General features: G+C 40.5%; 1 long non-coding RNA gene across 1 annotated transcript; it reads right to left on the bottom strand.

Annotated features, from left to right (window-relative positions):
* Window positions 1–49496: 49496 nt before the first annotated feature.
* LOC109273375 (uncharacterized) lies at window positions 49497–59866 on the bottom strand. Its single transcript, XR_008416980.1, has 3 exons — window positions 59373–59866; window positions 57656–57784; window positions 49497–50192 (listed from the first exon to the last, which is right to left on the bottom strand). It is a non-coding gene; the product is annotated as an uncharacterized LOC109273375 (long non-coding RNA).
* Window positions 59867–72089: the final 12223 nt, after the last annotated feature.

Here is a 72089-nt window from a genome sequence, read left to right as displayed (position 1 = left end):
AGAAAGTTCAAACTTGGCTTAGAAAAGAGGAAATAAACTAGATTTGTAATGAATCTAAAGGCTGCCATTTTAGATTGCAGCTGAAGGAACCCCAAATGCAAAGAGCATCCTCTCAGCCAAGTTGTTCACAAGGAAATTTAGATGACTGAGCAGAGACTGGGAATGGAGGCAGAGAGATTTCACAGACTCACACTTGTCAGGATCTCAGTTTCCTTCCATCTCCCTGGTTTCAGCACCACACAGTCTCTCAGTCTCTGGGCCTTGGAGAAATGGTAAATATAGAGATTATTTTCTTTATTTTCTTGAATTCTTCAAAACTCAAATATTCTTGAAAAGACTAGGTAAGGTGGTGCCTGGGTGGCTCAGTTGGTTAAGCATCTGACTCTGGATTTCACTTCAGATCATGATCTCATGGTCCGGGGATTGAGCCCCACATCGGGCTCCATGATGGATGTGTGGCCTGCTTGAGATTCTCTCCCTTTCCCTCTCCCCGTCCCCCACTTGCACTCGTTCTTTCAGGAAGAAAGAAAGAAAGGAATGAAAGAGAAGAAAGAAAGAAAGAAAGAAAGAAAGAAAGAAAGAAAGAAAGAAATGAAAGAAAAGAAAGAAAAGAAAGAAAGAAGGAAAGAAAGAAAGAAAGAAAGAAAGAAAGAAAGAAAGAAAGAGAGAAAGAAAGGAAGGAAGGAAGGAAGGAAGGAAGGAAGGAAGGAAGGAAGGAAGAAATGAAATAAAAGAAAGAAAGAAGAAAAGAAAGAAAGAAGAAAAGAAAGAAAGAAAGGAAGAAAGAAATGAAAGAAAAGAAAGAAGAAAAGAAAGAAAGAAAGAAAGAAAGAAAGAAAGAAAGAAAGAAATGAAAGAAAAGAAAGAAAGAAGGAAAGAAAGAAAGAAAGAAAAAAAGAAAAAAAGAAAGGAAGGAAGGAAGAAAAGACAAGACTAGGTAAAGGGAAAAATTCACAACAATGTATTATGGGGCTCACAGTATGTAAAAGTATAGAGAAAGTACACAAGTTAAGGTAAAGTATAAATGAAATTATGCTGTTATAAAGTTATTTCATTATGCACCGAATGATATAAAGCTAATTCAAGATTGATTGTGATAAGTTACGAATGCATTTGGTAACCTCTAGTGCAACCACAAAAAGAGCAATACAAAGTGATAGCAAAATGCCAATAGAAGAGATAGAAGGGAATATTGAATATTTTCACGTTAATCCAAAAAGAGGACAAGAAAAGTGAAACAAGGAAGCAACCAAAAAACGGAGAGAACAAACAAGAAACCGGAAGCAGAATGTGACACTTGAACTCAGACATATTGATGAGCACATTAAATTTCCATGGGTGAAACAAACCCCAGGTAAAACATTAGACGTTTCAGAATAGATAAAAAATAAGACCTAAGCATATGCTTTTTCTAGGAGTGCACTTTAAACATAAACTCACAGGTAAGTTGAAAGTAAAAGAATGGGTCGAAATCTGCCACGGGAGCAGTAAGTAAGAGAAAGCTTGTGTAGCCTTATTATTATCAAACAGACTAGACTTGAAAATGAGTAATATTATTACCAGAAATAAATAGGGTCACTTTGTACTGAAGAAAGGATCAATTCATCCCCACAATAAGACAATCTTTCATGTATACTCATCTCCTCACAGAGTTTGAAAAGAAATTAAGCCAAAACTGATAGATCCAAAGGGAGAGGTAGATAAATGCAGTCACATTTGAAGATTTTTTCCTTCTTTCCTTCTCCCTCCTTCCGTTTCTCCCTTCCTCCCTTCTTTCCTTCCTTCCTTTCTTCTCTCTTCTTTCCTCTCTATCAGGAGTTAACAGAACAACCACAGAAAAAAATCATTATAAGTACAGCAGATTTGAACAACACTATCAAAAATTTGATGTAATTGACATAGATCATTATATACCAACTGTAAACACATATTCTTTTCAGTTATATAAGAGGCAGTTCAAGATACACCACATTTCAATAAATTTAAAAAGTTGAAATCGTATAAACTATTTCCTCTGACATCAGTGAAATTACATTAGAAATCAGAAACAAACAAAGAAGAAAAACAGATAAGAGAGTCTAAAACATCAAAGTTAAACAACAGACATCTAAATAACATGGGTCAAACAAAATAGCATAAGGAAAATTAGAAATTATTCTAACTGAATGATAATGAAAGTACCATATATCAAAATGTGTGGAATATAGCTAAAACTGCCCTTAGGAGAAATTGATGTATTTAGATGCTCAAAGGGGAAAAGAATAAAGGTTAAAAAGAAGTATTTAATCTAAATTTCCATTTTAATAAGCTAGAAGAAAAGAATGAAGTAAATCCCAAGAAAGAGGTAAAGAAATAAAAATATCAAAGCAGAAATCAATGACATAAAAAAATAGACAATTAAGAAAATCATCAAAATCATAAGTAGCTTTTAAAAATGAATGCAATTGATGAGTAGAAAAAAAAAGAAAGAATGAAAATCACCAAAAACAAGAAAGAAAAGAGGGGCATTATTGCAGATTCTATTGAAGTTAAAAGGATCATAATCAGATATTCTGAACAACTGTTTGCCAACACATTCAACAGCCTGGAAAAGCTGACAATTTATTTGAAAAAGACAACCTTCCAGAAGGTCAACAAGAAGAAATAGAAAATTTTATAGTCCTATGTATTAGCCAACTCAGGTTGCTATAACAGAACACCACAAACTGGGTGGCATGAACAATAGACATTTATTTTCTCATAGTTGCGGGTGCTAGAAGTCCATGGTCAAGGTGTCAGCTAACTTGGTTTCTGGTAAGATCTTTCTCTGTGTCTTACAGATGGTTGTCTTCCTGCTATGGCATCACATGGTCTTTTCTTGACACTTTGGTGTCTCTTTTTTTTTTATAAATTTTTTTTAATGTTTATTTATTTTTGAGACAGAGAGAGACAGAGCATGAACAAGGGAGGGTCAGAGAGAGAGGGAGACACAGAATCCGAAGCAGGCTCCAGGCTCTGAGCTGTCGGCACAGAGACCGACGCGGGGCTCGAACTCATGGACCGCGAGATCGTGACCTGAGCCCAAGTCGGCCGCTTCACCGACCTAGCCACCCAGGCGCCCCCATTGGTGTCTCCTCATAGGGCACTAATACTATCAGATCAGGGACCCATCCTTTTGACCTTATTTAATCTTAAATACTTTTAAGAGTCTGCATCCCCAAACAGCCACAATGGGGGTTAGGACTTCAACGTACAAATTTTAGGGAACACAAACGTTTATTCTATAAAACTATATCTATTAAAATGTTAAATATAAAATTTTTAAAGTTTCTTATGCCCCCCCCCAAAAAAAATAACACAAAGAAACAAACTAAAAGAATCTCTCCAGGCCCAGATGCCTTTAAGGGTGATGACTTTCAAACATTTAATTAGTAATTAACACCAATGTCACATAATATCTTTCATAAAATTGGAAGGAGGAAAGATATGCTAATTTGCTTTATGAGTTCAGCATAACGTTGACTCCACAACATTAAGAACTAGAATATATAGCATTATATAAAAATCTATATCCTGCCCAAACATACTTTGTTCCAAGAAGGCAAGGTTAGTTCAACATTCCAAAATTAACTTAAATTCACCACATTATTGGCATAAAGGAGAAAAATCAAGTGATTATCTCAGTAAATGCAGAAAAAAATATCTGATAAAATTCATCAGTCATTCATTATAAAAACTTACAGAAAATTAGGAGTATTCTCAGTCTAATTAAGGAATATCTACAAAAAATTCACTTAATCGTGATACATTCGATGTGTTCATCTAAGATTGGAATGTCAGTAAGGAAGTCCATTCTACAGCTTGTATGCCATTTTTCTTAAAAGATGAGCCAGTGTAATAAAAAGTAGAAATAGCACAAAGAATTGAAAGGAAAATGGAAAGCTGTCATTATTCACAGAAAACAAAATTATTTCAAAGAAAATCGTAAAGGAATACCAAGAAAACCCTAAAACTTAGAATTAATGATAGGGAGAATATAGCATTATTGCAGGATTCTGGGTCCATATATAAAAATGAATGACATTTCTATTAAATGTTAGTACTTTACAAATAGTAAAATAAAATTTAAGATGCTGCTATCTACAAAAAAATGAGAATAAACCAAAATATTTAGAAATAGATTAGACAAAAGGATGTATAAGATTTGCACACTGAAAACTAATCAATACAATTTAAAGATAAATCAATCAAGATGACCAAATAAAGAGGACTCAGAGTTTTTAATGTGACAAATATCTCTCAACTGAAAGTATAACTTCAATGCAATATGCATCCAAGTCCCAGCAAGCTGTTTTTAATATAACTTATCAATTTGATTCTAAAATTAATATTAAAATTCAAAGCTGAAACAATTTGGAAAAGAAAGCAAAATATTGGCAAATTTTCTTATTTTATTTGAAGGGTTATGAAGCTATCGTAAAAATCAAGGCCACATAGGCTTGTGGAACAAAATAGAGACTCTGGAAAGAGAGCCACACGTATACAATCCACCAATTTTCAACCAACGTGCTAATATAACTCAAGGTGGAAAAGGATAATAAAGTTAAAAATTTGTGTTTTGCAGTTTTTGAATGTTTGAGAAAACACGTTAAAACTCAGAGATCTTATTATTGGAAATTTCAGGGAAAAGTTATAATTATTGTCAAATGGGAATACATTTTGAAGGAAAGCTTTCCTCAAGATTTTTCACATATGAGCTGTCAAAATTAGATTTTTCAGGGCGTTTTCAGGGCAAAAGTAAGATTTCAGGGCATTTCAGTTGCTCTTGAGAAGTAAAATATTCTTCCCTCACTCATGAACTTGTTTGACGCCTGGTGAATTACTGTTTGTAGCTTTCTCAATGTGAATGCTTTATGTCAAATAGCCTCACATTGATTATTTCTTTCCCCAATGTATTGATGCGATTCACTACTTTTGATCATCTTAAGAGCATATTCCTACAGCAGGATTGCTAACAATAAGTTAACTACACATAGAAGTCACAGTGAACCACGTCAATAAGTTCTCATAGATCCAGACCGAGTGGATTCCCAACTCATCCCCTAAGGTAGGTCGCTCAAATGACTGGAGCCACCCCAGTGCTATACCCAACACAAGGGAAAATGTGAACAAGTCAACTTCAAAGAGGGAAGAGAAATCGCAACCCACTGGGACTATGATATCTTTTTCCCATTTTACAAAATCAAATGAGCCAATGCCGGGTACCTTCCTTGGCCTTTTGAAGGCTTACGCAAGTGCAAGGTCCTGAGGCTGATGCCTCCTTAGCTTGCCCATGAATCAGCCTCTGATTTTGCCTGTATCTGTTTCCATCGACATTGCCATCTATAGATGCACTAAAAAGATATAACATATCTATATTTTCATCCATATTTATGTTCCATAAATCCTCTCCTAGCCAGCACAATGCCCTACGACTAAAATAGTTTCTTACTTATGGTAAGCACAAGATATGAGCTTTTAGAATTAGTTGAATTGGACTGAATTTAATTGACAGAGTGTAAAAAATTTAATTGGATCAGTTCTTATTCTTTTTATGCCTTATGGCAAAATGAGAAGAATGTAGGGTTTGGAAATGCTTACTAGCTTCTTCTTCTTCTATTTTTTTTTTTTTTTTTTTAGGGAAAATTATTTTTCCTCTCTTAGATTCTGTTTTCTAACCTGCAAAACAGGGGGAATAATACTCTGCCAGAAATTGCTAATTATCTCCCAATATTCCTTCTTGCCTTCTTCTACAGTAAGACAAGTCCTGGTTTTAGCTGGGCACATGGCTGCCCAGAATAAAAGCTACAATTCCCAGACTGCCTTGCAGTTAACTGCAGATGAATAAGATGTAAATGTCATGGAACTACTTCCCCGAAACTTTCTGAAAAGAGTGCTGAGGCCGGTCTTGTTTTTCTTCTTCATCTTGACACTCCAAATGCACATGCGATGCTAGAGCTCTACCCGCCATCTTGGAACATGAGGGAGAGGACCACATCCTCAGGGGAAGAACAAAATAGTCTGAAAGGCTAAGTCACTGAGGAGCTAGACATTCAGGGGTAGAGGCATACTGTCAATCCTGAGTTGCTCACCTCCACATAGTTTTGTTTCAAAGAAATACCACCCTAGCTTATTGAAATTGCTATTATTTTGAGCTTTGTTGCTTGCACTGAATTTAATACAAACAAGCGCTTTGCAGGATCTCTGAAGACTAAATATGCAAAGTGCCTAGTACAGTGCCCTGCAGACAGTTGATTTTAATATTAACAGCTGCTCAGTGTTTTCTTATCTGGATATTTTTGCCGGCCCAATGAGATGGCCCTCAAAAGTATTATTTAGATTCCTGATTCTAGCTAGTAAATATCCTCATTCCTTAATTATCTAAAAATAAGACTTCTTAATGATATCTATGCATTAAAGTCTCTAGTCTGATCTATTTTATGAACTGTTAGGAGGAGAACATTCCAGGATGGGATTACTATTTTGCTACTGTGTAGACTTTTCAGAATGTGCTGGTGTATAATTTTGCCCAGCATATAATTTTCATCCTATTTTCTATTTTTTCATCTTGCTGTTGTCAGCTATAACTTAGAAAACATCTTTAAATAGATATCTGGAGGAAAAAAAGAGCACTGCATTTTTTTTTAATTTACATCTCAGGCATCTGTGTACAGTTTACAAAATGACCAAATTTTATCCTTATAATGGAGGTCTCTGAAGTTGGCTTGGAGAGGGCCAATGTCAGAATCTCCATGAAATAAAAGAAAACTATGGCATTATTCTTTTACCCCAAGATGTGAATTTAATTCATATTATCTTTTTTAATGGAGAAGATGACACACACGTTCAGTCCTAATTTCTCACATCCCCATTTTTCATGAAAGTTTTCTTCAGCTACCATGGAATGGATTCTTTCTTTCCTTTCTGATACCTTGTGTGGCTTCATTATCCTGCTGAGTTCTTTGGATCATGACTTATAGCTCTTTTCCACCACACACACACACACACACACACACACACACACACACACAATGCAAATAGAGTCTAAGGCAGAAGAATGATTTTCCAGGAGCAGGGGCATGCTACAGAATGGAGTTCCTGCCTTTTGGGAGTTAGCTCCTTCTTCAATTATGGCCCTGCCACTCCACTCCTATGGAGTCCCACGAAATGTACTTGTTAGAGAACACACAGCATCACATCAGCTCAGGAAGGGTCCCCCCAAATTAATCTCGCCTGGTACATTAGGAAACACTTCGCTGACATTTGCTGTCCCTGTCAGCCCTAATAAAGAGATTTTTACCTGTATTTGCCTATTCAACACTTCAGTCCTTCAGCCAATTTTGGAAATTATTTCTGATTTATGGCTCTCTCACAGGCGGGTGTCACCCTGCCTGTCAATTATGCCTCAAAGCAAATGCTAAGTGAATGCTGGCTGGTAAAATTAATAAGGGAAACCTTTACTCAAAAACCTAGAAAGAAGCTTGTAAAGGGGATCATTCAACCAGGCAGTAACTTGGTAACTGCCTGTGATATTTATAAGCGAGACAGAGGTATATGGAGAATTCAGTCACACACAGAAGGGAGAAATGTGGTTCATCCTCGGTCTTGGAAGCTCAGCCACTCTGGAGAACATGAAGACCATTGTGATAGAAGTTCAGTGGTTCAGTCCCTCTGATGCTTCAGGGCCTGGGTCATGCCCATGCTCTGCAAAAGGAAACTGGTTTTTCTCCAATTGGTCGATACAAACTGTTCAACTTCAGTGCAAATCCAAGAAATGGAAAGACACCACATCATTCTGTTCTTTTAATTATTATTTTAAAGATTACTAATATGAATAATAGATGCCCTAGTTTATATGGTTTTCAGATATTTGACATTAGAAAACTTACTGCTATTAAGTACTTTCATCACTGAGTAAAAGGAGTCCACTTAAGCACTAAGGTGACTTATTTCTGTCTACATTTACAGCAACAGGGACCACTGGCCTCATCTCTCTGTATACTCCAGTCTCCCGGTCTCTCGGATCCTCAAAGTTTTTTAGTTCCTTTACACCCAGGGCTTTTGTGCATTGTACTGTTTCCACCATTAGTAATGGTTTCTGTCCATATTTCTTCCCCTGGAGAGCTCGAACTCCTCTTCAGGCCTAGGTCTGGTGGTATTCACTCAAAGACACTGTCTCCCCAGTCTATGTAAGTGTTCATTTTCATCTCCTACCCCATCCTTTCCTTTTGCTTCATGACTTGTATTAGTTAGTAATTATGCATCCATTTGTGAGACTGTTGGCTCTGTACTTGTTGCTCTCAGTAAACTTTAAGCAAGATGAAGGCAGACTCTGTGATTCTTGTTCAGTTTGTCCAAACCTCCAGAATATATCAGTCCTGGCTCATCAGAGACTCAGAAGATACTACTGAACTCATGGCTGATGAAAGAAGGACAACTTTTTAAATCTTGGGCTGGATCTGTACAATGCTTAGTCATTTGGAGTCTGAAAGTATATACTACCATATTCTTGTTTTGCTCTTCTGCGTAAATAATATGTCTACAAAATACATTCTAATATTACTGCCTGAAATAATCCTTGCCATCTGAATATGCTATTGTCAGTAGGTTGATTATCACATATGCCTCTAGCACATTTTTTCCTGCTTTATAGTAAGGTTGTTAAATGACCTGTTAATGAAAACATAGTGTCCTCAAAGTTGGAGAACCACATCAGACTTACCCAAGGTTCCGCCCTGAGTGTGTTTCTATGGAGGTATTCAATATTTTCTAAAGCCCAGCATCACTTTTATTCTGCAGAGCTAAATTGTAGTGGTTTTAGTTGTTCATTTGACAAGCATCAATGAACCATGCACTAGGTGCTAAGCATTTAGCATGACCATGGAATACCAGAGATGAAGGGTATTCTATATACCCTTGGAGAGCTCACAGTACACATGACTGCCATTAGGACACATCCCAGTATGTCACTGATTGCATTTATATTTATGTCTAAGGTATAGATATCACTGTGGAAACAGATCCCGGTACATCATAGGAATACAAAGTAAGCTCCAATCTCACAGTCCCACTGTCTCCTAAACTTAGAGATGACCCTATGGTGACAAACTTCCATGGCCAGGAATGCTTATCATCTGAGAAGCGTTGCATACATATCTATTGAATGATGGAATGAGTGATTTGAGCACATCCCTGAATTACCAAACTCTACTCCAAACAACCTGAAGAATTTTAGAGGTTCATGGCTTTAGTGCTTTCTCTAAAAGAAAGAAAACATCATGTTGATGCTTATTTCCAGAATTATACTGAATTCACTTTGGTTGACTCCTACAGAATGTTTTTTAGCATTGTACAGTTGTTCAGTGCCAGCTTTCTAACACATCTCTTTAGTATTTTCATGGGAAGGCTCTGTCAAGTTTCCTCCCTTAGAGAGGCAGAGGAATGCAATGGAAGATGGTATTGTATTTGAAGCTGTGCTTCAAATCTGCTGCTGCCTAACTAGATCAAGCGCCTTGCCTGCTCCGTTCTTAATTTTCCCATCTTTAAAATCAGGGGTGACTATGAAAATCCAATGAGTCTTTAAAACGTATAATGTGCTGTGGCAATATAAAGTATAAAGGTCATTGTTGCTATTCATAAAGCCTAGTGATTTCAGGTATTATATTCCTCACTCTAAGCAAAGTACACAGTGCTCTCCCTGACTTTAATCCTTCCTCTCTTTCTCTCATACCTGAGAGCACTTTCAATGGATTGTTTTCATCATGCCCTAGGAGTCAAGGAAGACTTCTCTTCTTTAGAGCTAAAGAAGAGCAATTTTACTAGATGGGTTAAACCAGAAAGGAGAAAGGGGGGGGGGAATAATACTTTATTAATTCATTCAACAGATTCTTATTTTAGTCATTGATCACCCAGTATGTACAAAGGGTTGTTGTAGATACTGGGGATACCAAGGAAAGTAAAATGGAATCTGTCTTCGTACCCATGAAGGTTATTAGTAGGTGCTACAGAATGCAAATTCTGAATTAATTTATTTCCTCACACACCTTGATTTCCTCCTGGTCCACCTAATCCCATTGATAGGTTAAAGATGCATCCCTTACAACTGAGAAAAGTAGCACTATTGGCCAGGCCAGGATGAAACTAAGACAATGATAGTCATGTCAACTAATGAGATGAGTTTTTAAAGGTAACCCAAAGGTCATTTTATTCCAACTCCTCATAGTAGAATTGAGGCCTTTGTACCCTAATGGTGTTTCATCCACATGTACAGTTAGGGAGTTTCTATTTATTGGTGACTACTAGTATTCAGCACTTTGGCACTTCTTATAATGTCTTAAGGAATCTTAAAGAATATAAAATGTTATATTTATTTTTCCCACAAACTCAAATTATTATAATCTCTCAGGGTTAATAAGTAGAATTGTAATATATATGAATATCTATGGAAGGATTCCCAAACACGTGGTTTTCATTGGTTGTAATCAAAAGAATTTTCCTATTTTTTATACAGTGGATTGTTACACAGCCATAAAAAAAGAATGAAACCTTTCCATTTGCAATGACATGGATGGAGCTAGAAAGTATTATACTAAGCGAAATGTCAGTCCGAGAAAGACACATGCCATGCGATTACACTCATATGTGGAATTTAAGAAACAAAGCAAAACAAACGAAGATGGGGTGGGGAAGAGAGAAAAACCAAGAAACAGACTCTTAACTCTAAAGAACAAATTGATGGTTACCAGAGGGGAGGCCGGCAGGGGGATGGTGAAGTAGGTGATGGGGATTAAGTAGGGCACTTGTTGTGATGAGCACTGGGTGTTGTATGTAAGGGAGGAATCACTAAATTCTATATCTGAAACTAATATTACACCAAATGTTAACTAACTAGAATTTAAATAAAAACTTGGAGAGAAAAAAAGTCAGATTTATGATCCAGTGTGTGAGTGCTATTATATGAACACACCCCCCCCCCCCCATACACACACACCGGAAGACCAAGAACTCTTTTGTTGTCTTTTGCTTTAGAAAACCTCATGAGATATGCTGGTGGACAATTCTGCCACCAAATCCACAGTCCACCATTTTGTATTCCATGACTCTGAGAGATCATCCAATTGGCACTGCTGTGGGAGGGACACAGTACTGCTTAAGTGCACAAGTTTTGGAGTCATATAACTGGGTTCAAAGTCTTATTCTACTGCTTTCTATCTCTGTGATCATTCAAGTTACTCAACATCACTAAGGTCTAACGTCTTCATCGGATGAAGGAAGCCATCATGATGCTCTTCTTATAAAAGTTAACCGAGCTGTGTAACTGCGAGTCAAGGTTCTTGATTTCAAATAACAGAAATTTACCTTTGTTAACTCAAGCAGAAAGGAATTTACTGAAAGAATATTGGTTGCTCACAGATTTCAGGGGAATGCCGATGTACTCGAGCTCAGAAAGGAATAAAAGGAGCCAAGTCATGGTTCAGTTATCGTCATGGGAGAGCTCCCTGAGGATACGACTTCTAAATTTTTTTAATTAAAAAATGTTTTCAAAGTGTATTTATTTTTGAGAGACAGAGACAGAGTGTGAGTGGGGGAGGGGCAGGGAGAGAGGGAGACACAGAATCCAGAGCAGGCTCCAGGCTCTGAGCTGTCAGCAGAGAGCCCGACGCGGGGCTCGAACCCACAAGTCACGAAATCACGACCTGGGCTGAGGTCGGACGCTTAACCGACTGAGCCACCCAGATGCCCCAGAGGGTAGCACTTCTAGGGCCCATCTTTAGCAAAACCTACCAGCTGTTCCCATGGAATGTGAATGCGCTTCCCTTGAATATCCCTAAGGGATTCGGCTTGCCCGTGTCTTAAGATTTCTGGCAATTCCAGACAAAAGTTTCTTTCGGGAGAAGTCATATGGCCCATGCCAGATGACAGCGACCAACAGCCGTCTTCCACGAGTCACACCCCTCAACAGTGTTGGTATTCTCGCCCTTCTATTTGAAAGATAAGGAGACTAAGACAGAGAGGTGTAGTGACTTAGCTATCAAATGACAGAGCTATCAAAGATTCAAAGCCATGACTAAGACCTCCAATACCTTATTTTTTTTTCAAAGCACTTTGCCCCGAAAGTTGGGCTGTATTTCCAAATTTCATGTTCCACCTGCCTTAGTGCTTACGACTGGGCGGACTAAGTATACTCATTCAACGTAAGCAAAATAAGATTAGAACCATTCCCCTCCCTCCAAGAGTCACCCTCTCACACCAAGCTGATGTAGACTTTTACAGTTTGCCTGCGGCAGGTGCAATTTTGAAGGGACAGGGTTTGGGGTAGGGATGTATCGATATAAATAAAGGGACATGGAAGCTATCTCATTCGTATAGGTAACAACAGGAAGTTGGTATGCACAAGAACAGAAGTGACGGGTTTAAAACAAAAGAGGCCCTTTTGTACTTAACATCCATTTCTGAACCCCTGTATCACAACCTTCTCGTACGAGGTCGGTAAGGTTCTGGAGACAGGTTTCGAGCGTTGCAACGGGTTTCTTTGCCTAAAACATGAATGCTAATCTCTTCCTTCTCTTGCAAAGGGTACCAAGCCCCTGTTGGGTCCACAGATCTGCGTCTGGAATGCATCTCTGTTATGCCTGTACCTTCTAATTCCAGAGCGATTATGATGGAGTGTAAAAATTGTGTGATTAATAAGCAAAAGTTTTTGAATGTCAGTGAGGAATAGAATGCCTTATTTTTGTATATCTCTGGAATCCCAGATTTTATTTTACTTGAGGAAGCCTTATCTTTCTACAAAATCCAAAGCTCTGGGAACACATATCCAAGAACAACTTCCCAGCTTCCTGGCACTGTGAGGCTTTCGAGATCTCCACGGTTAGATGGATGTCAGATTCTGAGGAAAAAGGAAAAGGGAGGGCTAAAATCCCCAAATTATGTAAAGTTTTAGATTAAACATCTCCTTCAACTGACATATTTTTTTAAATTTTATTTTATTTTTTTTTAATTTTTTTTAACGTTTATTTATTTTTGAGACAGAGAGAGACAGAGCATGAACAGGGGAGGGGCAGAGAGAGAGGGAGACACAGAATCGGAAGCAGGCTCCAGGCTCTGAGCCATCAGCCCAGAGCCCGACGAGGGGCTCAAACTCACGGGCCGTGAGATCATGACCCGAGCCGAAGTCGGACGCTTAACCGACCGAGCCACCCAGGTGCCCCTCAACTGACATATTAAATACTATCACCAAAACCTTAAAATATCTTGCCTTGTTGTTGAGTTTTGATACGTGTTAGTTCCTTTAAACAGATCATTTCTATGTTCACCACAAAAGCTCTGGAAAGAGTATTATTTTCACTATTCGCTCGAGGGGAAACTGGAAATTAGAAACACTCAGTAGTCACCCCACTTCTAAAACTTATTATGTGTCTGGGCCTGGATTTGAACCTTTTTCTCTAATGCCAAAGCCCACGTTCCCGTGTCCTGTGGACACATGCACGTATATAAACCTGAAGCTAGAATAGGGCCATTTCAAATTTATTTTTTTTTTCAACGTTTTTTATTTATTTTTGGGACAGAAAGAGACAGAGCATGAACGGGGGAGGGGCAGAGAGAGAGGGAGACACAGAATCGGAAACAGGCTCCAGGCTCCGAGCCGTCAGCCCAGAGCCTGACGCGGGGCTCGAACTCACGGACCGCGAGATCGTGACCTGGCTGAAGTCGGACGCTCAACCGACTGCGCCACCCAGGCGCCCGGGCCATTTCAAATTTAAAAGACATACTATCTCTTGGGGCACCAGGGTGGCTCAGCAGGTTAAGCATCCGACTGTTGGTTTCGGCTCAGGTCATGATCTCACAGTTACGTGACTCTGAGCCCCACGTCGGACTCTGTGCTGACAGGGAGGAGTCTGCTTGGGATTCTCTCTCTCCCTCTCTCTCGGTCCCTCCTCCACTTGAGCTGCCTTTGTTTCTCTCAAAATAAATAAATAAACTTAAAAAAAATATACTCTCTCTTGACAAATTATTAGTAGGGGAGAATCAAAGGGAATGGGGAAAGGAAAAGGGAACAGATCAGCTGTTACTGGCAAATGCGTAAGAGGTTAGGGGAAGAAGAGGTATCTGGGGGGAAACAATATTCCAGTGAATTACATGTGTGAAGTGTATCACTCAGGGACACTGTTGTCTCAACATGAACATTTTAAACCAGTTCTACATGCCCCATGTTGCTTGTCAGCAGAGATATGAAAGGGATAAATATAACCCTTGGGGTTTCACAGCTCTGCACTTTGAAGAAATCAGCAATCTTTCTCCAGTTATCAAAACCCAGCATTTCTTGTCGTGATGGCTGTAGCATCCTTTGGAATTACTCAAGTGGAGGCAGCGCATGCTGGAATAAATTGGGGGCTTTTAAGAAATGAAAGCCTGATTTCACGTGGATCAAAAGCTGCCAACACAGAATTTCCCCTTCTCTTCCCCCTTATCGGTCGGGCTACCTTCACCGACATTCGCCTCCAGCCACGTAGCTTATTCTGCCCTTAGGTTGGCGGCCTGCTGCCAACAGACTTGTTCTCTATGGGAAAGGATGATTTCTAAATACTCTTGTTGTGACTTCCTCCCAATCCGACTAGATGTGACATCCGGGCTAGACAGGATGCTGTTCCCGCCGATCAGAACTTTCAGTGTGGGACGTTTTGCTTGGCTGTCCGACTCCCTGAAGGGAAAACCAGTTGGTCTTCCACTTACAGGTTCTGTCCCCCACTCACAGACCAGTCACACCCCTGGTTCCCGGGAGTTGATGGAGCCCCAGGCCGGTGGCTGGTGTTCTGTTGGCATTGATGTGAGTAGCTCCCTGACCTCTTGTCCTTCCTCCAAGTACAGGAAAGAAAGATGAGGCGTAAGCGGAACCAACAGTACTGAGAAGCAACGAAGATTCTTAGATACCTAGTCTTCAAGATTTATTCCTACCTTAGAGGTGTCGTAGTCGCTTGCTCAACTGTACTTGGAAACTTTTATCCTTAATACTTGAGCACCTCCGTCCTTCTTATCTATTTGGGTCACAGATGAAAATGTGACTTTCCTTAAAGGACTGTCCTGAATCAGCCAATTCGAAGTAGCCTTTGGCTCTCTGGATCCACTCACCAGCATCGCCCTGTTTTATGTTCTTCAGGGCACATATCACGGTTGAAACTCTCACGGTTTTGTTTGCTTCTTGTCTATCGCACTACAAGGCGAGTTTCCTGAGGAAAGGAACTGTATCTTTTTTTTTTTTCAGTGCTGAAATATAGTCAAATTGTTAAATAAATAATCAATGCCAGGTTCTTCGAAATAGTTCTGTGATCTTTCTCATTTTTATTTCCACTTTCTTTCACACATACGCAGAAAGATGATTATTATATAATTACAGGATACAGGGTTCCATGATTAGGGTCACAATTTTCATGACGGCTGGTGTCGTGTTATTTTAAAAGCCCGTGATAGTAAATGATAACGTAAGGTAACCCCTCGGCATCCATTTTCCAACAAAAGTTATGGGCCAGTTCCCTTTATTGTATGGAATTAGATCACTTTTTTTTTTCTGTTTATCAACATAGAGATTTTATTATTCTTGACTTCCCTCTAAGAGGTAAACTCTGACATAAGAGCGATTGTGTTCACTTTTGTTCCCCACTGTATCCATACCTAGCTTGGTTCCTGGAGCAAGGAATCTCTCAACATACATCAACATGTAAAAATGAAGGATAAGGTAAGAACGCTAACGTTTTGCCTGTGTCCCATTTTCAGCTGGGTTTCCTTTTTTTTCTTTAATTTTTTTTTTCTTTAATGTTTACTTTTGAGAGAGAGGGAGAATGGGGGAGGGGCAGACACAGAATTTGAAGCAGGCTCCAGGCTCTGAGCCGTTGGCACAGAGCCCTAAGCGGTGCTCGAACCCACCAACCGTGAGATCATGATCTGAGCTGAAGTCCCACGCTTAACCAGCTGAGCCACCCAGGCACCCCTGGGTTTCCTTTTTTTTTTTCCACTTTACTTATTTACTTTGAGAAAGGGAGAGCACAAATGGGGGAGGGGCAGAGGGAAAGGAGACAGAGAGAATCCCAAGCAAGGTCCACGCTGTCAGCACAGAGCCCAACGCAGGGCTCCATCTCAGGAGCCGTGAGATCGTGACCTGAGCGGAAATCAAGAGCTGGAAGCTTAGCCGACTGAGCCACCTAGGGGCCCTGGGGTTTCCATTTTTGACCAGAGCCCCGGCCTCACTCTTCTGGAGCCTCATTCCTTCCAAAACAGGCACTAGATTTCTAGCCTTACCTTCAAAGAAGTCCCGTTGCCTTGCTGGTTCCCCAGGATCTGCCACCCAAGCCCCATGTTTTTCTCCTTGTCTTCAGGAGCTGAGCTCCAGACCCTGGAGATGACCAGCTTCACTCATCTTCTTGGGCATCCACATGTTGACTGTTGTTGGGTTTCCCTACAGCAGACAGTCGGCATGCCTATCAGGACGAGCCTACCGCTCACTGCCATGCTCTTTTCCATCAGTTCCGTCTTTGAAAAAATGGATCCTCACTGCAGCAGGTGTGAGCAGTGATTCTTCTAAGAAAAGGCGACCTGAGGCCCCTAGCTTTTCCCAGTCATAATGCTGTTTTTTCGCTTGACGTGGGGAGAAGAACTTCTCATTGAAAAGACTCAGCTACAAATTAAGAGACATACTTTCCTGACATTTAGAGATATGCAGCATGTACGAATTGAAGTAGGCAAATAAAACAGTCTAAAATTCATAGGTGATATTATCTAAACATTTCTTAATGAGATCCCCCCCATCTGTAAACTTTTTAAAAACATTACCCACAATATGTATTTGTCTGTATATTATGTACGTAGATATTAATGTGTATCTACATGGATATGAAACCTTACCTAAATGTATACATTTTTTTTAACATTTATTTATTTTTGAGACAGAGAGAGACAGAGCATGAGCAGGGGAGGGTCAGAGAGAGAGGGAGACACAGAATGCGAAACAGGCTCCAGGCTCTGAGCTGTCAGCCCAGAGCCTGATGCGGGACTCGAACTCACGGACCGCGAGATCATGACCTGAGCCGAAGTCGGACGCCCAACCGACTGAGCCACCCAGGCGCCCCTAAATGTATACATTTTTAAAGGAAGAGCTGAAAATTGAAAAAATAATTTTAGTCCAACAGAAGATCATCTTACATGCTCCTTGTGAAGGCTCAGAGATGCACCAGCCATCCCCCATCGTTTGTTTTTTTTTTTCTGAGGGACGATCACTCAGGAAAGTTCAAGATGCATTTCTTCTCCTGCTCCTTGAAGTCACTATTCACATTTGTGTCACACTGCACTTTCAGACGCCGTCACCTCTGCAACCCATCAATGGGCAGGGTTATCAGGCATTCAGAGAACCTGACAACTTGTGTGAACACGTATTTTTAGCAGGGTAAAAGAAGGTTAAATTTTGTGGTTGTTTCCATTTGACACTCAGAGGAACCCACACAAAATCTGGCTGAGAAGAGAGAGAGTTTTCCTGATCTGTAAGATAGTTATCAGAAGGACTGCGGGAAATCAAGGGAGCGATCTGGACTGTGTGTGTATGTGTATATCCGTATGTATATACACATAAATATACATAAAACACGGCTGCCTGGTCATGAGTAAGCAAGCCATGTTTCACTGGCAGCACGTGTTTAATAAAACCTTTGTGCTCGTGCCAAAATCCAGCCTGCCGGTGATGTTCATGGATTGTGTCATCCAACATTATTAGCAAAATGTGTAGTTAACCTAGTGCAAGAATTTTATCACTGCCGTGTATTTGGTACTTGTATATCAGAAAGTTTTTTATGTTCAACCCCTACAAGCTTTTTGAACAGAGAACCTGGATTTTTAAGAGTATGTTTATAGTTAACTAGAATTATTCTGCCTCTGTAGATTCAGGGTGGGGAAACAGCCCATGGGCTTCGTTTTTAGTTCGTTGGGGCAATCGATTGGTATTTCTTTCTTCCTTTTTTTTTTTCCTTCCCAGAAAGGAAAAATGAAACAAAGATCTGTAGGCTTCCCAATCTATCATTCCAGTTCAGAAACGTGCCATTTTTCTCCTTGACCAAAACGCCTCCCAGCTGCCCATTTCTGTCCTAAGCCCAAACAAATCCCAAATAGTTTTGTTCAGTGATAGGACGACATCCCCAGTCTGACAGTCTGGTGTTTGCTAAATGCTCAGGATGGCATGAAATAGCCAGTGAGAAATGAAAATTCCCCCGCGACAACACAAGGGAATATTCTAGAATCTGGGGTCCCAACTGCAAAGGAATAAGATACTAGATCCACAGGACGTGTGCTTTGTCAGGCTGCATGTCTTTGCAATTGCCCTCTGTGGTACAATCACTAAGGCAAGATTTCATTTCCCCCTAAACACTGAGAATATAATAATGGCTTTCAAAAGCTCACAACATGAGTCTATGATGTTGAAAGACCAGTAAATTACTATTGATAATTCAAGAGAGATGGGATGTAGCAAGTACAACTTTAAAGGATTTTGAGTTTGAACATGGCTCCGAGGAGGCTACAATTTTGACCGTGGCTTTCCTTTCTCTACCGCACCACCACCGTCCTACATGGTTGCGAGACTGAACGAGTAATATTTGTGGCCATTGGTCAATCGTAACATTTTTATCCTTCTAGGCATTCAAGGATGAGGTTAAGTAAATGTGTTAGCCTTCCTTCCTCAAAGATGTACACTTCAAATCATTCGGAAGAGCGAAAGTCTACATGAGCAAGGTAGGCAACATTTGAACTCGATTTTGTCTAAGAAACAAACAAACAAACAAACAAAAAGATCACATCATCAAGTAAGCTCGGAACCTAGCCACAGCAACCAATTATAAACTTACCTGAAAATATATCCTTCCTTTCAAAATCACCTAATCATGTAGAAACACTGAACATCAGAGTTGCTGAAATAAATATTTTCATCTATGTATTATTCATAGTCCACTGTTTGTTATTTGATTTCATAAGTTATTTAAAAGAAAATGTTTTTTAAAAATTTTTTAAACTTTATTCATTTTTCAGAGACAGAGAGAGACAGAGCATGAGCAGGAGAGGGGCAGAGAGAGAGGGAGACATGGAATCCAAAGCAGGCTCCAGGCTCTGAGCTGTCAGCACAGAGCCTGACATGGGGCTCGAACTCATGAATGGCGAGATCATGACCTGAGCCAAATCAGATGCTCAACCAACTGAGCCATCCAGGTGCCCCTAAAAGAAAATGTTTTTAAAATAGTATCATCCATTTTATCTGTGTCTTATAATATATTTTTAAAAATTTTTTTTAATGTTTTATTTATTTTTAAGAGAGAGAGAGAGAGCATGAGCAGGAGTGGGGCAGTGAGAGAGGAAAACACAGAATCCAAAGCAGGCTCCAGGCTCTGACCTGTCAGCCTAGAGCTCAACGCGGGAGCTGAGAGATCATGACCTTGGCCAAAGTTGGATGCTGAAATGACTGAGCCATCCAGGTGCCCCCATTCTATCTGTATTTTAGATCATTCCTTAAGAGAGACACCTAGAAGTGTAATTACTTGGCCAAGGGGAATGGGGAGTTTTAAGTCTCTTGATTAATAATGCTAAATTGCTTTCGACAAAAACAAAGTAATTTCAGAAGTAAGAATAATTATTTAATATAAGAGGCTGAATACAAAATATTCAAACTATTTGAATAAATGACCTTACTCTCTAGAGCTTTGGCTAATAAATAAAGGAGCAAAAGGAGGTTTAGGATGAAAGAAGGAAGGAAACTGGAAATGTTTGGGTTTCTGAAGCATTTACATTAATCAACTCACCTTGCAATGAATGGCTGTGTTCATAAGGCACAATGTATCTGCTTAGCAATTAAAATAGCCAATCATGTAGCATAGTCAAATTATTTGTCTTCGTGTCACTCGATCACGCACTTTTAGTGAAAACATTTGGGGCAAATTCTCAGCTCTCAATCAGTATTTTTGACCTTTTAATGATGAAGAATATGAGAATTTAAGGCTATTGATTCCCCTAGAAAATGCACATACACACAAAGCTTTGCATCTATTATCAGGTACCCACATATCCCCAAGATGTGCTTTGTGCAGTGCCTTTAGGTAGTAGTGGCTTTTGATTAAGAAACCATAAAAATATTATCAGCCCATCCTCAAAACCCTTCAGTAGGAAACTGATGGTGACCGCATTTAAACGTTGCATCTGAGTATCTTTCCATTCACAAAATCAGCAAATGCTACTACTTGGAAAAAATGGTAGCAACATTTGGTTGAGTGGGTCTACACATTCTGCGGACACAGATTTCTGAGACCTTGATGAACACAGTGGAACTTTCTCTTGGGGAGAAATGCTGAAACACACGGTGAGCCACAACCTTAAAATAGAATTGCTGAATTCCAGTGATGAGTTCAAGGCCCTTCTAAATTTTCTCCTCAGAGTCCCAAGAGTCCAGGCTCGAGGCCTTGAGTTTCATTCCCAACACCACTTCAGTTGTACAGGTGAGGAGAGGAAAGTGTGGAGCGGTTAAAAGATTTATTCTTACTCGTAAAAGGCGTCGCTAGCAATGTTAGAATTACAATCTATATTTTTGATGCCCCCAGCTGGTGCCATTTTAGACCAATTTTACGTATCAGAAAATTGAAATTCAAAGGGGGAAAATTACTTACTTTAATCGTATACTGTATGATAAACCGAAAGCAAGGGAGTGATTATACCTCTAGCCTCTGGAGCTTATAGATGGCGTCCTCTCTTCACCAAGATGATAAATTTGTGTTTGGAATATACATTTGGGAATAGATCAGTTAATCGCAGGTGATCAAGTTCTTTAACTTGATCCAATAATGCATTTTTAGAGAAATACATTGTGATGAACCATACGAACTCCACACTTAAGAGCTAAACAGGTGTATTTGCATACGTAGACAATTCCCTGTACAGGTGTGGATGTTAGCTTCTCAGCACGTTACCCAATTTGCATTGGCAAATATGAACAGACTTGTCATTGATAGCTTTGCCTTCTGTACTTGAAAATTTGACCCTTCCAGTTCCGAAATATACAATAATCACCTTGTCTAATTTTTGAGTGTGTAATGTCTACAACCAGCGAATTCTTTAAGTAAATTGAACGCCTATTTTGGTTATCCCCTAGGACCACTAATTTGGAAAAGAAAAAAAAAAAGCACATAAAATGGAGACGTAAAAATATCCCAATTTGGTGGCGTCTTTTACATATCCTGGTTTCCAATTTGATGACACTACAAGGAGATGCCACAACTCGTCTGGAAGTTCACCTTCTTGAAGCCAATATATCAATAAATATGTAGACACACAGATCCACAGACCATCCCCTGCCAGCTGTTAACTCATACCATTGCTCTCAAAATCATCAGAGGCAATTTAATGAAATGGTAGTTGGCCATTGGGCAATTCTTTTCCAGGCCTTTAGAAAAATGCAGAAAAGGCTGAATCCCAGCCTACTGAATCAGTACACAGAGGGATAAATTAAAACTTGGAACTCTGTTAGGGGCCTCCAGGGTTGGGACTTCAGGAAAGTCAGGGCAGGGAGCAGAGAGGTCATCCGTAACTGAGCTAGGTTCCTTTTTCTTTCCTGCTAGATATGTTTAAGGGGCCTATTTTCTTAAATACCCACTTCCTGTCACTCATGCTATGGAAACTGTGACACTTCCTCCACTCAAGATGACTTTTGCATCCATTTCAGAACTTGAAATAGAATGGAAAAGTACTTCTCAGGACTCTATCAGTCGTCGTGCTGCTGGAGGAAAAAAAAATGAAGAAAAGGCTTAAGAACAAGGAATGACTCTTTAGTTCAGTTTAAAATCAGCTCATGTTGCTATGAATGAACTAAACTGGCCACGAGTATGTCTCAGCGATCATATGCTTCTTTCTACAGAGCTCATCCAAGCCTACCTCGAATTGACCCTAATTACGTGGGCAGACAGAACAACGGACTACTGATGAGGAGGAATACGACTTTGACGATCATGTCTTGCTTGACCAGACTGTGTGATCTTTGGTGAAACTTTTGTTGTACATAGAAAGGAGAGAAAGAAGATACTCTTTCCTTTTGCACGTAGAGGTACATGTCACCATACATCAGACGTCTAGCTCTCTAGGCTTAGACCAATAATGGAAAGGGAAAAGTCAGGTAAGCGAAACAGCCAAGGTTTGAATCCTAGCAATGTGATGATCCTGAGTAAATAGTTTTTCCTCGATGAGCATAAGTTAACTCGTTTGTAAAATGGAGCCAGTGGGGCCCCCACACGCTAGATATTCAGTCAATGATACCCATTATCCTTGAAGATTAGGAGGCCTTTTTTTTTTTTTCTATTTTCATATAAACTCGGGATATATTACAGCCTGGAGTTTGGCAGAACTGAGATAACAGACTTAAGTCCCAAATACAAGAGAGAACCAAAGTGCTTCCAAAAGATTTGAGAGTTGCCATTACTATGTATCCCCATCCGCATCCCCTTAATACTGTAAATGAGGTCATTGCGCAGCTCCCAAGAATTCTCCATGAAGATGTTTGGAAAAAGCACTCCTGGGAGGTCCCTCGCCACTTGCTTGTGAGACGTTCTGCAATGGACATGAAAGTTCCTTTTTGGCGCAGGGACAGTCACAGGTTTTAGAACATGGGTGACAATTAGTTTGACACAGTGCGAAAGAGATGGTGTCTAATTTCTCTGTGACAAAAGTCAAGTATTTCATTTCCTTAATCTCCGAAGAAAAAGTCACTCATTTATTTTTTGACTTAAAAAAAAAAAACACCTAAAATGTAAGTTTTAGAGAGAATATTTTCCAGCAGGTAGCAGAAAACAGCATAGGCTGGTTTCAGCCAGCCTTCAAGCACCATGATTTATTTGAGCTGAGCAATTTTCCATATAATCATGCTTAATATACATTTTTTGGTTGTTGAGGTACTATTGCTGGATGAACCATGTATACATTTCCAAACTCAAGTAGAAAAACTATAAAATATGATTCAAGCCATATGTTTTCTTTCTTTCCTTTAAAAAATTACGTCCATAAAATAAATTGGGGCATAGATTCATAGAGGCCTGTATACAGTTTATTCAAAAATATTTTTAAAGAGCCAGGTGACGCCTGAAACCAGGCTTTTGTAACACTCCCAAGAGATCCAGGTGACCTTAGTATTCTGCTCCACCAGCCGAGAGGCTGGAAACCTTGGGCAATCCAGCTGGTTCCAGTATGATTTCAGAGCTGGCAGACCCAATTCTCAAACCCCCTCCTGTACAAACACATTTAAGCCATCGTTATCGTTATCATCATCTCCGTCGTCAACTTCACGGTCAACGTCATCATCCTTACCGTCTACTGCGCGCCAGGATCTTCCAGGTCTCGCCACGTCTTACACCAGTTAGGTCTCCAAGCCACACTGTGAATTAAACATCCCCAGAACAGCGAAGAAGAAACTTGACATCCAGAGGAAGCCTTTTGTATTGGACGGTCTTGAATAAGACGGAGACATCGTTGCTCTTTTCACGCAAATTCACTTTGTTGGAGGTTTCCACTCGTTTTTTAAACAGGCACGGCAAGTGCCTTCCACACACATACCAGTCACAGCGTGGCCAGGTAGTCCGAGGTCTTCCTGTATAATCCACTGATCTGGGTTAAAATCCCAGCTCTGAGGGGCGCCTGCGTGGCTCAGTTGGTTCAGCATGCGACTTCAGCTCAGGTCATGGTCTCACGGTTTGTGGGTTCAAGCCCCCCGTGTTGGGCTCTGTGCTGACAACTCGGAGCTTGGAGCATGCTTCAGATTCTGTGTCTTCTTCTCTCTGCCCTTCCCTGCTCACACTCTGTCTGTCTGTCTCTCTCCCTCTCAAAAAGAAACATTAAAAAAAAAAGAAAAAAAATCCCCAAAACTGATACTTACCTACTGACTGATTGACTTTGGGCATGTGGCTGTTAACTTCTTTGGGTTTCATATTTCCCATTTAAAGATGAGAAAACTTAAAAAAAAAAAATAAAATAAATAAATAAATAAATAAATAAATAAATAAAGATGAGAAAACTTAGACCTTCTTAATACTAAACATAACAGTGCCTCAAACGGGATAGGTCTCAATAAAGCAGTTTGGTTGTTATTTGACTTTCTTGTGAGTGAAGATCCACAGTTCTCTCTGAGAAGAAAGAGAGACGGTCATGGACATGAACTTTTACAAACACAACTACTTTTTATTCACTTGCTTCAAAACAATAGACAGGCCTCCGAACGGCAACTCTGAAGGAGCTGAGGGAAAAATTATCAGTCTGGTGCCATTAGGATGTCTCCATTCAAAAGAAGCCAGAAGGCCCTGCTCTAACATGTCCCCTGGGTTAGAGGGTAATTCTGCTTCTCAGTAACCCACTTATTCCCCAGAGCCCATTTACAAAACCCGAGGCCCGACCGGGCTGCTGCCCCAGGAATCTTCCCATTTCTGGAAAATGGGGGTGGACATCATCAAAATTCATCTCCCCAGAGGGAAGAAGTCCAGTTGTAGGTCTTTTGCCTTTTAAAGTGAAAAAAACAAAACAAAACAAAACAAAACATATTTTTACTATTGGCGAATATGTTTTTGCCAGTTTGCACTTGGGAAGGCATACATACATAAATAGGGAGTTTCCTTTTCCCTGAATAATTAGGAGAAAAACATGTAGCTTTCGGTCAGGGCACATCTGCTTCAGTTTTCCAGTTGTGTACTTAAAGGGAAAGTTGTAGGAAGGAAGCCATTCTTTTTGTGCACCCGCTCTATGCCAGAATCCTTTCTCGCTGTGATACATAGAAACATTTCACAGGATCCTCTATAAAAGCTGTTATTATTTCTATATGGTAACAACAACAATTTTAGTTGGCATTCATAATCATTTTATTTGCAAATAAATGTGTTTGTGTGTACTTTTAATTGAGACTTGCACTCACAAGGCATTTGATATGGCTCGTCCCTGACTTCCAAGAAGGGGAAACTCGAAAATGTTAAACGCCTTGCCTTATCGGACGGTACCTGCCCAGGGACACAGAAGGCTAAGTGTTACAGCCGGGACTTTTGGGGTCCAAGATCCATTCTCCTCCCCACTGTGTACCACTTCCTTATCAGTGAACGTCTAAGCTGCTCAGATTTCTGTTTCTTTAATCCAGAAAGCACGCTGGCAGAGCTAAGGAAATTCTGTTTGATCTGTTGTAAGCGTTACTTGCACATTAATACCAGGCCTCGCAAGCAGGATTTATTTTGATCGCTGGACTCACCAGGACATTTGAGGAATGGAATGTTGGGTTGAGCGTCGGTTAAGGAGACCAGAATAGAACCTGGTGCTTCAGAGCTGGATGGGGCTTTGAGGATTGACAAGTCCAGGGCATTTAACCTTGGGTGATTTCTAATGGCCACATGACTCCTTTGCAGGTAAGCAGGCTTAACACAAGCGGGGGGGTTGAAATGTGTGTCGTTGGGCTTGCCTGCCTGCCTGCCTTTCTGCCATGGACCATAAGAAGAGTTTCTGCCCCTTCCACCCCGGCCCCAGAAGAATTATATATGGAGCAGAACAGAGCCCGAGCCATAACAAGGCAGGAAGCGTAGCCCAACTGGATCCGCTGCCTGAAGCAGAACAGCCCAGCTGACCCCAAACCGACCCTCAGCGGAACTGTAGACACAAAAGAAATAAATGCTTTATTGCATCCTCCACGATTTTGTGGCCATTGTTCTGCAGCGGAGGAAGACCGGCAGAGCCCCTGAATCTATTTTTTGATGGCAAAGTAGTAAAGCCATAAAATGGGGAGCCATAGCCGAGTCTAATGTTTGTAAATCTAAGGATTTAAAGATAAATTTAAAAAAACAAAGGTTTCCAGAATACCTGCTTGGTACTGTTCTGTAGAAATTAAACCTCCTTCAAAATAAGGCTTAGAAAATACGGACGCTACGTGAAGAGGTGGACGGAGGGCTAAGAGTCGCCGTCGTCCGTTATTATGATGTTCATTCGAGCACTGAAAAAACAAACAAACAAAAAAAGAGCTCTCATTTGTTCATTAATCTATTCAACAGACTGCTATTAAGCGTCCGAGGCAGCAGGTAGTGGGGTTTTTCAGGATGAGCAGCCCAGGTGCCAAAGTGAGCTCTCAGCTTAAAAGAGAGACAGGTTCACACAAACAATAGGTGCACAACGCGACAAGAGGCTAGAAGGGACATGTGAACGGTGTAGATTGTGAAGAAGGCTTTTAAGTAACAATAGCTGAAAAGGATTGTGTACTGACGGCAAATCCAGAGCTGATCTGTGCGCTTTGTATCAACTGGCCCATTTCATCTTCAAAACTCTCTGAAATGAAATAGAAATCGCTAATACTGTTTCCATTTCACAGACGAGAAAACGGAGCTCCACACAGGTTGAATCACCCGTCCTGGGTCAGGTATCACGTAATGAGAGTGTGCATTATTTGAGCTGGTGCAGGGCGACTCCAGACCCCCCAGCCTCCTGACCAGTACACCACAGCTGGAGATTGTTATACCTGAGCCGATTCTTAAATGACACATGGAGAGGGCCGCAGTCATTAGCCAGGCTATTGGGGTACCACCGTGTAGACAGAGCTAGCTGGCCAGACTCCACATTCACAGGGCTGCGTAACCCTGGCTCGATTCGTATGGATGTCGGTATTTATAGGAACCCAAAGCTCTCTCTTCTTGGGGATCGAGCTAAATGGACCAGCAGCCCATCTCTCCTTATTCACAGATAACTCTGACTCACACATTTTCCATCCCTCACCTTCTCTTTACCCTAGGAACCTGCAATGGCCACGTGAATGGGCAGCCAGCAACCTTACTCGGAGCTCTGGGTGTCAACTCCAACAGCTCTTACCTCTAGTCCATCAATACTCTAGGATGACCTTAACTTTGACTTTTTCGCTATCAGAAACCGTGCTACCTGTTAAACCTTAACTATCTCATTCTCTGACCACGAACTCTGGTTCTTAAAGCTTTCTAGATCTCTCCGGCTTCCATTAAATCTGCACACAATACCATGGCCCTCCGCATCTCAATTTCTTAATTTCTTCTCGTCTGTCCCAAATTTCGTTTCTTGCTCTCCTACATAGCCTGACTAATGAGGTGTATTTCTTCAGTAACAAGTTCATCACCTTGTCTCCCCACAATACCCGCCCAACGTATCTAAGTCAGTGAATCGCTTATGGACCGTTGTGTCTGACTCCAGACTTGTGACTTTTAAACCCAACTAGATTTTGGACCATTCAAGGGGAGATATAGGTGTACTGAGTTCTCTCTCTCTTCTTGATAGCAGTTATTCCAAAGTTTTAGGTGTGCCACATGTGTGGCCTTGTTCTTGACTTTCTTGTAGCAAATGATCTCATCTGGTACTCTTGGGGGAAAATAGGAGACTTCAGCCTTGAATTCTTTAACCGCCTGTTCTAATACCTACAAAACCCATTCCTTCCATTTTCACCCTGAAGAAAGAGGAACTTCTACCTCTGTCCAAAGCTCATCTTCCATTTTCACGTTGGAGTCTATGTTTTCGGATCTTTCTTGAAAACTCATGCCATCAATGATCTTGGCCCTCTCCTTTACCCTAAACATTTTTTTTTCTCTTTGTTGGGTCTTTTCTTTCCAACGTAGACATGTACTAATGTTATGGCTATACTTTAAAACGTAATGTAAATAAAACCTTATTTTACCCTATGATACCTTAAAGAAATAATTACGCATTCTCTTCCCCTTCGTACTCTGACCTCTTAGAAAAGAAGTCAACCTTTACTCTGTTCTTCAGTCCATGACCCACTAAATCAAGCCACGTTATCACATCACTACCCTGAAACTGCTCTGACCAAGTCACCCAAGACTTCTGAAGGCAAATACACAGAGTACTTTTCAATTCTTTTTTGACCGCTCACTGGTTCTCAAACCACCACTCACTTCTTCTCCTAGGCTACCATGACAGGGCACCTCTTTGTTTAGCCTCCTGACTCTTTCCTGATTCTTCTTTCTCCTTCTGCTTCTTAGATTCCTCATCATTTTTATTCTCATTAAAAAAAAAAATCTGTTGATTCTGCTCACCCCCTCCTCCTCCTTCTCCTTTCTTCTTCTTCCCCTTCCCCCTCCCTTTCTCCTCCCCTTCTCTACTAATGTCTACTTTGTATTCTACCAGAGTTTCAACTCCTTGGAGTGATCATGCTGATGACATTTTTTCCCTTTCTTTTAGCATCTATAGTGTAGTAACTAAGAATGCAGACTCAGGCGTCAAATTATTGTATTTACGTTACGGCTCAACTCCTTCAGAGCCATGCAACCATGGGGAAGTCACTTCTCTGTTTTACTTTTTAATCATTTTAAACATGTAATTTGTTTGTTTCAAAAATTAAGTGAGTTAAAATCTGTAAAGCACTTAGAAATTTCTGGAACATACTACACATCAAGTAAGTTGTAGCTATTATTAAATAACTGTCCAGAAATCCAATTCTATATTCAAAAACCACTTACTGCCCCCCAGACGTCCCATAAGTACCCCAAAATCTTATCCAAAGCTCAACTCATCATATCTTTTTACCACAAAATCTCTCCCCGTGGCTACTTGGTCTGAAAGCTTTGCATCACTGTTTTCGGATAAGAAACCGGGTCTTGTTGTTTGCTGAGATTTTTCTCTCCATCTTCCTCTCCGTCTTCCAATGGTTACCAAGTCCTGTTATTTCTACTATTACATTTCTCTCCAGTCTGCCTCTTACCTTGCCTCCTACTACCATTGTGTAATGCAGGTTCACACCTTCGATGTGTGTGTTATGTATGTTGGAGGAGTAGAGGTCTGGACCGTTACAACTAATGTCCCTTGACCGGGTCCATTCTTCTATGCATTATTCCCTTGGCACTCAAGGTATGCTTTTATTTATTTATCTTTAATTTTTTAATTTTTTAAATGTTTTATTTATTTTTGAGAGAGAGAGAGAACACGTGAGCAGGGGAGGGGCAGAGAGAGGGAGACAGATGATCCAAAGCGGGCTTTGGGCCGACAGCCCCAATGGTGGGCTCGAACTCACGAACTGTGTGATCACGACCTGAGCTGAAGTCGGATGTTCAACCGACTGAGCCACCCAGGCACCCATCAAGATACTCTTTTAAAACAACAAGCACATTCATGTTACTCCTCTGCTTGAATTCCTTCAAGAGCTCTTCATCAACATCAATGTGATGCCCATACATTCGAAGCCCCCACCTTGATATAAACACTGGTGTCCACCTTTCCAGCTTAAACTCCTACCGAGTCCCCAGTGTGCTCCAAAATTCAGCAAAACCCTACCACTTGCATAGCGTTATTTGGGTTATTTTTCAAATCCCTTTTTTCCCCACGTACAATGTAGGCTGTAAGTGGTATAATCAGAGGCTTCTAAGACCCAGCCTCAACTACAGAGCTCTAAACATGCAAGACAAAAAAATAGATTCAGATAAAAGGAAAGCCTGGATGTATTAAAACAGTCGTGAGAGTTAAATCATCTAATTACCTAAGGCCAAAATTCTTTCTGCATTCTTGTAATCTTTTTACCCAATGTCCCCCATTTAGCAGAGAACTTTTTTTTTGAAGATGAATCCTCATTTGCCTCCCCACCTCCTTTTAGAGCTGGATTCACATTCATTACTGTATTTGGCAATTCCTTCCCCAAAGCTCTGCTTAACATACATGGAGTATGGATATTGCAATAGTTATCTTCATTTTTTTTTAAGTCACAAACAGATTGATTTAAAAAAAAGAAAAACAATGAACGATATTATCAGTGCAATCCTCTAATTTTCCTGTGTGTGTGTGTGTGTGTGTGTGTGTGTGAGTTTGCCTTTACTAACTTTTAAAGCTATATACATTTATCACATTTGTAATAAGAAAAAAACAATGTCTAAAAATGAAACAATTACCAAGCAGTCGACAACTTATAATATGTAATGGAATCTACACGAACGTTCTCTGAGCGTAAAACACTTGGAGTTAAGTGCTAACTGAATGTAAATACGGAGACACCTGCTAGTTAAATGGGTACCTTAATACAGACCTCCTGGGGATTTGCTATATTCTTGCCAGATGTAACTTTCAGATTTTCCCTCCAGCCTAGATAGCACCACCATTGATGAAACACATAGAAGAATCAGCCATATGACTCTGGAGCTCTCTCAGTATCAGTGTTGATAGAATTACGTTGGAACTTCACTCTCTGTAACAAGATTTGAGGAATCTTCCCACATCTCCGTGTGCATGATTGTTTTAAGTTTTTCATTTTTGGCTTCAAGCGCGCAGGCTTTCTCCGCCTTTTCTTTCCCCGACAAGTTCCCTGGCTCTGTCCCCACGCACCTCTCTATTTATCTCTACAAATGCTACCGCTTTGTTTATGGTATAGGTGACAAGACACAAACCAGGGATTGGGAAGAGTAAGCGGGATGGGGGTGACTCGAAGTGTCCTTTTAGGAAATGTGCTGTAACTAACATTTGCATCGGGCATTTGGTAGCCCCCTCATCTTGTGCTGTGTGTGAATTCCAGTCGGGTGATTCATCCTGACATGGGAGTTCTTTGCTGCTTCTATTCGGCAAAAATGTGAGAATGAGGGGAGAAGTTTCTCATTCCTTCTGACTTTTCTAGGCAATCTTTATTTGTTCCCATAGCCATGAAAGAGATTTTCCGATGAGAAATGTTGCAGTTATGACATAACAATTCCATGTTTCACAACCCAACTGCTCTCCTTGTTACGCTTCCCACCCTTATTTCTCACAATTCAAAGTAAATTGTGAGATTACTAGTACAATTAAGGCTCTGGAAAGAGGAAAACTGTGTATTATGGCCTTGATAACCCTTTATGGAGAGCAAGTCACAACTCTGCCACAAATTCCAATTTTAGAGTGGGGTTCAACAATAGTAGCGAAGAGAAGAAACACAGGAAAGCAGATACGTGTTTTAAAATCATCTTGCCCAGAAATGTTTATCTAGACACGTTAGGCTCCTGCAAGATGTCTATCACCTCCTCCTTCCATATATTCCAGTTCGGTCAGAATAGCCCTTATCTACTATCTAAGTACTATTACAACCTTATTTTGGAAAGGTCTCCCTGGTCACACGTACCTTAAGCTGGAGAGGAAGGCGACTGATTGCATATTTTTTTTTAACTGAAGTAGTTTCTGTAGAACAATACAAATTATATTTATACCATCGCTTGCAAAGATTAAGTTAAATGGAATTGTCACATCCACCGGGATTGAGGTCGAAAACGTCTCTGTTTAGCGGCCAATGTGCCGATTTCACTACCCAGGTAAAGCGACATGTAAAAGGGAAAACTCAAACTGCTAAAGCAAGGAATCCATCTCGACATTAAATATTTTGAATTAAGACACCAGTAAAGCCTTGGGTTGCAAGTAACTTGTTCTGCTAGTGTTCCGTGAGACAAGCAAACATTTCTAACAAATTTTAACTCGATAAATGAGTGATGTCTTGTAATACAAGTCGTTCGTGAGGCCAAAGGACACATGATCACCACTGAGCCAATGGTTCCTGACATTCGTTTTGCTATACAAGGGCTTTGGATGACAAGCATCTTTCTGGAACGAATTATGCTTGCAAACCAAGGTGACATGTACTAGTATTTGTACACGGTCTAATTTCAAGTGAGTACATAAAAGTATTAAGAACGTGTGGTCCTTCGCTTACAGAGCTGCTGTAATAGAGAAAACATTACTAGGAATTTTTCATGTCCAACATTTCATCCCACTATTCTTACTAGGTTATATCTCTCCAAGCCATACCCCTTTTGTATTTTCATTTCCATTCTCGTTTGTTTAGAATTTCATCATCTTTTCTAGTATTACCAGCTCTCTATCTTACCTACCGGCCCTGAATCAAACTTCCTCAGCTCTTTGTACAACCACCAAAACTACTCTTATGCCTGAACTAATTCACCAGATTAACAAGAAATTCTTAGTTGAAAATGACAAAAAGTCCAATTTAAAAGTATCTAAACTAAAAAGGAGATTTATTGAGCCATGCAAATAGGAACTGTAAATAGTTAATACAGATGTGGCTCTCAAGCTACTGTTTACTAATCAGGAACGCATCACTTTCTTAATTTCATGACCTTAATTAACTATGTTTGCCTTATTGCTCAGATAGAGTCTCTTGGTGTGGCAAAAAGGTGGTCTCAAGAACCGTGGCATAGAAGTCCACTCTACTAAGCACATCATTAGAAAAATGGGAGGTTTTCCTTAATATATTTGGGGAAAAACCAACAAACAAGTTTTTGGGAAAGATTATGGTTAGTTCTGCTTAGGTTATGTTTCATCCGTGAATAATTAAGTGTAATGTCCAGGGGAAGGGGACTCTTCAAATGGATTAATCTGGGTTGAGAACCCAAACTCTATCAAATATCCAGTGTACAATGAAAAATTACAGACACGTAAAGAAACAATACAATATGAGGTAGCAAAGAAACCAACCAACCAAACAAACAAAATTGGCAATAAAAACATGTTACAAGTGTTCCAGGTATTGGCGTTATGAAGCCTACAGCTTAAAATAACTATTTATTATGTTCACGGAGATAAAAGACATAACGAAAAAGTTAGGCAAAGAGCTGAACGTTATAAAAAGAACGAAATAAAAAATATAAATTAGATTAATAACTTGATTGGTTTCACAGGAGACTGGACACAGCTAAAAAGAGAATTAGAGCACCGGATACTACTTTAGAAGGACATATACAGAATTTAGCATGGAGAAACAAAACATTGTCAAATGAGAGAGCGAGGTATTTATAGGATACAGTAACAAAGTTGTAAAATGTGTGGGCTAACATCTCAAAAAGATAAAAAAAAAGAGAATAGGTCACAAAACTAATTGAGGAAATAACGGATGTGAATTTTCAATATTCAGGAGAGATAATATAGCATAGAATTACTATCTTATTTACTCTAATATTAGTGTAGTGGGATAATATGTACAGGATAAGTAGTATAGTACTAAGTAAGTAGTAAGTAAGTAGGATAGGTAGTCGTTATGTGGCAAAAAAAAAAAAAAAAAGATTGCAGATGGGTTCTCAGTAATGCAGAAAGAAACAAAAAGCAGTAGCAAGATGATGAGACGGTGAGCAAATAAAGATCATTACAGTGCATATTTAACAATAATAATATATTTTTGATTTTAAAGTATAAATTATTAAAATATAACAAAATTTGTGTACTTACGCTGTAGGAAGGTAAAACCAACTAATAGTGTGATTTCTATGGCAACTATCAAAAAAAGTAAAAGACACAATGTCCAAGCTTAGAGAAAGAAAAGTTGGATTAATAAAAAATAACTAACCAAGATAAAGACACAGAGTAGAGAAATGGAATTAGTAGAATGATACGTTTAATCTCAATATATCACAAGTTATATTAAATGTAAATTGATTAAGTTATTTGATTAAAATAAAAAGACTATTGGACCACTCAAAAAAATCCTCAAAATCAATTTCTGTGATGTGTACAAGAGACATCTAAATTGTCAGAACAGAATATTTAAAACCAAAGAATAGAAGAAAGATGTACCGTGCAAACACTAACTACAAGAAAACTATCATGCTATGTTAATATCAGAAAAAGTACACTTTATAGGAGTATTAACAGATTGAGAAGGACAATCCATAATAATAAAAGTGCCAGTTAAGTGGGATCATATAATAGTCTCAAGTTGTCAGAATCACAATGAGAAGTAGAAAAATCCAGAATCATAGCGAGTGAATTTATTAAATCTCTCAGTCACTGATAACGGAAGTAGGCAACCAAAAGTACCATAAGAATATAAAAGTCTGACTTAACATTATTGAAAGCTTTGTCAAAATTTTGACAAAAATTGTCCATATAGTGCATCGCAAAGCAAGCGTCAACGGGATTTTAAAAAAATTGAAATCATGGAATATAATCTCTGAATATAATGTTATTAAACTGGGAGTGAAGAAGAACAACAAAAATTGAGACCACCATGTGTTTGAAACCAAGAAATAGAATTCTAACTAATCCATGGGTAAAAACGAAATGGCAATTAGAAAAAATATACTGAGTAATAATTAAAATTCTACATATAACAGATGTTGTATTGCATGTTTTAGTACAACAAATTGCTTCAGTTTCAGCCGTTGGGGACTCTTCCAGGTCGGCTTTTGTGTCCCTGTGACATTTCCCAGTCCCATCCTTTCGCTTATTAAGCATTTCCTTATTTTCTGGCACTACAGGAGGCTCCAAGGCTCAGCTGTGTTTTTCCTGTCCCCGTTCTAGAAACATCAATTTCACCAAGGTGCTCTGCACCTAACTTTATGTGAGACATAATTTTTATTGAGTAAAATGAACAAAGCTTTATTGTACAGCTCACTGAATGTTTCACCTAGACCTACATTTGTAACTTCCTCCTAGTTCAAGATACAGACAGACTTCATCCCTCTGGAAATGACTCTCAGACCCTTTCTCAAGCACAAACTCCCGCTATCCTAACATCTGTCACCCTGTTTCATTTTGCTGGTGCTTGAGTTTCATCTAAATGGAACCACAGGGGCACCTGGGTGGCTCAGACGGTCGAGCGTCCGACTTCGGCTCAGGTCATGATCTCACAGTTTGTGAGTTCGAGCCCCATATCGGGCTCTCTGCTCTCAGCGTGGAGCCTGCTTCAGATCCTCTGTCCCTCTCTCTCTCTCTCTCTGTACCTCCCCTGCTCTCTCTCTCAAAAATAAATATTAAAATAAATAAATAAATGGAATCATCTAGTTTGTACACTTTTGTTTCTAGCTTCTTCCATTTAACATAATTTACTTAACATTATCAATAGTTTTATTGCCAGGTTATCTTCTCTCATGTGTGTATAGCATAATTTGTTATCCTTTCTCTTCTTGACAGACAGTTAGGCTCCTTCCTTTGTTTTGTGTTGGTTTTTTGCCATGATGAATAAATATGACTAGGGTGTCTGTTGGTAGACATTGACCCTCGCTTAATATAATGTTTTGGAGATGCAGCCGCCTTGTTAAATGTATCAGCTAGTTTATTCCTCATTAACGATTACTGACTCGCATTACGTTCTGCGCATGTACCAGAATTTGTTTATTCACTCACCCATAAATGAACTGTGTCAATTTTGAGCGATTATAATTAAAATGTTATAAACATTCACGCACGGCCATTTGTGTGGATATGTTTTAGTTTCCCCTCAGTGAAAATCTAGGCGGGGGGAGTCCTGGGTCATACGGTAAGAAGATGCCCAAGGGTCTTCCAAAGCGGCTGATTTCTTTTTTCCTTCTCACCAACAAGGCTGGCATTCCAATTGTCCCACATTCGTGCCAGTACTTAGCGTCATCATTTTCTTAACCACTGTAAGCCACGTGAAGCAGTATCTCATTGTGGATTTAATTTGTATTTTCTTAATGACTAATGACTTTGAACAGGTTTTCTTGTGCTTATCGTTATTTCTGATTTCATAAAAGCATTTGCTTAAATCACTTACTCATTTTTGTACTGGATTGTTTTCTTACTGTGAACCTTTTTTTTTTTTTATTGTGAGCATTCATTATAAATTTTGAATACTGGTTATGTAGCAGATTTGTGTTATAAGTATCTTATCCTGGAATGTTACCTATCTTTCATGTCAGTAACAGTGTCTTTGTAAAAGCGAATGCTTCTAATTTTGAAGTACAACGCATCAATATTTTCTTGTTTGTTTCCTGATTTTTTGCTTCCCAAGAATGCTTTGCCCGACATAAAGTCACAAAGATTATCTCCTACTTCTACAGATTACTGGTGAGGAATATGGAAGGCTTTAAGAGTAATTTTGGATTTCCCTATTTCTCCATTCAGGACTATTAGTTTTTGCTTCATGTGTTTTGAAGCTCTATTAGGATCCTAGAGAGGATAAAAGGAAAAAAACCAATGATATATACCACATGTTGTGGCTTTTCAGGTTGACTATTATATATAATATATATAATATATTATATATTACACAATTATATATTTAATATATATTATATATACACATATACACATATATACACATTATATACACACACACACACATATATACACATATACGTGTGTATATACATACACATATACATAGCACATAGTGTTGTCGAAAGGGTAATGTATCCTGAGGATAATGTGAGTTTTATGTTTGCGACATTACCAGATTCTGTCCTGTGCATCTCCTTCCTTGGCTGCTTTCAAGGTATCTTTTCCTGTCATCCATTGCATCTGTAGGACAACGGCTTTTAGTGAGCTTGGTGGGTCTTTTACGAATTGCCAATACAGTGGGGACATCCCTAAGCGTGTAGCTGGCATCAGAAATGAAGTCAGTCATTTGTGGGCTATTTCCTCTAACTTGGTAGCCAGACCCAAACTTCCCACAGTTGGATCGGAAATTCTGTCCCAAAGTAGTAGTTTGTAGTCTCTGTCCTCAACCTCGCAGCTCAACCGATTCCAGGGGCAGGGTCTTATATAATTCTCATTATCTACCTAAAGAAAGGTCAGGATTGTTTCCTGGCTTCTATGAGGAATACACCACATTTGGCAGTAAATACAAGTGATTTATGTACTTAGAAAACTTTCAGCTGCATAGTACCATTACATAACTACTGAGATACTCTGTTTTCTTTTATGTTCTTGTTACATTATTTTTATAGGTATATCCCATCAAATACAGGGCATTTTAAAGAATATTATTAAGTTCTTTTCCCAAAAAGCTGTGCCCACTTAAATTACCACCAGCAATGTACTTACAGTAAGCCTGCTGATTGCACCACATTCTGTCATGTTAGATTATTTCATATTCATAACGTGATGGAAGTAAAGTAGGAAATTCATTTTTGATTTGGCTATCATATTAAGCACTGTTTCATGTTTATTGACTGTATGCCTTCCATAGGACATCTGTTTATGTGCCTTACCTGTTTTTCCTTTGGATAAACAGTTTATTTTCTGATTGACTTTAAAGCTCTTTAAATTCAACGTATTGCCATTCGTCTGTCAACATTATTGTAACGAGTTTCCAAGTTATTCACTTCATTTCAGTTCCTTTACCTTGGTAAAATATAGAACTATATATAAAAAAAGATTTATATATTTAAATATATTTTATGTTCTCATCGAGGATTTCTTTGGCACAGAAATTACACTTTTATGAAGGTTTTCTAAATAAAACAATTAGAAAATAAATCCGTTACGTGCAAAGATGATGATCACAATGATGCTCTTTTAAATGAATGCCACCTAAATGCCCCCATCTAGGGTAATGTTTAAATGAAGTATTCTCAAAAGTCTCAAATCAAATGTTAAGTATCTTTTTAAAAAAAACGGGGGTACCCGGTGGCTCAGTCGGTTGAGCGTCCAACTCTGGATATCAGCTCAGGTCCTGACCTTGTGGTCATGAGATAGAGATCTACATCAGGGTTAATAGCATACAGCTAATAGGATATTAATAGTATAATGTTGGGTGGAAAAGAAAAGCATGATTTAAAACTGTGTAAGTCTAGACCTGAAATGGAAACTATGTAAGTATATTTATATAAAAACAATTATAAATAAAAGTCCAGAAGAAAATACATCAACATTTCACTAGGTCGTAAGATATGGGTAGTTTTTTGGTATGCGGGTTTTTTTTCATTTTTTTCTCCATAAAAATGCATATTACTTTAATTTTTTTAATTTTTTGAGAGACAGAGAGAGAGGGCAAGCAGGGGCGGGGTAGAGAGAGAAGGAGACACAGAATTCCAAGCACAGAGCTCCACGCGGGGCTCGAACTCACAAACCGTGAGATGGTGACCTGAGCCGCAGTTGGATAGTTAACGAACTGAGCCACCCAGGCGCCCCTTGAAGTATCACATTTTGTTGTTTTCAGCTTCTAAATTGTGGTAATTTGTTCGGGTTGCACAAATACAAACATTCCCTAAATGTCAGGTTGAGGATTCAAATTAAAAAAAAAAAAAAAAAAAAAAAAAGAAGAAAGAAATGCCCTGGTCCAAGGCCTCAAGAGGAGGATGTGTGCATAAATAACCATATATGCTCTGCTAAACTGTATGTGTTACGTTTTATGAAAACACACAGGAAAAGTAAGCCCGCCTAGGAGATTTAGTAAAGGCATCAGAAGAGGTTGATAACTGCACATCACCGTCACTGCCAAACCCCAAGTGTTAGGTGTCCTATTTAAAGCATGCTCGGGGGGGGGGGGGGGGGGGGGGGGCACCTGGGTGGTTCAGTGGGTGAAGCCTCTGACCTCTGCTTGGGTCGCGACCTCATGAGTCAAGATCTCATGGTTTGCGGGTTTGAGCCCCGCGTTGGGCTCTGTGCTGACAGCTCAGAGCTGGGAGCCTGCTTCGGATTCTGCGTCCCCCTCTCTCTCTGCCCCTCAACGGATCCTGCTCTGTGTCTCAAAAGTAAATAAACGTTAAAAAAATTTTTTTTAAAGCACACTCAATGTTTGGTGATAATGTAATCTAAGTTCAAGGCCACCAAAAGTGGACTCCATCGAAGCTACAAACACTAGAACCTTCTCCGAGCCTCAAATTCAAAAGGTGCTTCCAATTTGATAGTCCTTGATTTTAAGCTTATTCTGCAATAACACCAAATAGACAGGGCTTCATTTGGGCAGACGAAGGAACTGTCTCTACACCATGTTAGGAAAAGCTCATAATTTTTTTTTAATGTTTACTTATTTTTGAGACAGAGAAGACAGAGCATGAGCATGGGAGGGGCAGAGAGAGAGGGAGACAGAAACCAAAGCAGGATCCAGGCCCTCAGCTGTCAGCACAGAGCCCGACGCGGGGCTGGAACTCACGAACCGCGAGATCATGGCCTGAGCCGAAGTCGGACGCTCAACCGACTGAGCCAACCAGGCGCCCCAGGAAGAGCTCTTATAAACAGATGACATTTATTTATTATGATTTTTGTTGGAAATTAGTATATTACCATTTATATTATTACTGAAAAACTGATGAGACACCGCAGAGAATTGCCACAAAGCTCTTCCCCCGACCCCACCCCACCCCCGGCCCAGCTTCCTCTTTTATTCACCTCTTATATTAGTGTAATGCATTACATTCATTAATATTCATACAATAGTAACTAAAGTCCACACTTGAAGGTTTGCCCTTTGTGTCTTTCTTTTCATGGCTTTGACAGATGCATAATGACACAGATCCGTATTCTTATTATCATACAAAGTTATTTTCACTGACCTAAACATTCTCTCTTCTCCACCTAACCACCCACCCCCAGCTCCCCCTGAACTTCAGGCCACTGTCTCCAGTTTTGTCTATTTCATACGCACCGGAATCCTACAGCGTGCAGCCTTTCCAGCTTGGCTCCCTTCACTTAGCAACATACTTGCAATCTTAGTTCGTGCCTTTTCGCGTGACTTGATAGCTCGTTTCTTTTAACAATCAAATAATACCGCATTTTATGGATATACTACAGTTCATTCGTCCATTCCCGTACTGAAGGACATCTTGGTTGCTCCCAAGTTTTGTCAGTTACGAATAAATCTCATTTAAGTATGCACGTGCAGAGGTTCGTGTGGACCTACGTCTTCACATCACTCGTACGCACACCAAGGAGCATGTGCAGGATTATGTGGGAAAAGCAGGCTTCATTTTGTAAGAAACTACCATGCAGCCTTCCAAAGTGGTTGTATTGTTTTGTATCATAACCGGCAATGAATGAAGATTTTTGTTGTTCTACATCCTTACATCATTCAGTGTGGTCAGTATTTTGGATTTTATTCATTTTAATAGGAAACAACAGTATCTTATTATTTGTAATTGGGAAACCCCCTTATGACATATGACACGGATCATCTGTTCTTATGTTTATTTACCATTTGTATTATCTTCTTTGATGCGTATCTGTTCAGCTCTTTTGCCCAATTCTAAGATTGAGTTCCTTAGTTTCTTATTGCTGAATTTTGAAGGCTTTTTGTCTATTTTGTTACCAGTCTTTTATCAGAGAAGAGTTTTGCAAAGATTTTCTCTCAGTCTGTGGTTTGTCTTTCCGTTTACTTAAGAGTGTCTTTCGCAGAGCCCAAGTTTTTAATTTCAGTGAAGTAGAACTTAACAATTTTTCTTTCATGCCTTATTCTTTTGGTGTTGTATCCAAAAACTCATCGTCAAGTCAGAGTCAGACATAGGTTCTCTCCTGTGTTGTCCTTTAGGAGTTCTATAGCTTTGCATTTTACATTTAGGTATGGGATCCATTATGAGTTGATTTGGCGGAAAGATGTAAGGTGTGTGTCGTGTTTCATTTTCATTTTCTTTTCTTTCCTTTTTTTGAATGTGAATGTTGTTCCAGTTTCACTTGCTGAAACAATGACCCTTTTCTCCATTGAATTACTATTGCCTCTTTGTCAAAGATCAGTTGAGTATATTTATCTGGGTCTGTTTCTGGGCTCTCCATTCTGTTCCACTGAACTAGGTTTCTATTCTTTTTTTTAATGCCATACTGTCTTAATTTATAGTAGGTCCTAAAGTCAGATAGTGTCAGTCGTCCAAATATTCTTCTCCATATATATGTGTGTGTATACGTGTGTATATGTGTATGTGTGTATATACACACATATGTATATACATACATGTGTATATGTGTGTGTGTATATATACACACACATATACACATGTATGTATATACATATAAATATATGTACATACACACACATATATGTATATACATATAAATATATGTACATACACACACATATATATGTATATATATACATATAAATATATGTACATATATGTATTCTCCATATATATATATACACATATATATGGAGAATACATATATGTACATATATATGTATATATATGTATATATATATATATGTGCCATACTGTCTTAATTTATACTAAGCCCTAAAGTCAGATAGTGTCAGTCTTCCAAATATTCTTCTCCATATATATATATATATGTGTGTGTGTGTGTGTGTGTGTATGTGTGTGTACATATATATATGTATATACACACATATATATGTATATACATATAAATATATGTACATATATGTATTCTTCTCCATATATATACACACACACACACATATATGGAGAATACATATATGTATATATATGTGTATATGTATATATGTGTGTGTGTATATATATATATATATATATATGGGAGAGAGAGAGAGAGAGAGAGAGAGAGAGGGAATCTCAAGCAGGCTCCATGCTGGGCATGGAGCCCAATCAATGCAGGGTTCGATCCCCTGACCCTGGGATCATGACCTGAGCTGAAATCAAGAGTGGAACACTCAACCGACTGGACCACCCAGGCGCCCCTTCTCCTTTAATACTGTGTCGGATATTCTGGGGTCTTTGCCTCTCTACAGCAACTTTAGAATCGCTTTGTTGGTATTTACCAAAAAAGTTTCTGGGAGTTTTCTCTGGACTGCACTGAATCTACAGATTATGCTGGGAAGAACTGACATCTTAACTATATTGAGTCTTCTAGCATTCATGAACATGAAATACCTCTCCATTATTTCATCTGAGGTTCACACTTTTCCTCATATAGGTCTTGTAAATATTTTATTACATTTGGACCTAAGCATTTGACTTTTTGGTGTTAATGTAAATAGTACTGAATTTCATATTTCATATTCCAATTATTCATTGTTGATGTAGAGAAAACAATTGGCTTTTTAATAAAACTTATTTATCTTTTTAAGGTTTTTATCTGTTTAAGTCATCTCTGCACCCAACTTAAGGTTCAAACTCACGACCCCAGGATCAAGAGCTGTATGCTCTCCCAACTGAGCCAGCCAGGTGCCCCAATAAAATTTATTTTTAATTTGCCTATAGGACACTCAAAGGGCTAAATGAGAAGTGGCCATTTCTATTCGTATCTCAAAAGAACGCCAGTGGAGGATGTGACCAGACGTGATTTCTGGCCGTCTTGGCCAGTGGCTGTCGTCTGGGCAGTATACAGTTAATCAGTGCATTAACACTTCAGATTCAAGACTCGATCATAAATTTTTGGCAGCCATTATCAGACCCCATCAGGAAAACTATCTGCCTCATCTAACAAAACGCATTTCTTTCTAAGGAGACATCTTCTCATAGAGGAGTTTTTTCCGGGATAAGACGAAGCCTGTGGTCTCGGGATCCCTTCCTCTGTCACTGTACAAGCCCCCATGTCTAAATCTGTAGTCTTCCACAAACCCTGGGATGAAAGTCGATAACCTGACAGCACTTGAAGAATGCAGTCTCATCATTGGCATATGTAGCCAAAGTGAGATTTTTTTCTCTAGCCCATGGGTGTCTGCATTAAGAAGTACGTTCATTCTTCTTACCAGTGTCCTTCCACTAGAGAGAGCGAAACAGACTCCGTCAATAACAGGCTGAGGCTTCTTACTAAGTGGCAACCATTAACCATTTGGCACACAGATGCCAGGGAGTGCGATCTGTAAAGTTAGTGAACAAATCCTTTCAGCACTTGACAATGGATGCCCTCTTCGTGTATCGTATGCACGTTGTGAAGTGTAGTTTTAGGAGGAAATTAAAAAAAAAAAAAAACAAAAACCTGCACTGTAAAATACAGTAAAAAAAAAAAATTGATAGGTTATAAGCATACCTTTTTACTTATGCTTCCTGTCCACAGCATAATTCCCAGAACAAATGATAAAATCTAGATATTAAAAAAAGGAGGCGATGAGGTTGTTTCCCGAGGCTTTATCATGAGCCTGAGTGTCTTCTGTTACTCTCATTCATACTAATTCTCATTGATGGAATTTCTTTGCATTTCAGAGTATCAGAGAAACCTCCCCAATTATCAGCCAAGAGTTTCTAGGGAGTGGGTTAAGGCTCTAAGATTTATTTTATTTGTATTTATTTGATTGCCTTAAGGGTGGGAATGTGAATATTGAGGTTCTGGTCTAATTTTATTTTTAGCCTATACCAAATCTCCTCGGTCGTTTCTGTTTATACCAGTACATTCAATACTGAATATGTTAAGTATTCTAGTATAATTCTAGTATAATACTAGAATTATGTTAAGAACTTGGAGATACAAAGGTGAATAAAATAATTTCCCTGACCTCACAGAGTACATAAGCCTAAGAAACATTCATATATAAATACAGCTACTCAGATCACCAATACAATTCGTCCCTTCTCCCTCTCACCAATATAATTTTAGGAGCAGAAAGAATTTCAAAAAGGCCCTAATGTTCTCTGCAAACATTCACTTATAAGAAATAATATGCTTTTACTCTGTTATCAGTGCACATTCAACTCAAGATCAAAATGGAATGTGCTAATTGACAAATTCACAATTTTTTAAAAAATGCATTCTTCAATCCAGGACATGTGTTCTGTTAGATTTGTTTTAAAAGTCATTGAATTTGACCCAAAAACCTTTCGTACTGATTATGTGTAGGTTGCCATTATGGTAACTTGAGTCGTGTCACTCTTTTTTTTTTTTTTTTTTTAACCAGGCAAGAACTCTAAATTTCCTTTCATAATTCTATACACAGCATTTAACTGTTTACCCAGCGGTAATTTCCCTTAGTCAAAAAAATGAAACTTGTCATATATATGCTTTGACCTGACCTGTGGCTCAAATGTACATTTTTATTATCTAATAAATACATTCACAACATGGACCGAAAAGGAATTGCCCACATCCCTCAGTTTTGCTTAATACTGATTTAGCCGCATCCAGAGTTTAACCCAAACATCTCATGCCTGACTACACTTAAGGCAAAGTTCCGTAGATCTCATGCAATCAAATATCCATATCCATCCAGTCAACTCTAATCAGGATGGAATCATGCTATTAAGATGTGCTTGCCAAAGACCCATCTTTGTAACAAGGGAACAGACAGAAGGAATGTGCGAAATATACAACTAGAAAGTCATCAAAGTCATTTCCCAATGTGGAAGGTGAGCAAATCTTCCATTTTTCCCAGGAGATTCCAGTCTTAAGCAAATTTTTTCTCATGCAATTAACCAGCAGTGTCCTCTTTTACTCTTAAAGACAACGTGTTGGCTTGCACAAAGAATTATTTGATATGCTTAGACTTTACTTTTTAAACTCACGCATCATTTTGGCTATGATTATGGTTTCTGGCCATAAACTGAGATTGCTTCTAAGATTTTAGTTTATCAAGTGCATAAGGAACACTTATAAATATGGACAAGCAGGTTAAACTTTAGATGATTGGCAAAAGCAGGAACGCACGTCATCCCAAAATATCTACATGTGAGTTGAAATATACGATTTATTCAGTTCTTTACAACATTTAGAACTTATGGTCAGCTAGATAAAGCACTGTAATCTAACACAGTACTTGTCACAGATTTTTTTGGTTTTGTGTGTTTTTTTTTTTTTTTTTTTTTTTTAGATCTCAGGGGGGCCCCTGGGTGGCTTAGTCAGTTAAGCGATCAACTTCAGCTCAGGTCATGATCTCACAGTTCGTGAGTTCGAGCCCCACATCGGGCTCTGTGCTGACAGCTTAGAGCCTGGAGCCTGCTTTGAATTCTGTGTCTCCCTCTCTCTCTCTCTGTTCCTCCCCCGCTCATACTCTCTCTCTCTCCTTCAAAAATAAAGAAAATAAAAATAAAAACATTAGATTTCAGGGGGCTGTGTTGACTTTCTAAGATATATTTTCAAGATTTTTTCTTTTTTTTTCTTTTCTTTTTTTTATCGCGGCTGTGGCTAATTTTAAAACCGCTTTCCTCTGAATGCAGAGACTGACCATGATATTCAGAGAAATGGAGACTGGAGGTGAAGCTTTCCAGGGAAGGATCAGTCCGTTTTAGGAATAAATAGAATTTTATCCTGTTTGTTACTGTTGTTTAAGTCTAGCACACCCTGATAAAACAGTGGATAAAACAACGGAAGTATTAGTTATGCATATGAACTAATCAGTTTGGGTATTCACATGTTAGACACCAGGAAAAGGAGGAAAGAATCTGGACCTGATGTCTTCTAAGCAGGTACTTGCTAGGAAATTGTTTTGCCAACTTTGAAAGAGGTGTTGGCAGCTTTTTAATGGGTGCTAAGTATAGAAGTCTGAGTTCTGAATGTTATTATTGGTAAAGACTTGGACCACGAAGATTATGAAACTCACAGACAAAAATGTGTCTCCCTGACCACAGAAGTGTATACATTCCACTCTGGTTTCCTTTCCCTCCCACCCTCTATCTCCAGGGAGAAGCAGCTATGCAAATCGGAACCAAAATATAAACAAAGATAATGAAGATGCTCAGAAGAAAAGAAGTTTATGAACTCCATACTCAGTGGAAGCAGGCTACAAAAGAGTGTAGCTGTCCTTCTAGAAAACAAAAATTAATTTGCTTTGGCCAAATTAAAATTAATTAAAATTATGCAATGTTGCCCTTGTGTTAATTTTAACAGTGAGGTTGTTGTGATTTAAGGCTACAATTAGTTCTAGTGTTTGAAAGAGAAGCTCTGTAATCGAGACAGGACATTTTAATAATCCCGGTTATAAACATTTAATACATCATCTTTAGGGACTCACAAACACATTGTAATTAACTTTTACAACTGAAATAAATCAGATTGCATTAGCATATTGCAAAGGAAAAAATCATTTGCATGATTGAAAACAGCTTCAGAAAATTATGTATAACAGGCTTCATGCAAACACCAGCACAACTTTTACCAGGTTTCTTGAATGGGGATTATTTTTAACAAGTACAGTTTAGGGGTCCTCAGCTAATTATAGCTCTTGCCATACAAGGAAATAGCCAGGTTCTCAAGAAGTAGCGAAAGTCATTCTGTGGTCAGTAGGACCACGTCCAGGCTTACTGTAAACTCACTGGGCAACATTCACATGAAAATATAGTGTGCAGTTCCTCTGTAGCTACTTCTACGCTCTGGGCAAGTATTTTGGTCGGGAGAAAATGATTTCTATTTATGTGTTATCCACGTTTCTAGCGCTAAAACCATTAGTGGGAGGTGTTCCTCTGTTCAGCACCTGGCCGGCATCATAGAATGTCAACCCCTTCTTGACGGAGATTTCATTGAGAATATGGCGGTCTGCATGTTCACTGCGGGATGAATAAAATGAATTAAGGTCTTACTAAACATGAGCTATCATTCTTGCCAAAAAGTTTTCAGGTCAAGTGGACCAGTTGTTTTTTTGTTTGTTTGTTTTTTAATTTAAGTTTATTTATTTATTTTGAGAGAGGGAGAGAGCGTGAGAGAGGGAGAGAGCATGAGAGAGGGCATGAGTAGGGTAGGGGGAGAGAGAGAGGGAGAAAGAATTCCAAGCAGGCTGGAGGCTGTCAGTGCAGAGCACAATGTGGGGCTCAAACTCAGGAACTGTGAGGTCATGACCGAAGCCAAGATCAAGAGTTGGCCACTTAACTGACTGAGCCACCCAGGCAGCCAAGAGGACCGGTTTGATACACTATTGATCCTTTGGTTCTGGTCACTCATTTTGCCTATGAGTGATCACTGGTGGCGGGGTAGGTGTTAAAAGCACAGAATCTGTAGTCATATTTCCTGAGTTTAAAACCTCATTCCAACACTTACTCTGTGACATTGGGTTCTATGCCTCATGTTCTCTTTCTGTAAAATGAAGATAATAAAGTGGGTATTGAAAGTGTTCTTTGAGGATTAAATGACATAATGGATGCCATTTATCTTAGAATGATGTCTGAAACATAGTAAGCACTCAATAAATATTCATGACTATCACTGTAATTTTTAATTTTGTGGACTATCCTTAGGTCAATGCATAAAAGAAGAAAAGAATCAGTTCATTGCTGTCTGGAAGCTAGAGACTCTCCAGAACTGAATTTACCCAGGGCTTTTCACAAATACACAATGTGGCCCCCACCCTTCCATTCATTTACTGGATTAATATTGTGCCTCTACTATGTGCAAAACATTAGATTTACAAGAGAGGACATGTGTGAGACTTTGGCACTGAGGCCAGGGTAGGAAAAGCAAAACCTGGAGTCAATCAAAGGGTCAGAAGCCTTATCAAGTTATGAAATCAGAGTGAGAGGGATAGCCAAGTTCAGATTCCAGGCGTGAGGCAAAGCAGCTACAGCCCCCACCTTCCACCCCTCGGCCCACCCCTCACACACCCAAAAAGAGAAGAGAAAACAACCAGTCCACTCCCAAGTAGAACAGAAAAAACAAGTCGTTTATGGATCACTCTTTGGTCCAAGGTAAAGAATAGGACAAGGCATGTTGGTGAGGACATGAGTTGCATTTAGGCTCTGATCCCAGGACAATCCTAAAAATAGTCTTTTCTCCCGGCTAGATCATGTGAATGATCAACACTGAAATGAGGATAACACGATTTCGGAAGGAGTTGAACCTTGGGTGGAGACTGTGTAAAGGTAGGTTAGAGCTGGTCTCTGTAAAACCAAATCAGACAGAGAGAGTTTAATTTCTGTTAGGTAGAATCTCACAAAAGACAGGGTAGTGGCTTCCCTTCAAGTTCAGTATTTCTTTTCGGATTTCTATTCCATCTGGATTCTAGAAATAGCCAATGAATGAACTGGAAATACAATTTACTCTTAAAAGTTCGTCCCCATATGGGTCTTTGTGTTGAAGGAAAAGGAAGGGTTCCATATTCTGCCCCACTTGGGGGGGTAGTGCTGGACTCTTCAAATGGGAAACTTCTCATTTCTCCTGAGGCTACAGTTTATTGACTTAAAAGAGCAGGAGTTTAATTAACAGAAGAAATGAAGCCTATTGCATAATTAATTAGACATTTACCTGAAATCAATAATCTAATTGCCACACCTACATAGGGGATAATTTTCATTCTATTGAAAGCGATTTATTTATATCTATGTGTTAACAAGGTGATTGGTGGTTTGTTTAAGAGACTAACCCCATCTGCAAAGTGATAATTTATTGAACAATCAATTAATCTTTTTAGTATCGCAAATGTAAACAAGCAATGAAGAGCCACACCGTGTCTGCCTTTGAAAGGTCAGATTTGGGAGACTTCATCTTGCATTCTCCCTCTCAGTCACCATTAAGATATGAGCGATGAGTAAGGTTTTACTTTAACTATCCCTTTGGACTTGTTACCTTCACGGGGAGTCAATAACATGCAAAATATTTGTAAGTACATAAATCACCAATTTAAACCTGTATCCTGTCAGGGTGCCTGGGTGGCTCAGTCGGTCGAGTGTCCGACTTCGGCTCAGGTCATGATCTCACAGTTCATGAGTTCAAGCCCCGCATCGGGCTCTGTGCTGATGGCTCAGAGCCTGGAGCCTGCTGCGGATTCTGTGTCCTCCCCCTCTCTCTCCGCCCACCCCTGTTTGTGCTCTGTCTCTCTGTCTTTCAAAAATGAATAAACATAAAAAAAAAATTAAACCTGTATCCTGTCTTTAAAATAGGTTCCTAATCTAAATTGTGTTTCCCTTTTTAGAGAAACACATCACTCTGTCCCAATACACCCAGCTCTATATATACCCTCTGGGCTTTTAATCCAACATGTGAAGAATTGTTTCATATCCAGGAGAATGAATTATAACCTTTATCTAGGAATATGGGTCCATGTCAAAAAGCTGTAAAGCTGAGGTTGAATTCCTATCCCGCAGTCTACATGCTTGTCCAAAGTCTATTTTGCTCTTTTCCCTCTGTACAACTGAGTCTGAAGTTTCCCAAGTCTTAAGGCACTTCCTGTTTTATGACTGTTCTCAAAGCATTTCATTTCTTAAAATATTGTCATAGCTCAGTTTGAATTCTCTTGCATCAATCTTCAATCTTGACTTTCAGAAATCATAACATTTATACCAAGATACTCCCAACTCACTAGAAACAGAACCATAATAATTATGATATCAGCCTGTGTAGGTGGGAGGAACAATTCAACGTGTCCACAAAAATTTCTAAGACTTGATCTCTGAAGGCCCTTACAAACGTCATTAGACGGACGAGTATGTGCTGGAGGGCGACCAGGGAGGTGGTCTTGGAGAAACACGGTCTATACCAGGCTGATTACGTGAAAAGAAGTTTCTAGGGCTCAGGCCAGGGTTTTAAGTTGGGATTCTAGCACAGTGATTCATCATCTAGGGCTCCAGGGCAAGGGGCCCATGAGAATGGATGGACAAAATTGGATGGATTTTCACCAATTTCTAACTGCAATGCAGCATTCCCTTTCACTATGAATGTGGATTAAGAATACGTATGAATTAGTATTAAGAATACGTACGATTTTGCACCAAGGGATGGATACAATTCTATTACACTAAATATGCCACAGATCCATCACAGTGTCATGTTTGTTCCATACATCTTTAAAAGGACAGTAGGTATGACATCTGTCTCTTGTTATTTACTACGTTAATAAAGAAGCACATATGATATTATGATACTATGAGTTGGTCTTATCAGCATTTTAATGATTGTATTTTATTTTTTAATTTTTTATTATGTTTTATTTCTTTTTGAGAGAGAGAGCGAGAGCGTGAGGGAGGGGCAGAGAGAGACACACACACACAGAATTCGAAGCAGGCTCCAGGCTCTGAGCTGTCAGCACGGAGCCCGACGTGGGGCTCGAACTCACGAACTGTGAGATCGTGACCCGAGCCGAAGTCGGATGCTTCACCAACTGAGCCACCCAGGCACCCCTTTAATGGCTGTCTTTTAAAGTGCATTTTACATTATTGACTTAAAATCATTTTTCCTAAGACAGGTTCAGAGGCTTCATCAGATCTCCGAGAGAATCCAGGGGGCTTGGAATCTTTGGAAAGATCCTTGCCGTCTATGTGGAAAAAGCATAGGACAGTGCTGACCCTTCCTGGACAGGGCACGAGGCACACTTGCTTCCAGATGACAGACCCATTCCCCCGAGTGTGGGCTCCGACTCAGAACCCTTCCAATCAAAGCACTATTACCAGCGACGAGTGCAACTATTACCAAATGATGTTTGCTTGAAGTCTTTTATGCCTATGGGAACCCTCTGAGGTGGATTTTTCTGCAAACGAGGATTGTAGCAATAGTTATCATTTACGGAGTACTGGGTATCTTACGTATTTTATCTCACCAAAACGTGTCCCAATCCCATGAGTTGGGTGTTACTTGATATGAAGAGTAGCTTAGGAGGTGGCAGAGACAATTTTCCCAAATCTTGGCTCCTTCCAGGATTCGCACACCAACAACGGCATCTTTTTCTTGAGAAAGAGAGAGAGAGAGAGAGTAAGGGTACCAACGTTCATGGAACCTGTTGTAGCCCCCAGATACTAACATAAAGTCAACATTTTATCGGTATTGTAATACATGGCACTTAACACTCAAGCTTCCACGTGGTCTTGTCTGGTAGTTATTGGCTGCTCCGTTGTGGCTGTTGAAAACAGAAGACTAAGAGGGAAAACCGAAGAACTAAGTGGAGAGGGAAAGACGGGTTCTAAGCAGGATCGTTTCGATGACTGTTACCCCCATGCAGTGTAGAAAATGTCAGCATGTCTCGCGTCCCTCTCTTGAGGTAGGGCTTTTGTGCTAGGCACAGAGGTACCAGGGAGCTGAAGAAGCCAGCCCGTCTCCAACGGGCTTCACAAGTTGGGAAGAGACTGCTATAAAAGTTGTACCCAAAATAAAAAGTAAGATGGTAACCCTAGCTGACGTTTATCAAGGACTGCCATATGTCAAATACTTTTCGAAGTGATTTACAGGCATCAAGTCATTTAATCCTCGAAGTAACTCCAAGAGCTGAGCGCTACCATTATTTCCTTCATCGTACAAACGAGGAGACGGAGCCAAAGAGAGATTAAGCCAGTTGCCCAAAGACACACAGCATGTAGTGACAGAACTGGGATTTTGACCAGAGGACCTGCGCTAAACCCCCGTCGCTCAGAATAGACCAAACGTTGTGAGTGCAGCGGCATCGGTGATGAAAGAAAGATGAATTCTGATTGAAAACCACAGGTCACCTTACCAAGCTGTGTGTGATATGCATTTGAACACTTATTTGGCTTATTTGACTCAACAGATATTCCCTGAGTCCCTACTATGATAGTATTGGCTTCTTCTAAGCGATGCACCAGCTCTGCTGTTCCGGAGATGTTTTTAACCATTTCTCACCTGACCAGTGGAAGCAAAGTGATGATGGGGAGAACCAGGGGGCCATTTAAATGTTATGTAAATAGTAACAATTTCGCGTACACTTTCTATCAAAAAAGTGGCTTTACAGGCCAAAGCAATTTTTTTTTTTTCAGGCCAAAGCCATTTTAAAAAAAGGAGAGTATCGCCCGGGAGGAGAAATCCCAAAGAGTTTGGAAGGTATTTAAATGTGTTCACTGTGGGATTTGCTCCCACATTCGTATACATTAACCGTTATATGTAGTTTTAAAACTTTAGAGATGCATTTTGCATGAAGAGAGATCACTGCATGATTTTTTTTTTTCACATTTTCAGGACTCCTACTTTATGCTGTACTTGGAGTTGAGAGAACACTTATGTCCAATATAATGCTCTGTCTTTTCACATTTCCAATAAAAGATTTATTTTCTTGAGAAGTCGTTTCTCTCCTCAACCAGGGAGGGTTTCCTTCTTATTATTTAATTTTTTTCACTTATTTTATATTTGTTTTGAACATAGTGTGAAGCATTCAAATAATTTCGGCCATGGAAATGCCTGTTCAAGATGAATGTCCTTCGTTTCTCCATTGGGTTTCTGAAATGATCTATTTGGACTCTGTTGTTGCTATTATCCAACTTACGATTTTTTCCTTCTCCTAAGAGTACACTCGATGGGATGCCGTACTAGTGGGAAAAGGCTAATTTTCTCTTTTGAAGTTTTTATCTTAATTAGTTAATATACAGTGTTATGTTCATTTCAGCTGTATAACAGAGTGATTTAGTAATTGCAGGCATCGCCCAGCGCTCATCGTGACTAGTGTCCTCCTGAACCCGAACCCGTTTCACCCATCCCCCTACCACCTCCCCTTGGGTAACCATCGGTTTGTTCTCCATAATTAGGAGTCTGATTCTTGATTTGCCTCTCTCTTATTTTTTTTCCCTTTGCTTGCTTGTTTTGTTTCTTATAAAAGGCAATTCTTTTCTTTTTTTGGTGAAAGATTGTACTTTGAAAAAATCATGAAAAGATCTCGATTTAAATAGGGAACATATTCATGTTCACAATTTAGGAGGTACGAAATGACGAACAAATTCTCTTAACCCACCTTGTCCACTCTGCACCTAGTTACCTTCTCAGAGGCAAACATGTAACTAGCTTAGATAGTATTCCAGAGATATTCCAGTAAAGTACAACTATATACATGTAAAAGGTGAATTTTCTGACTCAGAGTTGGTTAAGAGCTCAGATGAGCCCTTTAGGAGTCTATGTCTAGGGTATGCGTCAGACTAAGAACTATCACAATCAATTTTAACTTTCAGGATATAACATAGTTTACCCCTAACTGGATCAAAACCTTTTTCTGGACTGTGGTGGAAGGGAACCCTCCAAGTTCTCAGGGTTGAGGTCGTAACAGCGAGTCAGGCATAGGCCAGGTAAGGGTTAGAGCCATCACCGGGAGATGCCAAGTCAGGCCAGAACAAATACCAGATTGGCAGTGACTCTGAAATTCAAGTTCAGAAAAACTGATGAGATAAAAGCAAGATGAGGGAAACTATAATTCATACATCAGAGGTCCAAACAAATCAGGATTTTGGAAGAATGAACCTCTTTTCTCAGACCAGCCCAAGAGAATGTCTCTCTGGAAGGATACTGAGATCTTTGTATTAAAGACTCCCACCATGCCTACTTACTTTTACAATCAAACCTTGGTTTAAGAGTGTAATTCTTTCCTGAAACATGCTTGCAATCCAAAGCACTTGTATATCAAAGCGAATTTCAAGAACTGTTGGTTCAGTCGTGATCATGTGATGTTCGGTGTCAGGTACCCGACTGCCATCGCAAGCCAACGCTCGTTTATCAAGTTAAAATTCATCACAAATGTCTGATCCTCTTGCGGAACCCTCGCAGAACAAGTTACTCGCAATCCAAGGTCTTACTCTCCTTCGAACACTCCATAACTGATCAGGGCTCGCCACATCCTTCCCGGAAATAAACCCTGCAGTTTTCTTTGACTCCACGAAAGTGGACAAAAGCCGGGCTCCTGATGTCAGAGGGGCTGGGGTGGGAAGGTTCAAGGCGAGGGGGACCCCACGGCGGGTGGACCTTATTGCGTTTTATTATTAGAAAGAGACTGGTTCCGTGGTTGTTTCTCTTAAAACCGAATTTTCTCGTCACCCCGCAAACTGCCCCTGATAGTTTGTTTCTAATAGTTTGCCCATGATCAATTCTCTCTGGCCTTCCCCCCTGGTTGTCTTCAGGTCTTTAACCCTTTGCTGGTTTTGCTTCCTTTTCTCTGTGCTTTCCTTTTATTTCATTGGACTTTAACCAGCCATACACAAACATCCCAGCTAATCTTTCCAAATTAGCACAGCACCAGCTCTGGAGGTTCTCATTAGATGTGCAGCTGAGATGTATCAGATCTCATTTGCCTAATATGGAGCCTAACTTTGGGCACCTGGCCCTTGCAGTAGGGGGTAAGGAAAAATAGGAACGGGTCTTTTGTCACTGCTATGCAGACTCACTAATTTGCTCCGCCTAATAAAATTACAAATGAATACAGCTTTATTCACATTGCCTTTATAGGTTATAATAACCTTGGTACCCCATAACCTCCTGCTAGCTGAATTAATCAGATCATATTAATATTTCTTCTTACTTTCTTTTAACTGGTTCTTCTCTTAATTAAAGGGGCCAAAGACGTAAACAGGGTAGGTGACTAGAAACACGGCGTCAGGTTATAAACAAGGCTCATTAAAAAGATGGATGTGCAGGCCGACTGCAAAAATTGCTTACTTTGCAAGTGTACATTTTGTAATTTCCTGACGACTAAAAGAACTAATGCCAGATCCCACCCCCCTCCCTTTTGCACATGTATAAAAGATGATAATTTTTGAATACCGGGGTGGGAATGGCAAAACCGAGGAACCTATTCATCAACCAGAATAAGGTCTTTCACATTATAAGACTCTGAGCTCCTTCCCCACAAGCCTACAAACGTGAAATATATTCAGAAGTGGAGAAAGAAAAGAAAAAAAAAAAAAACACAGGAAATGATTTAAAAAGGAAAAAAGAAAGATGAGGAACTTTTAAGAGAGAACGTTACACATATTACACCGCAGTTAAATTTGAAAGAGAAAACGAGGGTCTTCTTAAAAGAGGAGTAAATCTTTTGAACTTGCCCCTGTTCAAGAAGGTGGGGGCGACACACACACGTGTTTGCCTGCACACGCAGGGCAACAGAGAGCTTCATCTTTATGCATGAGAGCAAGAATCATTAAAGCGGACAGTCTACACTAGCAAGCTCGCGGGAAGTTGTAACTACAAAACAGAGCTGGAAATGGTACGGTGTGGGAAATTTAATTCGGGCGTGTTTTCCATTGTTGTAAATGCTTTGCGTCCACTCGTACGTTGACACGATGGTGTGCCTACGCCACGATGCTGAATAGGTTCAGAGGCATAGAATCGATAGGCGTCTTACAGGTGGATTCTAGAAGCCACGTGTTTACATTTGATGCATTCGTAATATCTACATATTTATGTTTATAATTCATGCTTTTATTTGTACACTCCCACACGTACAGACGCTCCTCCGGTCCCAGTTCTGGTGTTTTGAAACTTTTGCCCCCATTCGCATCCCCAAGCAAGAAGGCGCCCGCATTTTTATCCTGGCAGCAATCACTGGCAAAACCCAAGCTCTGATTTCCTGTCCTTCCATCTCCCTTCTCAACGAGAGAGAAAGTCGTTCTGACAGGATGATGCACAGCAAGACCAGGCAAGACCTCACTTCTTCATGAATAAATTAGAGATGAAAGTTTAACTGATCCCCTTGCATTTTTATGGAAGGACCTCATCCTAATTTACCTAAATGCTTTGAGTAAAAGGAAAGAAAATGTAAGAGGCCAAGGTGGAAAGGTTAAAATCTGCGTTTAAAGGGAGGGGTTTTTTTCAACACACCACAACACACGGACGCCGGATGCCAGCAACTGTTCTAATGATTCCTTACTCAAACATGTAAGGGAAAAACCAAAGAAAGGAAGAATTTTCTTTCTCTGACAGTATTGCTTCTTAGAATGAAATGCTGCAGGTGTGACCAACGATTCTTGGTTCAAGAAATTCCTCACAGATAGATTTTCTATACATATACACGTGTCTGTGTGTGTGTGTGTGTGTGTGTGTGTGTGTGGATTATATATATAGCAAACACAGGAGGGGAGACTGAACAATCTGTATTTAAGGTATTATTTTCCTCAATGGAGCTCAAACTCTGTGGAAATGGCATTTGTTTTTCATCAAACACTTCTAGGATATGCTTCAGCGAGTGACCTATTTCAGCATTTTCTCCACTGATGCATTTTTAGTACTAGGCAGGCAGGCCAGGAGATGGGGTGCGGGGCCCAAGTATCAGGTTTTCCCATATAGGATCAGACCAGTTGGGCTAATGGTTTTGGAATCCCGCCTCTGGCATTGGCCATTACCTGATGCTTCAGAAGCCAGGAATGAATTTGCATGACCCCAGCCCTTGAGATGTCCCCTGTGGAAAAATAGGAAATTGGCGAGTAGGATCATTTCACGGATGTGCTGAAGTTGTCATTCTTAGAAATCTGTGGCTTCAGCTCTGTGCCTGGGAAGTTCACCTGCAAATGCATTTTGAGCGGTTCCCATCTGCAAATTGCTGGTTTTATAGGGAGAGGAGGAAGGCTGAGAGTCCATTCTTAGTCTCCCTTGCCTTTGGCTATTGAAAAGGTTGCTAAATACCATGTCCCGATAATATTGGGGTTGGATGTGCAAACTCGTCAGGCATGACTGAAACAGCGAGAAATAATACTGTTTCGAAAGGGTCCAAGAAGAAAATTAAATCATTCCGATCCACTGGTTTTTGTTTTGTTTTGTTTTAATGGCAGTTTAGCATGCAGTTATTAAATGGTAGAGAAAAAAGAAAAAGAAAAGAAAAAATGGAAGCAAATCTATCCATGTCATGATTCCACTATGCCCTTAAAACTTTAAGGATGCTTGAGGTTGTATATGTGTGCTTTAGGTTTTAAATTACGTCTCCCTGGCATAAAATCATTGTGACGTCTCATCGCGCCTTGTTCTAATAAGGTAGACTTTCAAATCTTGTCCGTGGCCGGTCACAGACACATTTTGAATGGAGCCTTTTTAATTGTAAGTTTTTCAAAACTGTTACATCCGTTTCAAAAATAAATAAACCTCAGGGATAATACAGACTGTTTTCATCCCCTTTCCACAGGATCCCATATTTTAATAAGCATTCTAAGTTAGTGATAACCAAAAGCTGTGTGACTGGAGATCCTTATTTTATATCCTGGTGGGTTGTTTTCTTTTGTTTGTTTTTTGTTTTTTGTGGGTTTTTTTTTTTGCTAAAATGACTAAAGCTTCTGCAATATTCACTGTGATCACCTTTAAAAATTTTGACATCTTAATTAGCGTTGGGGGGGGGGTGTTAGAGACCATTTTTACCAAAGAGAAGCACAGCCTTTTCAAAGAGTCCCACAGACTGGCTATGTATATTTTTTGAACGTTAAAAGTCTTTTTTTTTCCCTCCCCACCCCCCGTCCTCTTTTGATTATTTTTCTGGAATGAATGTCTGTTTCCCTTTCACCATTTGCCGTTACAGGAGTATAATTCCATGATCCCTTTCTTCTCCATGCAACTTCCTCTAAACAAAAGGACACAATAAATAAACACAGGAGATAAGACAGTTCCCCCCCCCACCCCCACCTCCCAACCCCCTTCCCTTGAATGTCTTGAGCAGCCGGAACCACTTTAGTCCTTCAAATATTGTCCTGAATTAGTATCCACGCCGATGCAGTGAGGCTAGAGTGTATAATAATGCACACTCCCAACTGTAATATGTGTATTGATATATATTTTTTCTAGTTCTTTTGGCAAACCTATCTTGCTGACTATACTGATGAAGGTTGCAAGTAATTGTGTACGCGTTTCTGTGAAAGATAAATGACCTTCCTTCCCAAGGACGCTTGGCCAGGCCTTAATCCTGAGCGTGTGTGCGCGCGCGCGCGTGTGTAACTGTTTTTTGAAGGCCTGACAAGGCATTTTGATCATTTCCTCATTTTGAGGCCTACCCACGGCCTCCTCCGTGGCCCCCCTCTCTGAAACGTTATTATTCTGTCGTGAGCCCTTCTCTGGCCAGGATGTTACTTCATTTCCACCTTTTGTCTCAGCCTGAATGTGAATGATGTTCTTTCGGCAATATACGGCCGTTTAAACTCCCCGTTGCTGCCTTACATAAATATACAACACCCGTCTCGCCCTATAACTCACTTTAGGCCTGGAAAAATAGTGACTTCCTTTATTGGTCAGATTCTCCCGCAATTCCCAACAGCTGTATGTTCTCACCTTTGAGGATCCACTCCGTCCGATTTGTATTTGTCTCAGCACTACGGCTGTGGATTGCCAATAAAAACGAGTCCCATTTTTATAACCCCTGAGAACACAGGGGCCGGCTTTCCGGAGACACGGATACCCCCGCCCACCCCCCGACCCCCCAAAAACAAACAAACCAAACCTCCCCACAACTTACCAAAAAGTGGTCTTTTTGTCTCAAGGACAGATGGCCTTTGAAGCGAGTGGGTCGGGGATTCAGTAAGGCATGAAACGTGGTCTCTGGGCCCATTCATTTCCCTCAAGAAAATCCGTGTTTATTTGCTTCCTTAAGAGAACAAACGGGGTGACAGGGCATATCATCATTAAAGTGACGCGTGCTCCTCGGTATATGGGATACCCATATATGCAAGAGACTGTCTAAAAGGAATACCAAAATTCACATTCCGTTAGTTCCTTCACCTCTGCTAAGAAGTTCAGTTACATCCCTGTGCCTCTGAATTGAGAGGGATTTTTAAATGGGTGGATTATATCGGATTTATGTATTTATTCATTTGTTTGTTTTTAAAGCTTATTTATTTTAATTAGAGTTTCTCTCTTTCTTTTCTTTCTTTCTTTCTTTCTTTCTTTCATGAGAGAGAGAGAGAGAGAGAGAGAATACAAGCAGGGGAGGGGCACAGAGAGGGAGGGAGACACAGAATCTGAAGCAGGGTCCAGGTTCCGAGCTGTCAGCACAGAGCCCAAAGTGGAGCTTGAACTCACCAACCATGAGTTCATGGCCTGAGCTGAAGTCCAACTCTTAACTGACTGAGCCACCCGGGTGTCCTTTGAATTTATTTCTTAAAGGAGATGATGTAGGAAAAAAAAGTTGCTTTCAGAATGGAAATCACTACACAGTCAAAAGGTGGTAGTATAATGGCTAAAAGCACTGCATTTAGTTATGGATGCTCACGGGTTGTGGAACTGAGCTCCATTTCTGCTTAAGAACTGGAGAATTTGGAACAACTTCCTACATGTATCTGAGCCTCAGTTGCTACCTCTGTCAAATGGGGGCTCACTACGTCTCTGTCCTGTTTTGCGCATTAAAAAGAAAAACTGCATTAATGAGTAAAGTCCAAAGTGCTCTACAAATGGAAGATCACATTTTTTTTTGTCCTCTGTAATAAAGTTGTGGCTAATATATACAACTTTTATTCTTTTAATTCATTCATTTATTTTTGAGAGAGAGACAGACAGAACACAAGCAGGGGAGGGGCAGAGACAGAGAGGGAGACACAGAATCCGAAGCAGGCTCCAGGCTCCGAGCTGTCAGCACAGAGCCCGACTCGGGGCTCGAACTGATGAACCTCGAGATCATGACCTGAACTAAGTCAGACGAGTAACTGACTGAGCCACCCGGGGGGGCCCCGTACTATATGCAACTTTGAAATAGCAATGTTCTGGAAAAGCAGGGGCATGAGATGGAGAAAATGAAGACCTTGGGCATCCTGGATTCGTGCCACAAAACCACACACTGAAGGGAAAGGGCAAGAATATTAAATACTAACGCGTCAAAGCTGCACTTAAAAAGGACGTAAACTCGAGGAACAGGGAAATTTGCCAGATTAAAGTCAGTGACACCCCTCTATTTTATGACCTCGCAGCTCTCCACAGGAGGAAGAAGGCTGACTGCTGACATACAGCATGTGTTAGCAGAAGGGACTGCCTGCCAGCTCTTTGCCAAGTGCACACCGACAATTGTTTCTGTCGTGCGCAAAGCTCTGGCTTTGGGAGGTGTTTCCTTCCGTGCTCCCAGCATCACCCCCGAAGCACGACTGATGACTTTGGAAAGGCACCTACCTGTGCTCAACCCATTAAACCTGCCCCCCCCCCAAGGCGGCTCCCAAACGGACTCACATGATCTTTTCAGTATTTACCCCGAACGCGGCCGAGGAACGCACGGTCTCTTCATGTCTACACCTGCTCCTCGGATGGATGCGCAGAAGGAGCTTCTTGTAAGTTCTCTTCTACGCCCCCACGTCGGACCCAAATCTCCAAAACTGTCCCTCGGAGGAACTGAACCTTTTCTTCGGGTCAAACTGCTCCCTTGTCAGTGGGGAAATTTTTCTGCTCCAGGTGAAATGTTACCAAGTACGTTTCCCCCCACGAAGCCCTGGACTCGAGCTGTTTTATTTATCTGACCGATCCGAGGACTGTAAAACGTGCTGTTGCACATTGTAACATAAGCCTTTTTTTTTTTTTTTTTTTTCCTAAAGTGTGCCCTGAGTATTTGCAATTGTTATCAGGCCCAGATGTATCCAAGTGTCAGCGAGGAGCTCTGCTAGCTGGTTCAGATATACAGAATGTAATTAATTAGCTCAAAGGCCTCTGCTCCAAGTTTGTAGTAGAAGGAGCGCCTGAGAATAACCATTTGCTCCTCTCCCCTCCCTCCCCTCCTCTTACCCCCCCCTCCCCTCCAAAATGGTGGCAAAAGGTGAGAATCTATTGTTCGTGATGCCGAAGGTCTGAGAAAGAGCAGATTCATGTTTCGATGGAGATTCCCGCCCCCCCCCCCGCCCCTCCGTGGCAAAAGTTAGCTGGGGGGGAAAAAAAAGATTAATAAAAAGCTGGGAGCGGAAGTGGACGGGTTGAGAGGGTCTCAAAGGGGACAAAGTGGTCCTCGCTGCATTTTAAGACGGTGTGCTGAAAATCCCAAATCACATTATTTTTGCTTTCTTCTCCGTCCAGATTCTCCCTTCTAGACCTTCAACTTTTAGAAACGTGTCCAAGAAGGAGCGTTTGCATTTTATAGGCAACGCTTCCCAACCTGTGCCCCGTCCAGTGCGCTGTGCTAGAGAAAAGGTTCTTAGGTACCAGGAAGAAAGCAAAAAAGGTATGATGCAACCAAGGATGGGCGTATGGTAAGCTGAGCTGCATTCTTAAGAGCACTGATCAGTATATTAGTTTCGGGGCGGGGGGGGAAGGCACACCAAACAAAAATAGGGGAGTCGTTTACCCAATGCAGTACACATTGGTGAAGGCCGCGTAATTCCTTCCTGACCCTTGCAGGAAATCAGTTTATGCCCTGAAGCATGAAATTTGATTGTAATTATTTTAGCTTGCTCGGCTACATATGTTATTGATGTTCTTTCCTAAAAATCACCAGCCTTTTAGAAACCCTGCCATAGTACTTGACTCCATGACCTGTAAGGTATACATAATAGAAAATAAACCATGCAGGGTTTCTCTATTGATTGTTCCACAGAAACTCTCTCTTCCTAAAGAGCAAAGCCCCAGTGTTCTTATAATAGTTGTATATAAAAACAAGACTCTATTTACAAACGTCTCTATGCTTCTAAAAGCTGCAAAGTCCGTATGAGTTAACCAACTGCCTAGAAATCTCATGTATTCTGAGAAAATCCAAAGTTCCATAGAGACTTTGCCCTTCGCTTAGAAAATGTTGTGTCCTATTGGGGGCGGGGGGGGGGGGGTTGTTTGTTTTGTTTTTACAATTACAGTGAAGTGACAAGTTGGGACAATTATCCACATGACAGAGGTCTCTGAGTGTGTTACTGAAAATACACACTGAGGTGAAGATCCCATGAAGTTACATGTATTTATCAAAGTTTTTTTTTTTTTAATGTTTTAATGTTTATTTTTGAGAGAGAGAGAGCGAGCACGAGTGAGGAAGGGGCTGAGAACGGAGGGAGACACAGAATCTGAAGCAAGCTCCAGGCCCTGAGCTGTCAGCCCAGAGCCGGATGTGGGGCTCGAACCCACAAAATCATGACCCCAGCCAAAGTCGGACGCTTAACCGACTGTACTTATCAAAGTTTTCAAATAACTTTCCAATTCCTCACTTTGCCTTCCTGCTGAATAAATGAGTGAAGATGCTAGTCTTGTAAATAAATAATAAATCAGTCAGATAAGCCAGGTAAAATCAGATTACAACTTCCTGAATCCCAAACTAGAGACTTGTGGTATTTATGGGTTTGCTTGCAGACCTACTCTCCTTCCCCAGCTGATTCTCTTATCTTAGGAAAATCAAAGACTTTTCCCTGAAAGCAGAGAAAGCTCGTCTTCATAATACAGAAATACATGCCAATATCTGTACATTTTCTGTTAGTTTGCTCTTTGGAGAAGGCTGCCTTCCAGCCTGAGCACAAAAACCTAACTGAAATAGAATTAATTTTTTTTAATGTTTATTTTTGAGAGAGAGAGAGAGAGAGAGAGAGAGCACAGGCAGGGGAGGGGCAGAGAGAGAGGGAGACACAGAATCCGAAGCAGACTCCAGGCTCTGAGATGTCAGCACAGAGCCCGATGCAGGGCTGGAACCCACGAACCACAAGACCATGACCTGAGCTGAAGTCAGACGTTTAACCAACTGAGCCACCCAGGCGCCCCCGAAATAGAATTAAATCCTGACTACGTCTTGAATCACCATCCAAATGCCCTGCTACACCAAATTTTACTCAGAATTGTGAGTGGCTTCAGCTACCTGTCTTTTTTCCTTTATGCTCTGCTTCCAAATACTTTTTAAAAATTTACTTATTTAGGGGCGCCTGGGTGGCTCAGTCGGTTGGGCATCTGGCTTCGGCTCAGGTCATGATCTCATGGCTCCTGAGTTTGAGGCCCATATCGGGTTCCGTGCTGACAGCTCAGAGCCTGGAGCCTGCTTCCGATTCTGTGTCTCCCTCTCTCTCTGCTCCTTCCCCACTCGTGCTCTGTCTCTCTCTCTCTCTCAAAAATAAATAAATGTTAAAAAAAAACTACTTATTTATTGGGGGGGGGGGGGAGGAGGGGCAGAGAGAGAGGGAGAGAGAGAATCCCAAGCAGGCTCTGCACTGTCAGCACAGAGCCTGACACGAGGCTCGAACTCACAAACTGTGAGATCACGACCTGAGCTGAAACCAAGAGTCAGGAGATCAACGAACTGAGCACCCAGGCGACCCTCTGCTTCCAAATCCTTAATGCCAAAATACTCTGTGGTATGTGCCTGACCACAACTGTGTGATCACACATGACCAGCTAGCCCCCCGGAATTTCCATCTTACCAAGTAAGAGCAGTATTACAGAAACGAATCACGCAATTAATTCTTGATTATCCCAGCAATAAGGACAGAGCGGGGGGGACAGCGAAGAGTGTGAATACCCAGAGAAACAGGACTGCAGAGGCGGCTGGGAAGGATGGGAGGGTTTTCTGAGGAGGGATGTCTGAAACGAGATTGGAAACTCCAGTAGGAACTAAGCAGTCAGGTGGGAGGCGAAACACTTTTCACACCGAAGAAACATCTCTCTTTCGCAGTGGGATGAATGCACTTGGCTTTGCTTGGCCGTCTGACCTCTTCCTTTAGAGGGAAAGTCAGTCTCAGCACATTCGGGACAAGGCATGTGCGTGAAACCTATTCTGCCGGTTGCCAGAGGGGCTGTTGTAATCTCAGGACATCCCTGTGACTCTCTGTGACGCCACTGTGATTTTCCTTCAGACTTTGCTCCCATGGCCCCTGATTTGGCTCTGGCGAGGCATCAGGAAGCCTCCTGCGGAAAGGCTGTGCTACCCCAGAGGTAAAACTCAAACCACACCTAATTTCAGGGGCGAAGAGCTTATGATATAAAGAGACAGAGGACTTCACAAGATATCAGAATATTCAAAAAGAGGATGAAAGGGAAATGGCAGATAATGAAGGGACAAGAAAAAAGGAAACCTCTTCCTTTCTAAAGAGGATTCCTATATTGGTCATAAAATAAAGAGGCACCTAAATGCTTCAAGGAGCAGCAGCAGGTAAATAACGGAGTGGAAATGGGAGAACACACGTGTTTCTATGCGAATATGCTCAACTTTCTGCCGCCCACCCCCCCCCCCCCACCATCCCCACCTGGTTAGATCGTGCAGGCTCTCACACCTCCTCTTATGAGATAATTTTCCCCTGAAGCCTTCGTCCTGCCAAGTCAACATGGCTTATGAAAATCAAGTTGTATTCTGTATATTTAATACATCATCTCTAAGGATAATCATTCTGGAATCTGAACTTGTTTCTGTTATCTAGCTCTGCTTGACAATGATTTATGAACCAGAAAACAAGACAGCTTCATTTTCATAAAGCAAACGGAACCTTCTGGACCAGGAGGAGCTGTGAAACTCGTTTTGACTGGTAAACTGAAACAAACATGACATAAAAGTCAATACAATCGCACCGCTGGGTTCTCATCGCGCAGTGTAACTTTTTCCCCCAATCCAGCAGGATGACAGTTGAAATGTTGCATGATCCAATAGCAATTTTTATCTTACTAATTACCAGCCTGGTGTGATCAGGAAGGGCGCTGAGAAATGGAAATAAACACATGACAATCATCTCCTAGAAATGTCAGGCTCACTCAGGAAAAGAGAGCTGGGGGAAAAAAAAATGTTTTGGAAGGAAATATTTTACAGTTTCTATTAAAAACTCTTTGATGTCTTTAACTTAAAAAGATGGCAATATTATATGCCTGATGTGGACATAATTTACCAATAGTAAATGCTACTCATGATGCGAATTTGCAAAATAATTTAATGATGTACGTGAACTACACTGAACATTGCGAAGATAGTCTTTTGCCCGTATGCATACATGACATGTGCCTAATTACGGTAATAAACTCTTTGCTGATTCACATGGGAGGGAGGGAGGTTTTTCAGAGTAGGAGAGAGAACAAAGCACCGTAGTTCATACCTGAGTGTCGTCACTTATTTGGGGCAAGCCTTTTTCTTTTATTATAGAGAGAGACACAGAGCGCAAGCAGGGGACAGGGGCAGAGGGACGGGGAGAGAGAGAATCTTAAGCAGGTTCCACACTCAGCATGGAGGCCAATGCAGGCGCTGCAACCCAGGACCCTGGGATCATGACCTGAGCAGAAATCAAGAGTCTGAGGCTCAACCAACTGAGTCACCCAGGCGCCCCTGGGCAAGTCCTTCTATTCACTAGGCATCATTGTTCTCCTCTATTAGAAGGGGACGATTAATAATCATATGAAGCCTACTGGGTTGTTGAGAGAGGATAAAATGACATTTCGCTCTGTGTGCCTTCTTTTGTTGTTCTTGTTGAGTTGTTTGGCAAGCATTACGGGATATCTGCCCCCTTCTTCCGCTTGCTTTTGGAAAATAAGACAAAGGTGAAAACTATTCACATGGTATCCACTACTTTGAAATGTAAGAAGAGAATTTATCAAAATCTTCTAAAACTACGCCACAGTGGTAAAGTTACATCATGAACACATCTGGGCAAAATGGAATGATAGTGCCTTAAGTGCCTGATTTAGTCTTTGAAAATGGTCTTAAAAGGAGACAGGAACATAAAACAATAGTCATTTTAATGGACTGCATTTGGCTAACTTCAGCGTCTGAATAATTGATTTGAAATCATAATCCTCATACATATTGTTAACTATCAGAGGTATATAAAAAGTATTAGATGGAACACATGAGATCTCACCTAATTCCCATGTATGTTAAATGATCTTTGTCTACATTTGATTTAAATCTGATAGACTACAGAAACACACTTCCATTGCAGAAGCAAAATGCACCATTTGCAGAGGTCGGGGGGGGGGGCGCTATTTTTGTCTACACCAAAGGCTACTCCATGATTGTGTCAGAAGTATTTTTTTTTAATGTTTATTTACTTAGTTTTGAGAGAGAAAGAGAGAGTGGGACCTAGGGATGGGCAGACAGAGAGACAGAGAGAGAGAGAGAGAGAGAATCTCAAGCAGGCAGATTTCACTCCATTAGCACAGAGCCCAAATGCAAGAGCTCAATCCCATGAACCATGAGATCATCACCTGAGCCAAGATCAAGAGTCGGACACTTAACCAACTGAGCCATCCAGGCGCCCCAACATCAGACAGATTTTTAAAAGTGAAATGAGATAAAGGAGCAGAGGTGGGTCTTTGGACTCATTTCTACTGCTTCTCTATTCATCTATTGTTACTTTTTAAATCTATTGTTTTTTTTTTTTTGAATTTCAAAATGTATATTCTAAAGATGAATAAATTATGTACGTACACCTTAAATTCTTGGTGTTTTAAAAAAAAAACACAAACCCTTATACCTACCACCCACTCATCATACTACTCTCCGGGATTTTGTGTTAACAATTCCATCCTTTTTTTTTTTTTTAGACTTTTTTTCACATTCATATGGATCTCTAATCAGTATGAGATTTGGATTTACTTTTTTAAAACTTTTACGGGAATGGGAGTCATATGTGTGTCTCTTTCACTGTCTTCTTTTGTTCAACCTTAGGTTTTTGTGATCATTGATGGTCATACATGTAGCTATTCCCTTTTTCCAGCCTATAGTTTCCATTGTATGACTATGCCATATATATATATATATATATATATATATATATATATATATATACACACACACACACACACACACACACACACATATATTCATTCTACTGTTGATGGACATCTGGGTTATTTCAGTTTTAGACTATTTTGAACAGTGTTGGGCACTTTTAGAACCATTTCTTCAGGTGTACTTCTAGAAGCCAAATTACAATGTTGGAAGATTCACACATTACCAAGTTACCTGATAATGTCCAACTGTTGTCCAAGATGGCCGTCTCAATTTATTTCCCATTCAGCCGTGATGAGAACTCCCATTGCCCTAGATCCTCACCAAATCAAAGTAATCAGCATATTCATTGAAACATGATTCAATCTGGGGACAACAGATCATCAAGGTGACATTTTGATTTTACAATCCTTGTCCCAGAGTCTAATAAACGTAGTGAGTTGAACTGAAATCTTCTTAGCTAATTAACCCAACATTGGTGTTTTCTGTGGGACACTAAAACAGAGTCAACATGCTCGTCCAGGCTTTCGGCCCAAACTCTCTGACCAATTGGAATGTCATACAGATTCTGGAAACTCAAAGTTGGAGGTGAGGAGCTAAATTATACCATGAGATGTACAAAGGACTGATAAGGAATCCACCTTTGCTCCCTGTATGCCTTGTTTGGGCATAGATGGGAAGAAGGATTACAACTACTCCTGCTCAGGCGGTTTGCCAAGGAAGGGAAAACCCAAACAATTGATTTTTGATTGAGGAAGACCAGCCAGGTGATTCTAAATTTCTTCTTCGTTTTCCATATTGTACTGTTGTCTTTGAATGTCAGTGCATCAGTGTTCAGAAGTTAAACAGCTGTTTAGACACATGAATGTCCATAAATCCTCAGTCGATGATTTTGACTAATTACCCCACTGTTTTACACGTAAAGACTTCATCAAAAAATATTTTCTCAATGGGATCAAATGTTGTAAGCTTGGCAAATTTACAGACTTTAGATAAGTCTAATTCTTAATGATTTCTCGCAATAAATAGACTAAATGATTTTATGACCAGGCATGTGACTGATGAGGAACAGTTACGTATCGACAGATATTAAAAATGTATTTATGTTAACTAGATCGTGTGAACTGTAGCATTTTCTGAGGACAGTTTCTCCGTTCATCAAATTAATGGTTTTCCTTCAGGTGAAGAGACATAAAGTACTTGAAAAAGGTTAGGTTAGGTCCTCATGTGGTGACCAGACCCCGCTGAAAAATACACGATTTAATCATTTCCTTTCTAAGAAAAATCAGCCGTAGTTACTATATAATTAATCTATCAGCAGCAGTTATTGTATTGACTATAAAACAGACAAAAATATGGGCCTGACCCTGCCTTGTCTTCTTGCTCAGGTGGGAAGAGAGGTGGTCTGAAATATGAACCATCATCTTTGCGCCTAAATTAGCCAAGTGAAAAGGGGAGACAGAATTTAGGAGGGCGTTTTTAAACAGACTGAAACAAAGCTATTAAACTGACAAAATGTAACCTGACAGTTTCACTTTGTGAACTACGTCTTGGAATATTTGTACAACCGAGGAACAGAGAGACCATATGTGGGGACAGAGATAAAGGTCTCAATTCTTCTTGGGTTGTTTATTTTCAAAATAACACCTTTTGAACGGTTAAGTATTTTAGACACGTTCCAATAATTTGCCTGGAGCCAGTTTGGGGACTGCCTAGCGGTGCTTCCTTGTCCTTATACAGTGCAACCGCCTCGAGATCATCTGCAAACTGTCCGCTGTAAACGCGGAAGCATATGTGCAAGTTAATGAAGACAAGCATGGATGGGATTCAATCTCAGATTGAGACGCTACGGCTCTTCTCTTCTGATGTGTGTCTGTTTCTTGCAGGTACCCGGTTTTGATGGCCCCGGGCAAACAGGAGCAGAAATCCCAACACAGGATGGAGGAAAGGATAGACGCAGTTACTCATTCTTCCAACCAATGTTTGTTGATTACCTACTATGTTGTGGGTCCTGAGCGCGGTGCAGTGATTTTCATTCAAAAGGAGGCACTCCACAGAGAGACTCTTTGATTTCTCGCTTGAGAGAGTGGCGGTGGGAATCAGCACATACATCCAGTAACGAGTTGAATACACATCCAGGGCAGCATATAGTAGATAATTTGACACTGATACTGTCTCCACTGCCTACACATGGCTGATGTTTTGCTCTGAGTTCTAGTACTGAAGTGAACGATACATTTGACTCTAACTTGCTTTTAAGTCACAGAACAATTTGGCTGAATTTTACTGGATGTCGTAAGATTCTCTTGATATTGTGTGCGTGTGTGTGTGTGTGTGTGTGTCCCCATCCTTATTTTTAGTATGGATTTCACGCTATTGCCGACAATCCTTCAAATGTTTTGATCAAGGTCATATATGAGACTACTTATCGTGTTAAGAATAAACTCAGCCCCTATGAAGATGTATGTCCTGTTTATACATGAGCTCTCAACCAAGTTTATAATTTTATTACATTCACAAAGCAATACATGTTTGTTTTTCAAATTTAAAACACTTAACGAAACGTTCGCACTGTGGGGTCTCTGGGTTTAATACCAGCCATCGCAGGTAAACGGACGTAAGCCAAGAAAGGAAAGGAAGGAAGAAAGGAAGAAACACCTTACAGGATTTCTGTGTCTTGAAATAAAACTTTGCCCTTTGGGAATGCGACACGAACCACCGAATATATTGCGATTCATGCTAGCTTACAGAAACAGAGACACGGACTGCGGAAATTTCAAAGGCATCTGGTGTGGGGCGCCTGGGTGGCGCAGTCGGTTAAGCGTCCGACTTCAGCCAGGTCACGATCTCGCGGTCCGTGAGTTCGAGCCCCGCGTCAGGCTCTGGGCTGATGGCTCGGAGCCTGGAGCCTGTTTCCGATTCTGTGTCTCCCTCTCTCTCTGCCCCTCCCCCGTTCATGCTCTGTCTCTCTCTGTCCCCAAAATAAATAAAAAAACATTGAAAAAAAAAAATTTAAAAAAAAATAAAAATAAAAAAAAAAATAAAAATAAAAAAAAAAAGGCATCTGGTGTAGGCCTTGCCTACCTGGAACGTGCTTCCAGAATTTCAGTTCTGGCCCGTGTTCCTCTTTCCCGCCGTGGACTCCACAGACCTTTGGGCCAGGAGAGCTGAAGAGATACTCCTGGCCCATAGCATTACTGAAGGAAGCAGGCAGCGACAAGATTACCCCGGAAAGCCATTCATTATGCGTTTTCAATATCCTCTAAAAGGGTTGCCCACCCCTAACTACATATTTATACATATTTACTTGATAATCAATAAAGGAAAATGGCTGCATTATTTTGATTAAAATATCAACCCTACGTGTGACTATAAAATCACATTTAAGAAGCCAGAAAAGGGGAGATAGGAGTTCATGCCTCCCTCCAGCCTATGATATATGAGATTTTCAGGCTGTGAGGAGAGCAGACACATTAAGAAAATAGTGCTAATGATATTAAAGTACTTTACAAGGCTTGTTACTAAGAGCTGACGAACCTGTCAAGTGTATAATGTAGGAGGCTATCGTAACATTCTCAGAAAACCATACCTCTACTCCATTTCACTGCAATCTCCTAATAATGGAGCTGCTATAAATTCTCGCCAGCAATGGGACAGAGCCATGGCTTCTCACCCCAATGTGAGGACATGATAAATATAAAAGAAAATGGCTGTCAGTTTTGGCTCCTGAACCTTATTACAAAGTCTTAATCTTACTGGCCTCAGCACCTTTTATCACCGCCTTGTTATGAGCTGATGGCTTTTTTATTTGCTGGGAAATGGAGGATGTGTCATTTGATGTCCTTTTATGTAGCCACTGCTCTGTCCTCTCACGAAAAAAAAAAAAAAAACACAACATTTTATATGTTTATTACAGTAACCAATTAAATGCAAGGCTCCCGCTGTTGGCTCAGGTACTGTGTGCGCTTAGGATCTAACAGAGTCTGGATTTAAATACATCATTAGAAGTATTTATGTGAATGGGACCCAAATAGGAAATTAATTTCTTCTCGGCACTGGAGATAGGGCCTGTGCAATATTCGTGATTGTTTATACTCCCTCTTATTGTTTACCGGGATTGGTCATTCTTGGTTCCAAGGTCGGCCGGAAATCCCAGGTCTCGCTTTTCTTCTTCCTTCAAACGTCTCAGCTCCGAGGAAGGAGGCCTCGTAAACCCAGTCGGGCTCAAACTCGGCTCAGGTTCAATCAGCTTGATCCTGAAGATGAGATAAATTGCAATTATCTAAATATTAGTCTAAAACTCTCGCAGCTCACTTCCCATCGTCCTCGTTTGTGGCAAATGGGAGAGTCTGAACTTGGCCTGAAGCGCTGACCCTGACAGAACCTCTCTACCCACCGGAACTGCTCCAAAGTGCTGAAATCAGGTACTTAACAGAACCTGACACTGATGGGCTGGTTTCAAGCTGCGGCCGGAGACTCCATCACCGGATCTGATCTTCAATTTGTGTCCATAAACACACGATGGCCCCGAGTGTCTATGCACAGAGAGCTTTATCCTGACGGTTGGCCCCTGCCAGCTGAAAACCAGGCCCTTGGGTTGGGAAATTACCAATTTCATGCAGGGGTGGGGCTTGCGTGGTGTCTGTCCGCGTTCGAGCGGGTGCCCAGCATATGTTTCTCTTCGCCCAAGGCTTCTGCATTCCAGAGTCAAAGGCCAAGGGTCCCCGGAGATTTATTTCTCTGTATCTCGGAGGAAATTGCCAAGTTGATGGTTCCAGGAGGCAGTGTCTACGTGAAGCTAGCAAAATGGATTTAAAAACAACAATTCGGTGCTATGACTGGCACCCTCTGTCAACGACATTCTAGCAAATAATTGATTTGACTAAGTTTTTAATGCAATGAATTATTCATTTTCCTAAAGAGACGGAATTAGAATTAGCTGGTAAAGCAAGCATTGTCGAGGCAAAATTCACACTCTCTCCTTATTTACTGTATCATGAGAAATTGCCTGGGTTACGCAGGAACCTATTTTGTTCTGATACCTAGTGCTGGGCCGTGGGAAGAGATGGAAAATACTTGAAGATGTTCTTTTCTTTGAAAAGGAAAGTATTTGAGCACTTCTGTTTCCTGGATGCACGTGCCATGTAAGAGTGAAAAATCTCCTTGAGTTTTGTTTGTTTGTTTGTTTTACCTCGACTTTTCACTTGTAATTCTCCGTTGAAGGTGTATTTATGCTTGAAATGCAGCTTTGGCATATTGGGGGGGGGGGCACCAAAATGGCCCCTCCTGTGATTGTTCCTGAAATAAGACGTTCGTGATTTGCCACTCCGGGAGAAAAGACCTGATGAAAATCTTAATGCGCTGGAAAAAACCAAACTGCATGTCTAGAAAGTTCATTAATAAAGAAATAACCCTCCCCATATAAAGGCAGGCAGTCCCCTTCACAATCTTCCCCTTCCTCTTCTCCCCAAGTACAAAAAGTACAGTGAAATCTACACATGCAGAGTAATGAGACAGAGCAGTCTGTCGCCAGTAATCCAGAGACTCTTGGCCCCTCGGAAGAGGTGATCGGGTTAACTGGTCTGTGACTCACAGTATCACCTCTCACTGACTTTCACCGTGCATTTCTCAGTCTGCTTGGAAGAGAGGAAGAGGAGTCTACTCCCCACGCTCATAATGAGGTCGTTCCCTTGTGTGCGAATCGTGCGTTGCATTTTACGCAACTTTTGCACGTGTATTTCTTTTAGCTCAGGCTCACAATCGTGCTCTCGTAGAAGATGGGGGAAACATAAATGTGCTCATCCATCAGACAAGGGGTCAGATACAGCGCAGGATGCCCAGTTAAATTTCAAGTGGGGGCGCCTGGGTGGCTCAGTCGGTTGAGCATCCGACTTCGGCTCGGGTTGTGATCTCACGGTTTGTGAGTTTGAGCCCCGCATCGGACTCTGGGCTGACAGCTTTGAGCCTGGAGCCTGCTTCCCATCCTCTGTCTCCCTCTCTCTCTGCCCCTCCCCCGCTCAGGCTGTGTCTCCCCTCTCAAAATAAAAATAAAACGTTTAAATTTCAAGTTCAAATAATGACTACCTTTCTAAAAATTTTTTTTTTACATTTATTTATTTTTGAAAGACAGAGAGAGCCAGAGCACAAGTGTGGAAGGGGCAGAGAGAGAAGGAGACACAGAATCCAAAGCAGGGTCCAGGCTCTGAGCTGTCAGCACAGAGCCTGACGCGGGGCTCGAACCCACGAACCGTGAGATCACCACCTGAGCTGAAGTCAGACGCCCAACCGACAGAGCCACCCAGGCGCCCCAACA

This window comes from Panthera pardus, unplaced genomic scaffold, assembly GCF_024362965.1.
Source record: "Panthera pardus isolate Hobbes unplaced genomic scaffold, ASM2436296v1 HiC_scaffold_24, whole genome shotgun sequence".
NCBI classification, from domain to species: domain Eukaryota; kingdom Metazoa; phylum Chordata; class Mammalia; order Carnivora; family Felidae; genus Panthera; species Panthera pardus.
This window is presented reverse-complemented; position numbering and strand designations above follow the sequence as displayed.